General features: G+C 49.5%; 1 protein-coding gene across 2 annotated transcripts; it reads right to left on the bottom strand.

Annotated features, from left to right (window-relative positions):
• Positions 1-36080: 36080 nt before the first annotated feature.
• On the bottom strand, positions 36081-61422 carry TSKU (tsukushi, small leucine rich proteoglycan). Of its 2 annotated transcripts, XM_039520135.1 has the most exons (3): positions 61283-61422; positions 55616-55725; positions 36081-40176 (listed from the first exon to the last, which is right to left on the bottom strand). In XM_039520135.1, the coding sequence occupies exon 3, from the start codon at positions 40166-40168 to the stop codon at positions 39110-39112; it is 1059 nt and encodes a 352-aa protein (XP_039376069.1). In that variant the 5' UTR covers positions 40169-40176; positions 55616-55725; positions 61283-61422; the 3' UTR covers positions 36081-39109. The 2 variants fall into 2 exon arrangements, with proteins under 2 accessions (XP_039376069.1, XP_039376068.1); XM_039520134.1 differs by lacking the exon at positions 55616-55725.
• Positions 61423-71677: the final 10255 nt, after the last annotated feature.

Below are 71677 nucleotides of genomic sequence, written 5' to 3'. Positions count from 1 at the left end.
AGGGGGCAAGTGGGGCAATTGGCCCAGGCCCTGCAGGGGCCTCCGGCCCCACAAGGATCTCTCCCCTGGCCCCTTCCCCGCTCCGCCCCCTTAAATCAGAACTTTTTATAGAGAACCGGTTGTTAAGATTTTGGCAGCTCATCACTGGATTCCACCACCTCCCTGGCAATTTATTCCAGTCTTAATCACTCTGCCAGTTAGGCAGTTTTTCTTAATGTCTAATCTAACCAGTCTTTGTTGCAATTCAAGCCATTGTTTCTTATCCTATCCTCAGAGGTTAAGATGAACAATTTTTCTCCCTCCTGCTTGTAACAATCTTTTTTGTACTTGAAAACTGTTATGTCCTCCCTCAGTCTTCTCTTTTCCAGATTAAACAAACCCAATTTTTTCAATCTTCCCTCATTGGTCATGTTTTCTAGACCTTTAATCATTGTTGCTTTTTTCTGGACTTTCTCTAATTTGTTCACTATGACCCGCAGATCCCTTTCTGTAATATTCCTTCCTAGGCAGTCATTTCCCATTTTATACATGTGCAACTGATTGTTCCTTCCTAAGTGAAGTAATGTCACTACTCCATATTTGTTTTACTTCTCATATACATAGCATTGTGAAACACACTGTAAAAATGCCTATCCCAGTATTTCAAAACACTCAGCCTGCTACTAATAATAATACAGGTGGTCACTGTAATTACCCCAATAGGAACAGGGGCGGCTCTAGACATTTTGCCGCCCCAAGCACGGAGGGTCCGCTGAAGCCGCCGGACGAGCGAACCCTCCGCAGGTACGCCTGCAGGAGGTCCACCGAAGCCACGGGACCAGTGGACCTTCCGCAGGCAAGCCGCCGAAGGCACCCTGCCTGCTGCCCTCGCGGCGACCGGCAGAGCCCCTGCCGCGGCTTGCCGCCCCAGGCACGCGCTTGGAGCGCTGGTGCCTGGAGCCGCCCCTGAATAGGAATGTGTTGCTATCTGTGGCACCAAATTAAAAGGGCCAGAGTACAACAACAAATTTAAAAAATTGTTATGCTTGAATATAAGGCGGTGTCATATGTACACATACGTTCTATAATATGGATATGGTGTATTACCTCGAGAGGTCATCTAGTCCAGTCTCCTGCACTCATGGCAGGATTAAGTATTATCTAGACCGGGGTCGGCAACCTTTCAGAAGTGGTGTGCCCAGTTCACTGTAACTTAAGGTTTTGCGTGCCAGTGATACATTTTAACATTTGTAGAAGGTCTCTCTCTGTGTCTATATTATATAAATAAACTATTGTTGTATTTTTTAAAATATTTAAAAAGCTTCATTCAAAATAAAATTAAAATGCAGCTCTTAGCAATTTAGTGTGATCCTTGCCTGGGATCCTTGTCTGGGGGTCCAGCCACCAGCCCCGCTCAGCCCACTGCCGGTCTGGGGTCCCGGCCACTGGCCCCGCTCAGCCCGCTGCCAGCTGAGTGAATGGAACCCCAGACCAGCCGTGGGCTGAGCAGAGCTGGTGGCTGGAACCCCTGACAAGGATCCCAGGCCCTGCTCAGCCCGCTGCCGGTCTGGGGTCCCGTCCGCCAGCTTTTGCCAGCTGGGATCCCAGCTGCCGGCCCCTGGGGGTCCCCAGGCCAGCAGTGGGCACTGAGTGGGACCAGTGGCCGGGACCCCGGCTGGCAACGGAGCAGCAGCCAGAACCCCAGAGCAGCGGCGGGCTGAGCTGCTCAGCCTGCCACTGCGTGCCATCAAAAAATGGCTCAGGTGGCACGCGTGCTGTAGGTTGCCTACCCCTAATCTAGACCATCCCTGACAGCTGTTTGTCTAACCTGCTCTTAAAAATCTCCAATGATGGAGATTCGACAACCTCCCCAGGCAATTTATTCCTGTGTTTAACCATCCTGAAAGTTACAAAGTTTTTCCTAATGTCCAAACTAAGCCTCCCTTGCTGCAATTTAAGCCCATTGCTTCTTGTCCTATCCTCAGTGGTTAAGAAGAACAATTTTTCTCCTTCCTCCTTGTAACAACCTTTTATGTATTTGAAAACTGTTATGTCCCCCCTCAGACTTCTCAAACCGATTTTTTTCAATCTTCCCTCACAGGTCATGTTTTCTAGACCTTTAATCATTTTTGTTGCTCTTTTCTAGACTTTCTCCAGTTTGTCCACATCTTTCCGGAAATGTGGAGCCAAGAACTGGACACAATACTCCAGTTGAGGCCTAATCAGTGCAGAGTAGAGCAGAAGAATTATTTCTCATGTCTTGCTTACAACACTCCTGCTAATACATCCCAGAATGATGTTTGCTTTTTTTTTTTGCAATAGTGTTACGCTGTTCACTCAAATTTAGCTTGTGGGCCACTATGACCCCCAGATCCCTTTCCATAGTATTCCTTCCTAGGCAGTCATTTCCCATTTTGTACATGTGCAACGGATTGTTCTTTCCTAAATGAAGTTACTTTGCAGTTGTCCTTATGGAATTTCATCCTGTTTACTTAAGACCATTTCTCTAGTTTGTCGAGATCATTTTGAATTTTAATCCTATCCTCCAAAGCACTTGCAACCCTCCCAGCTTGGTATCGTCCACAGACTTCATAAGTGTACTCTCCATGCCATTAGCTAGATCATTGATGAAGATACTGAACAGAACTGGACCCATCCTGAAGCCTGAAATTCAATTTCCCTTATCTTCACATGCAACACTATTGGTCATAAAGCTCTCCAGGCCTGTATGAAAATCAGTCTTGGCATATGACTCAGTACAATCCAATGAGACTTTGTGGATATGAAACTATACAAGAGCATTGGGGTGGGGGGTGGGGGGAGAAGAGGAGACAAAGACCCCTTGGTACAAAGCTCTAAGAGGGAACAAGAGACATGCAGCTGGTCAGCCTGTTAGCCTGTTACTGTTAGCAGTTGGGTCCTAGGTAGAGATGTGTTGCACAATAGCATGGAGCAAGCTGGGTTGGGGGAGGGCGGGTGTTCATATCAGCTGCTTTAGAAGCCTCTGATCTCGAGCCAGAACCCAAAGGTCAATGTAAGGAAACATCAGTTGCCTTTATCAGCACAGATTAACCTCTGCCAGGGACCCACCTCTCAAATGGGAGATATCAAAGGGGAGATTAGCAGCCCAGTGAGGAACGTGTGGGATCCTATCCCTGCTGTGGCCTGGTCTACATTGCGGGGGAGAGGTGGAGGGGAGTTGATGTAAGATATGCAACTTCAGCTATGGGAATAGCGTAGCTGAAGTTGACGTATCTTATTTCGACTTACCTCCCATCCTCACGGTGCGGGATCGACAGCCGCGGCTCCCCCGTCGACTCTGCTTCCGCTGCTCGCCCTGGTGGAGTTCCGGAGTCGACAGGAGCGCATTCAGGGATCGATTTATCGCGTTTAGACGAGATGTGATATATCGATCCCCAATATATCGATCGCTACCCGCCCATCCGGCAGGTAGTCTGGACGTACCTGTATAGCACCAGGGAAGGACTGATACAACAGTTCCAGGGAGAGATTCAGTGCAGTTAAGTGGCACATCTCACCTGCAATCCCTGGAGATTGGCTGTCTGGAGGAGCCACTGGCCACCTGAGCTGTGGACAGAGATAGCAGCCTAGGCTAGCACCCCCAGGATCAGGTCTGCCATATGTTACTCCCCTGGCCTCTATGATGTCGCACAGTGGGAGGTAGCCTCAGGAATGGGTAATGATGGGACCTCTATGGAATGTAGATGATTTTACAATGAAATAGGTGTGTGGATTCTGGCGGGAGTGCCAAGTGCCAACAAAAACCAAAAAATCAAACAGGGCAGTCACAGGCCCTAGGCTTTCTTTTTCACCTCTAAGGCAAACCAAACCAGCCCACCCTGGGGACCACCACTCTCACCACCCCCCACACACCACACACACAAGCAATTTTCTTAGACACTCCAGTCCAGTCCCAGTATCACTGCGGTGCACTCACTGGTGATGAATGGTTACCAAAAAACCAACCAAAAAAAAAAAAAAGAGGTCTCAAAATCAAAACCCCAAACCCCCAGACCCAGGTCAATATACACAACCTATCTTTATCCAATCTATCACCTTTTTGCCAATCCTTAAAATAAAATCTAAATTTTTCTTTATAAAAAAAAAAAAAAGGAGGTAGAGAAGAGAGGTAGAATTGGTTAAATGGAATCAATTACATACAGTAAGTTCAAAGTTCTCAGTTCAGGGCAGTGCAGGCTGGCAGAACTGGAGGTTCAAATTGAGTCTCTGGAAACCTCTGGGGCGGGAGTTCAGTGTCAGTCAGTAGTGTGTAGCAAGCAAAGTCAAAGCAAAGTCAGTCCAAGTCAGAAGCAGGATTGGAGACAAGATGAGATGATGCTTATATAGATTATTTTTTTTGTAAGTGTCTCCTTCCTCACGGAAACTTACAGCAAAAGCAAAAAAAATATGAGCCTGGAGTCACATGTCATGGCCTGCCTACTTTGCTGAGTCACAAGGCCGTGTCTGCCTTCTCTTCTCCATGTGGTTGTGTGTGTGGCCTAATGGGCCATCCAGCCCAAGCCAGCTATGCGGGCTAACATCCGCTTTGTTGTGGACACTCAGGCAGGCAGAGCATAATACAAATATAGATAGTATAGAGCCAATACATACTTTATACTAAAAAAACAAATGATACACAGACATACAACAATCATAAATCACAACAGCAGAACCTGGTCTTAGACACCTTATATGACCCCCTTTACTTAGGATTTGGTGCCACCACAGGACCTTGGTTGCAACCCATGTTCTATATGGTTCCCATTTATATCAATAACGTCACAATAGGTTACACCTGTAGTACAGTTATGACGCTTTTGATTAACCTAAAATAACTCACTAGTTTGTAACCCTGCTTGTGTCTGTGCTGCTGGCAGCTGTCTCTCAACCATTTGGAGTAAAAAATAAATATTGGAAATGTGTAGAAACTATATGGTAAAGTAGATGTGTGTACTGTGTGTGTGTAGTTACATAATTGCATACATAGTACACTGTTTTAGGGGTGGGTACTACTAATGTGCATAACCGGGCTTCTGCAATTCTCGACTCTCACTGTCAGGATAAAACATCTCCCAAGGGCCAGTTCCCTGTAATACAAACTAAGGTAGACTTAAAAAACACTGCCCTTGTGATCAGGGGCGGCTCTAGGATTTGGGCCGCCCCAAGCAGGGCGGCAGGCCACGGGGGGCGCTCTGGCGGTCGCCAGTCCTGCGGCTCCCATGGACCTCCTGCAGACGTGCCGGCGGAGGGTTCGCTGGTCCCACGGCTCTGGTGGACATCCCGCAGGCATGCCTGCGGATGCTCCACCGGAGCCGCGGGACCAGCGGACCCTCCACAGGCATGCCTGCGGGAGGTCCACCGGAGCCGCCTGCCGCCCTCCCGCGGGACGCCACCCCAAGCGCGCGCTTGGCGCGCTGGGGTCTGGAGCCGGCCCTGCTTGTGATGTACTTATGATCTATATTCCCAGCTTGCATATGGGGAAACCTGAGGCACAAAGAGGTTAGGTGACTTTCCCACGGTTGTACAGTGAATTGGTGTCAGAGTTGGGATGAGAATCCAGGTTGCTCAACTCGCTCTCCATGCTCTATCCTGATCCCCTGCCACCCCTCCAGTCAGCCTATGAGCACAGCTGCCAAAGGTGAAACTACAGGCAGTTCAGCAGAGCCACCACCCTAAGCGACTAGCCCAGGCAGGATCAGAGCCCACGCACCACCTGTGAGCACCGGATTGCGGCAGAGCCTGGGGTCAGTTACGCGGGAGGTCGGATTAGATGCTCACAGTGGTCAAACGCTATGCAAATGGAGGTGGGGGGGAGAAGGGGGAAACCAAAGGGAAGGGATTGAAGGGGGATGCTGAGAGCTGAGTGAATGCATGAGTGAGGGGCCAATAGGCAGGGAGGGAGAAGATGACAGTGCCCAGGAGTGCAGAGGGGACAGAGGAAAACAATGAGAAGAAAATAAAGGAAAAAGACAGGGTGGAGGTATAGGAATAGTGTCTGTCCCTTTAAAGAGTTTGACCCCTCTAGTGGCATTCACAAGCTATTAGAGGGATACTACTGTATTCCTATGAGCTACACAAAGGCATAGGAAATATCAGAGGAAGTGGAAACTCTTTTCTCTCCCCTCATCTGTCAGAAACCTCCAGTTACACCCCCCGACCCCTCCAACACTCAGACGTGAACCCCTACAGGAAAAGTGCCCTGTCTTGTCACCATGAGATTAGGTTGCCCTAGATAGGGTGGATGTGACAGATGGCCTCTTGCTCACAGTTATGAATTGTCCTTGCTCTCGAGGTCCTGAGGGGATGTAATATTGTGCTCTCTAAGTCAGGCTGCATGGCAATTAGCCTGGGCCCAGGGGAGTATTTCCACGCACATGGTTAGGAAGGATTCTTCCCTGAAGGCGTTAAAGATAATCAATCGGGCTAATAGGATTTTATGCTCACCAGCTGGCACTAGTGTTGCCAACCCCCAAGTGTTTAAAAGACATTAAGTGGTTTGAAAATAATGAAATTGGGGGGGGGGGTCTTGTGATTTGCCGTCTGGTTTTTGAGCCTTTAGGATTTACTTTTCCAAGCTTTTCTCTGCAATTGTAAGGGCTAGAAAGTTACTTTTTCTCCCTTAAAAAGTAAGCTGAGATTCTTACGCAATCACAGGACTCCAGGCGCTGGGACTTAAAGAAAAATAAATCACGAGACTTGGATAAAGTCACTAGAGTTGGCAACTACTCGCCTTCCTATCAATGAACTGCTTTAGTGGCAGTCAAGTATCAGAGGGGTAGCCGTGTTAGTCTGGATCTGTAAAAGCAGCAAAGAATCCTGTGGCACCTTATAGACTAACAGACGTATTGGAGCATGAGCTTTCGTGGGTGAATACCCACTTCGTTGGATCCGACGAAGTGGGTATTCACCCACGAAAGCTCATGCTCCAATACGTCTGTTAGTCTATAAGGTGCCACAGGATCCTTAGTGGCAGTGCGAATGAGTCACCAACTAACCACACTGGGAATTTGGCTCGGGAGCCCCTGTTCTTATCAGTAGCACCATGAGATCGTAACCGAACACAGAGCTGCTGTTTTACAACTCGTCCAAGCTTTCAACCCTTTTAGCAGCACAGCACAGCACCCCTTACCAGTTCTCTGGGACATTGGTCCAGCACTGACTCAGGGGGAACAGCACCACCTACTGCATCACCCACACACACATGGATAGGTCCATTGATGGCTATTAGCTAGGATGGGTAGGGATGGTGTCTCTGGCCTCTGTTTGCCAGAAGCTGGGAATGGGCGACAGGGGATGGGGATGGATCACTTGATCACCCTCCTACAGTACCACAAGTGTTCAATAGAGTATCTCATCCAAGTACCGACCTAGTCATCCCATTTCTGCTGGCAAGTCCCAAGAAGATTATAGTTATGGCTGATTAAGTTAATAATCAACATCACTCTTGTTAAATGTTGAAGAATGCATAGATTTCAAGGCTGGAACAAGAGACCACCATGAGCATCTAGTCTGACCTCAAACACAGGCCAAAAAAGTCCCCCAGGGATTACTTCCTCTAGCCCAGTAACTAGTGGATGAACATGTAAACTCGGCCTAGGTGAAGGGGGAACAGCTGCAAATTCAACATCTGCTTCTTCCCCTTGCGTACCAATAAGATCGGAGATGTGCTTGCAGACAAGGAGAGAACTGCTTTGGGCTCAATCCTGCAAGGTACTGCCCACCCGTGAGATTATGCCTTGAAATCGCTAGCACAAAGGAAAGAAAATGAATGAGGGTTTTGTCATTCCTGTCACTTGTTAGATGAGTCCCAGGGAGAGTAGCACTCACTCACCAGTGTGCTCATCACCAGGAGTGGATTTGTTTTATTTCTGATCAGAGGGAATTAACCAGGGGTAGCAAAAGGGAAGGGAGGTGAGACAGTTAGATCCTGGGAGATTTGTGTCAACCCAGGACGATTCTAGAGCAACTATTTAAAAGGAGACCTCAAGATATTAATACGGGAGTTACGTCCTATCCACAATCAGGCCTCTTCAAGTAGATTTTCAATTCAGTCCTGCTGCTGGAGAAGTCAATTTTTTTTAGATTCCCTGTTACGAGAGTGAAAAAGTGAAATCCATTAAAACTTTAAATTCATCAAAACAGAGATATTATGCAGATTTTTAAAGGGTAACACCCATTGACTGGAATACTAGTGACCAGCCCTAGCACTTACTGTGGATGCTGATGTTTCTTAAAGGCATATGTGTTTTAAAAAGATGTTTAAAACCTCTTACTAAAGACTGTTGATTAGGTGCATTGGAGATGCTTCCCTTACCTCCCATAGGCCCTGATCCTGCAGTGATCTTGATCTGTGCATCCACATGGAGTTCATTACTGTATTGGGGCTTAGTTTAGCCCAAATTCTGCTCTCAGTTAGGGGGGGTTTGAGTAGAGCCCTGCACGGACACAAAAAATTTGGATCTGCATCTGATCTGCATCCACAGTAATTAAATTGCATCTGACCTGCGATCTGCGCTCCAACTTTTATTTAAAGCTGCATCCACTCCAGCACCCCCTAGAGCAGCGATTCTCAACCTGGTGTTCGTGGCCCTTTGGGGAGGCTGTGAGCTGGTTTCAAGGGGTCCGTGACACTGCAGAGCAAAAGCCCCAATCCCCGGTACTCCCCACTGCGGGGCAGAAGCCCCAAGCCCCAGTGCTCCCCTCTTCCCCCCACAGAAGGCACCAGGGCTCGGGGCTTTAGCCACACGGGGGGGATGGCGCCGGGACTCCCTATCTTCACTGCAGTGTTGTAATTCCTTAGATCAAGGGACCATCAACCCCCGCATTTTCCCTCACAGCCTGGGGACTGCCTAGTTTTAACTTTTTCTTTCCTGTTCCAAGTGAACTTCATTCAGGCTTATTCAGGCCCTGCAGGGGAGAGGCTCCTACTGGGATATTACAAGGCAAGAAATTAATTTGTTTTGATGGAGATTATAATACAGTCAAAGTGAGTGTCAAAGACTTACCTGAGTGAAACAACGCTCTGGTGTTGGCCTGCTGCTGGAAGCCGGGGCTGCAATAGAAATTGTTTTGAAGACTCTCTTCTAGGGAGGGAGCCTGGAGGAAAGCAGATGTTTATCATCCCTGCTAGGCACTGGCAGGAGAGTAGATTTCTTTAGCATAGTCCAGCAGGCATTCAGCCTCACCAGCGACCCTGTGCTTATACCTTCCTGGTAACTGACTGCAGACACTGCTTACATCATAGCAGAAGCCTTTCATTATGCCGCTCACCATTGCCCCCCTCTTGATCATTAGCAGATCACTGGTCTAGATAGTATTTTAATGAAGAGGGGTGACAGATGACTCTGAAGTCTCGGTCTCCTTTGGCATATGATGATATGTGTATGAGCCGACTCTGGCTGGCCAGGCTGTCAAGTGGATCTTCCGCATGAGAATTCCATTGCTGAGATTTAACATTCAAACCCACTGCAGACATCAGATGCCCCAAGCATCAGCCTCCCCGTGCATATTATCGGCAACCGGCCAGGAAAGATGGTCAGATTTCAATATGCTGCACAGTCTCATTTTAGTTCCTAAATTGTTCTTCCTCCATCATCAAAGCGTTGATGTTGTAAGAGAACTACAGTGAGGACAGGTAGATAGAAAGCATTATTTTCTTCCCCGGCTTCCCATCCTTCTCGTCAGGGAGAACCATGTAGAATTCTCAAAATTCAGCAAATTATGTGGAACCAGCAGGGATCTGGAAGCAGTTCCAGGTCCTCTTCTGTTTGCCTGGCAAGTCTGGCAGTGGGGATCCAGCCATATATGGCCCAATGGGGAGATGGGGGATTCTGAGGACTTTCTGACCTGTACCTCTTTTCCACCTGATCAGCGTTCAACCAACACTTAGTCCCTTATCTGGAACTATGGGCCAGACCCTCTGCAGGTGTAAATCTGCATAGCACCATGCAATACCAATTTACACCAGTGATGGCACCAATAAAGAATGTAAGCTTGTGATCTTTTCTCCCTGATCCATCCCCCTCATCCCCTCTCATGGGGATGCGTTGACAGAATTCACCCTGGATGAGAGCTATGCTTTCTGAAACACACTTGTGTGTGTTCTGGAAGATAAAGGTCTGAGAGTGCTCTATGATGGGTTATCTCAGTGATTTGCACACTTGAGGCTGCTCTAACTTACATCAGGGGCTGGGAGGGCCCTGGCACAGGGGCTCTCGCAACAAATTTTTTGGTGGCCTCAAAGTGAGGCCATCGACTCTGGCTGGTGGCCACGCTGACAATTTTTCCTAAAATACTTAATTAACTTTAGGAAAAACAAATAAATACGTTTCAGAGGGGTAGCCATGTTAGTCTGGATCTGTAAAAGCAGCAGAGTGTCCTGTGACACCTTACAGACTAACAGATGTATTGGAGCATAAGCTTTCTGGGGTGAATACTCACTTTGTCAGATGCAAATAAATACGCACATACACATGTCCCAGTCAGTGTAATTTATTGAATCTTTTGGCAGACTTGATAATAAAAATAATATACTGTTGTCTCTATTCTTTACTGGACCTAAACAGAATAGAAACACAAATAAGGTGCTGTTGCATGTGTGTGTCTTTTTGTTGTTTCTTTTGCTTTTTTTGGTTGCTTTTTTTAAAAAAAAGACTTGCTAGCTAATAAGTCTGCCTCTGTGAAAAGTGATATTAGCAAACACACAAATATCACTTTTCACAGCAGCAGACTTACTCAGTCCTGGCAAGCCTGAGGACAAATTAAGCCTTGGATGGGAAGGTCAGGGAAATGGGAGACAGGGGGAAATGCATGACAAGATGGCGGAGGCAGCGGGGACCAGGGGTGATGTGGGGAGGGTGATCCTTGCAGCCAGGGATTGGAGCCCCATGGCCAGAGTCTGTTGCCCGCCACCGCAGGGCTGGAGCCTGACTCTACCATCCCCAGGAAGGTGGGGAGCTCACCAGCTACCAGCTGCCTGCTCCTCCAGCATTTGTGTCTCCAGAGCGGGCCAGGGTCCAACCCCTGCTGGTGGCCCTGGCCGGGGGGACCACTGCTTTGCTCCCACTCATCACTGCTCAGGAGACTGTGGCCGCAAGGTAGCCTAGAAACGCTGCCCTAGAATACAGGGAGGGCAAAGATGGCTTAAATCAGTGGTTCTCAACCTTATTGGGCTCAAGACCCACTTGTAAATGTTTATGGCCTGTTGCAACCCAATAAATAGCCTGGGGGTGGAGGCCCTGGGGTGGTTTTGGTCTGATTCTGCCCCTGCCCAGGGGGTTGGGCCTCACCCGGCACTCACCCTGCAGTGGTGACTTCTGCAGCTCCTGTGCTGTGGGGCTGGCTGGACCTGGCTCTCTGCTCCCGGTTTGCAACCTCTGAGATTGCAGTGCTGCTCAGGTTTGGCATTGCCCCACTGACTACCAAATTTGTGTGAGTGGAGGTGTGACTTGGCTCATGGGGTTGCCGTGCCACTCACTCAGATTTGGCCTGCCCAGACTCCCGTCGTCATGGCGGTAGCTGGGCCAAACCTGAGTGCCGCTGGGACCCCAGAGATTGCAAGGCTCAGAGCAAGGAGCTGAATCCAGCCAGCCAGCCCCATGGGACAGGAGCCACCCAATTTTGCGTCCTGACTCACAGGTTGAGAAACCCTGGCTTAAATGACACCCTCCACCCCCTCATCTCTGCCCCACGTGCAGGCAGAGACTAATGGAAAATCAGGCCCCAGGACGGTGCCCTGGCCAGAAACATGGGTGGATGATTTCTCTCCAGTTGGCTTCGGGAGCCCTTCCCCTTATTTACCAGACACAGAGGGAAAGAGAAGTGAGGGACAGGGCACTAAAGCAAAGCAGCCTGCTCTCTGATTAGCTAGATAGTCATGTCAGTCTTCCAAAGTACCCGCCCCAGCATTAACTAGCACTAGACAAATCTCCATCATGCCTGCCCTGTGGCCCCAGCTGCTGGAGATCAGATGAATGCAATCTCCAAGGTCAGCCTAATTACCTGTTCCTTCTCATTAAAAGAAGACACAGAGTATCTATTAGAAATCATTAGGTTCTCCCCTCCTCCCTCTTGCTAATGATTTATTAGGTTATTTATTTCCTGTTCCTTTCTCTGCTGAACAGCCCATCTAATTAAAGGCGGCACATTCAGGTCCCTGGCTTTCCACATCTAAGGCCTGGTCTACACTAGGACTTTAATTAGGAAGCCATTTAATGAACTAGGGGGGGCTCTTTGTTCGATTTGGTACTCCACCCGGCAGGTGGAGTAAGGCTTGGTGTGGATGCTAATCGAACTTAGCAGCTCCGGGAGCTATCCCACAGTGCACCACTCTGTTGACGCTCTGGACAGCAGTCCGAGCTTGGATTCTCTGGCCAGCCACACAGGAAATGACCCGCGAAAATTTGAATTCATTTTCCTGTCTGGGCGGTTTGAATCTGGTTCTGGTTGCACACATCGCGCGGGAGCAGCAGCACCTGCACGATGCAGAGGCTCTCAGCAGAGGCGTCCGGGCAATCCCAGACTAGAAAGAGGTCCCCAGCATGGACTGACCGGGAAGTCCAGGATCTGATCGCTGTGTGGGGCGGCTCGGAGCTGCGCTCCAACAAGGGAACGGCAGACCTTCGAGAAGGTCTCTAAAGCCATGAAAGACAAAGGATACAGCCGGGATGCTGCAGTGCCGCGTGAAAGTGAAGGACCTAAGACAAGGGTATCAAAAGTCAGAGCGCCCCAGACATGCCGCTTACGAGGCACTGCATGCCATTCTAGGTGGGTCTGCCACCAGTGCCCCACCAGTGACGGTGGACTCGGGGAATAGTAGTGTGACAGACAGTTCCCCCCTGTTCGCCGATGGGAAGATGAGGAAGGGTCTTTAGAGGGGGGCGCAGGCGACACATGAACCACTCCCGCTTTCCTGACAGCCAGGATCTCTTCATCACCTCACAGAGATCCAATCAGGGAAGGATCAGTAAGTGCTACAAACAGGGAAACATTTATTTTTTAAGAAACAGGGATTTATATAAAAATAGAAATACTATATAAACATTTTTAAATATGAAACTAAACAAACAGCAGGTCTACACAAACAGCAATGGAGCAATAGTCCTCTGGGGATATTTCAAAAAGCTCTCAGAGAGCAGCTGGAAAAGCCTCAGCAAGAGGTTTCTTGGGAGAGGTGCTTTATTGGGTGTGAAGCACACTCTTCCGCGCCATGCCATCCTCAGGTAGAGGGGACCATCGCCTACTGAGCATGGCAGCGTAGGGTCCTGGTCTGTGCAGGGCTTCTATTAACATCCGCTCTCTCTGTGTGCGCCTGACACGCCTCAGGGTGATGTCGTTGTGGAAGTGCTGCATCTAATTAGTGGAATTAGTGTACTGTTACTATTGTGCATGGTAGACTTTTGCTTTGCATAAGAATGACCTCGCTTAACAGAGTTTTACTTTGCATAAGAATGACCTCGCTTAACAGAGTTTTACTTTGCATAAGAATGACCAACAGCCACTTGTGGCAGGCCTCAGAGGAAAAGCATACAGGGTCTTTCCGTTCACTGGCGGGAGATGCCGATAACGCTCATCTTTTCTGCTTTGCACATTGCCTCCAGCAGGAGAGCACAGCTAAGCACTAACTGATAAGCACTCTGTACTGTAAGGCTTACCAGGACTTTGTGCAAGAGGGATGCAGCTGTCTCGCTCTCCAGTGCAATGGCGCAATGAGAGCGTATTCAAATCTCGGACTAGTTCTGAGATCTCCTGAGACTTGTTCCCTCTTTGGTCTTGTTCACTGAAACTGACTAGACTGTGTTTACTGTTGGCAAACATGTATGTGTTCAAGGAAATCACCTACTTTTTCACATCACACAGCCTCCTTCCCGGACTGCGAAAGAAAAAGACAAGGGACGACATGTTCCAGGAACTGATGGCCAGCTCCAGAGCGGAGGCGGCAGAGCAGAGACAGTCGAGGAGAGCCTGTGTCAGCAGCATCGCACACACCTGGAACGGGAGGATAGGTGGCGGCAGGAAGACCAGCAGGCGACTCAAACGCTGCTTGGTCTAATGAGGAGCACGGACACGCTCCGGCGCCTTGTAGATGTTCTGCAAGACCACAGTCAGGAGGAGAGAGCCCCTGCAGTGCATCTGCAACCGCCTCCAACGCCAAGAAGTCCTGTCCCCTCACCCAAAGTGACAAGACGGAGGCGGTAGGGGCCGTGAGAACTGTCCCTGCACCGCAGCACACCGATAATGTTAGAGACAACTGTAAATTTGTACAAGCTCTTTCTTTACAGCATCAACCAGTCCCAACTCCAAGTTCAACCCCACTGTGTATTACATTATTAAAAGCGGTTTGGTGTTACTGACTGTTTCCGTCACGTTTCTGGTGTCAGAAGACTTTCTGTTGTTCTGTAGGGGAGGGGTTTGTAATTTCACTTCATAGCCCAAACTGCCATGATACAGACGTGGCTGCAGGGTCCACTGCAGCGCACACACAAACTGCAGACACTAGGCAACAGGGACAGACTGTGTGGTGTATGCCCCGGGTCTTTCCTTGAGGTGTATGCTTGTGCAGGGTCCTGGTGCCTGACATCCCCAATGTAAAGAAGGCAGGCTTCCTTCACATGCATTTGGACCGTAGTCACGATCCTCCCGGTGCCCGAGCCCCAAAAATAGACCTCATCCAGGGGCAGATACTCACCCTTCCCTTCCTGCAAACCCACCCATCAGTGCACACCTTAACCAGCACAGAATGCTTCCATGTTTCAACGAATAAACAGAAACGCAAAGTCAACGAAAGTTTTATTCTTAATTCCTACTACTTGTCCTTAGTTTTTACACGTCCTGCGGAAATGGGGGAAACTTGGTTTTGGATCATGCTCTCTTAAAATCCAGTGGACAGTCACAGGTTACCCTGCTCTGCGGAAACTCGCTTTCAAAGCCTCCTGATGCATATCGCTTCCCGCTGGGATATTCTCTCAGCACGGGTGTCTGGCTGATCGTAAACAGCAGCCAGGCGATTTGCCTCAACCTCCAGCGCAAAAAAAGTCTCGCCCTTGCTCTCACAGAGATTGTGGAGCACACAGCAAGCAGCAATAACTACGGGATATTCTTTTCGCTGATGTCCAGCGGAGTCAGTAAGGTCCGCCATCTCCGCACACTCCACCACCATTCTGCACTTGCTCAGCCGGTAGTTGAAGAGTTCCTTTTCAGTGTCCAAGGCGCCTGTATAGGTCTTGATGAGCCAGGGCTTTTGCGGGTAGGAGGGGTCGCCGAGTATCACTTGAGGCATCTGCTCATCCCAACCCGTTATTTTGTGGTCCGGTAAGAAAGTGCCTGCCTGGAGGCGTCTAATAAGACCAGAGTTCCTGAACACACTGGCCATGAACCTTGCCCGCCCACCCGACGTTGATGTTGGTAAACGTCCCTATGGTCCACCACAGCTTGCAGCACCATTGAAAAGTAGCCCTTTCGGTTAATGTACTCGCTGGCCTGGTGGGCTGGTGCCAGGATAGGGATGTGAGTCCCATCTATAGCCCCCACCGCGCAGTTTGGATCCCATCGCGGCGGCCCATCTATGATGGCCTGACATTTCCGACAGTCACTACCTTTGAGAGCAGTTGGAATGACAGCAATCCACGCCAAAGTGGTTCGCTGCTGACCGGTAGCTGTCTGGCGTGCAAGTTTCAGAGGGCTATGGCCACTCGCTTCTGCACAGTCAGGGCTGCTCGCATCCTTGTGTCCTGGCGCTTCAGGGCAGGGGACAGCAAGTCACACAGTTCAAGGAAAGTGCTACGCATCCTGAAGTTTTTCAGCCACTCTGTGTCATCCCAGACCTGCAGCACTATGCGGTCCCACCAGTCTGTGCTTGTTTCGGCCCAGAATCGCCCACACCATGAACTTGACCCATTGCCACCATGATCTCCACTGCCCGGCCCTGCTTTTGTGAGAGTCTGCGCCACTCTCCTCAGCATCTGACTGTGGAAGAGGTGGGCGTCGTCGCGAGGAGTTGACAACGGCCATAAGTGCAGCGATGATCGCAGGGGCTCCATGCTCGCAGTGCTGTACACATTTTCCCCAGCATGCATTGGGGTGAAATCCCACATTCCAATGGAACTGGGATATAGCTCACAGTGCACACCTTCCAAAGTCGGCTGGCCCCGTGAATGTGGATCAGTTGCATTCTCCATGGTGAAATCCCATTTATTAGGAAAAGGAGCATGGGGAAAGCTGTCAGAGGAAACTCAGTCCGCTATTGATTTTACAGTACAAACTAAGTGCTCGTGACAGAAGCTAGAGCAACAACCCTGATGGCTGGCATCATCAATGTACAGCGCACACGCTTGCAGGGGAAGGAAGCTTTGTGGTCAAGGCACGGCTCTACGATTCAGAAAATCTTAATTCCCAGGCCTGCTACTGACTTGCTGTGTGACCTTAAGTAGGTCACTTAATCTCTTTATGCCTCAATTCCCCTGTCTGCAACATGGGGACAGTTCTGTCCTGTCCATTTAGATTGCCAGCTCTTTGGGGCAGGGTGGGGTCTCCTACTACATACAGTGCCTGGTATAACGGGGTCCTGGTCATGGCTAGGATCATACAAAGACCTGTAATTTTTCAGCCAGGTCTGATGTTAACTCATAGGCCCATATAAGACATCTGAGGCCACCCAGTAGCAGCCAATGGAGGACACACTACAATTATGAATTGTAACCAAACACAATGGGTTGTGTCCCTGGTTTGAAACCTGACTATTAATCAACAATACAGCCAATCATTGGGGGTCTTCACCTCTTTACAGGTTTGTCTGGAGCCTGCTCTTTCCTTCACCCGGGTGGGGTGTCCTTGGGATTTTCTCTTGTGTTGTAATTGCACAGTGCAGTGGTCCTGTGCCCAGCTCTGCACATTAATTTGTACAGGAATTCCCCTGCCAAGCTGTTAACTATACGAATGGGTGATGGAACAAAGAGCGATAAGGCACATTGATTTAGGGTAATGGGACCAGGCGCTGTTAGCACTACAGATTTACAAATGACCGACCTTGCCAGACAAACTTTTTTTTTTAAAGAGCTAGAATTGTGAGATCAATGGATGAAAAGCTGAAAGTATAATGGGCCCAATTCTGGTCTCACATCAGTTTTATGCTCCTGTAACTGTGGAGTTCTCCCACATGCTCACTGACCTGCACAGTGCAGGAACAGAAAGGGACGCCCGTGTAGGTGTCAGCAGAACCTCTCGAAAGCTTACTCTCCACATAGCCGGTTTGGCTTGGCTATGAATGACATGGATTGAAAACTGCCAGAAGGATCATAAACCGAGGACGATTAAAGCTAGACTGGATGCCACACTGGGGGAAAGTGCTGTAGGTAACAAGCACGCACGGGTAGCCAAAAATAATTGGGGAAGTTTATGAGTAACTATGAGTTCAATTATTCTGTACAGTTATTGTGATGGGTCAGTTCAAAAGGTGCCTGTGGTACTTACATAGGCCTGAGAACTGAGCATCTGCCAGTCTTCATCCTCACAACATCCCTGGGGGATTATCCCTATTTTATGGATGGGGAACTGAGGCACAGAAAGATTAAGTGACTTAATCGCAATCACACAGAAAGTCTGTGGCAGAGCCAGCAATGGAACCCAGGTCTTCTCAGTTGCAGGCTAGCACCTTTCCCACTGCACCAGCCTTGCTATCATTTGTTAGAAATGGTGGGGGTGGGGGTGGCTTTAAAGGGGTAGAGGGAGACAAGTGGAGGAGTTGGCTGAGATTCTCTCAATCCCTCTTGGTTTGAGGGTCCAGCGTTTGTGCCCCCAGCCTGCAACTTGGGGTTATTAGCCTCCGCATTGCTTTTGATGGCCCAGAAACTGCTGTGGCCAAGACTCCTCTATGCCAGGTCAAGCGGCCTTTGTCCCCTCTACACTGGACTGGGGCAATAAGCTCCACATGGGACTACACCTCCCGTCCATTCAGAAGCTAAGCTTGGGGCAGAGGCCTGCAGCCTGCTTGATACTCTGAGTATCGTACTGTGAACACAGGGCACTAGTGCTCTGGGTTCTGCACACACTGTCCGTTGGCTTCTGAGTGAAGCCACATAGCCACACAAATGAAATCTACAAGGGCCCTTGAGCCATATAAAAAAGAGGCCCGTACCTCTGTAATGTTCAACACTCCCTCCACACCCCCATCCAAAATAAGTTGAACCTGACCTTCTGGCCAGGATGTTTGAGTGGGCATTTGGAGGAGGGCTGAGGAGGTGGGGGTGCTATTGGCTTCGCCAGCTGCTGATTAGTACCAGATAAGGTCGGGCTGCTGCTGCTCGGAGGTGGCTTTGTAACACCTCCCTATCCATGTGGCTAAGATTTTGTCAGGGATGCCCAGAGCGCTGAATGGGCCCTCTCTGAGGAGGAGTCTTTAGAATTAAAGGGCAGCTAGTGTGAACAGATGGGATAACATTCAAGGATTCCATGGAGGGAAACCAAAATCACACCCCACAACTAGGAGCACACGGCCCTGTGCCGTTTGTTCCAGTTCAGGTGGCTCACCCCCAGGATAGGCAGGGGTGGCCGTCTTCTTGGATGCAGAGGAACATCCACATCATAGGGGCATAGGACTGGATGGGACCTCCTGCAATGAAGTCTCCTGCGTTGGCGAGTGTCTCCAAGGGATATAATTGCCAGTCGGGGCAAATGGAGCTATTCTGTAGCCAGCCCAGGTGCCAAACTGTAGATGTGCCACCGAACTCGGTGCTTAGATGTGAACAAGAGCTCCCAGGAGCCCAATGAGCGCCAGCGTTTTCCCAGCAGAGGCTCAGCACCACCACTTCCTTGCAATGAAACAGGTTTCTTCCAGCAAGGCCGATGATTTGAGCAGCAGATGGTTCGGCACTGCCCATTCATACCCCTGCCGGCACATGGGAGAAGGGAGAAGTACTGCTTTGCATTTACCAAGGGCCGTTCATTACTCCAGGATTTCCAAGCACATGCTCCCAGCACCACTGTTTTTATTATACCCATTTTCCACAGGGGGAAATTGAGACGCAGACAGGTTAAGGCCAAGATTTACAAAAGTGACTTGTGATTTTGGGAGCCTCGGTTTTTGGGTGCCCAGCTGGAGAAAGTGCTGGCCTCAGAGCCAGTGAAAATTGGGCCCCATTAAAGGTCTCTCAAGCTGGGCACCAAAAACCACAAGTTTGTCTAACGTGACTTGCTCTGTGTCACACAGGACCTGACCCAGAGAAGAACCAAACACCCTGTGCCCTGGGGAGCTGAGAGGCCATTGTGGCAGAGAAGAGAGAGGTTTCCGTTGTATGGGTTATAAAGGGGATTCTGTGGGCGGGCTGCTGAACATAGACAGTTCCTGTGGCTCTTTCTAGCTCCCAGCCTGCGCTGTGTAGTCACTGTAGTGTCACCACACAGGCTCTCCCAAAGCACCGGCATGGACTGCTGAACCTGCTGCAGTCACTGGCCAGACTACTGGTGCTTTACTGCCCATCTCAGGCTTCTTACATACGCAAATGAACCTCGTTCCCCACACTTGCTCACTTGGAGTTCGCAACAGCAGCTGGTCCTGGCAGAGGTGCCCAGTTTCTTTGCTCATGGGGGAAGAGCACATGGGGCAGGCACAGCAAAATAGGGGCTCTAGTCTTAGGCATTTTTTCTTTTGAAATACTCAGAGAGATGCCTGCAATTCATTCGCCCTACAGTGCAGCCACCGACTAGCTTAACAGGGAGCCCCTGTTTGGGGCTCTCAGTTCAGGGCCTTCCGACTCGGCGGAGATGGAATTACACCACTGAAGGGAGCTTGATGAAATAACGATTTCCCTTTGGAATTAATTAACATGGCGCTAAAGCGGTGTTGAAACAAGCACATCTCCACGTCGAAACATTCAATGTGTCGCGCTGGCCCCAGCCTCTGTGTGTCGGGGGTGTTCAAAACAAATCCAAGCTGATTTAAACCAGGAAAGTGACCACAGCTGAGCTCTAACCCTCCTTCTCAGACACGGGCAGATCAAACCAATCTGTGGTGACAGTACCTGTGTGGCTGGAGAATCGGCTGAATTCATCAGCCCCATACAAAGAGTGAATCACTGGGACTCCGTGGCAAATAATGGGGACAAGGGATATCTTCCTATGAACCAGACATCCAAAGTAGAGGGAGGTGGTGCTCATCTGTTACTGTGCCAAGCTCTGTGCATAATTAAATGCATTATTCTCCCCATCCCAGTAGCTACGACACCTGTACAGAGGCTTTGTAAATTACACCAGGTGTTTGGGCTACTGCCAATCGCACCTTTGTCAGCACATGAAAGATACATGCTTATGCTTCCTTGGTCCTAGCGATGAACTTGTTGTGTGGGCAAAAATATATTATTATTACCTGTATCAAAGTAGCACTCAGGTGCCCCAGCCAAGACCGTGCTACTTGCTGCATAGACACAGCGTGAGAGACAGTCCCTGCCCCAAAGCAGTCAAGGCAGACAAAGGGTGGGAAGGGAAACAGGCACAGAGAGGGGAAGTGACTTGCCCAAGGTCACCCAGCAGGTCAGTGGCAGAGCCAGGAATTGAATCCAGGTCTCCTGAGGCCCCATTTAGTGCTCTAGCCACTGAATCATGCTGCCTAACATAGGGTCCTATGGTGCAATCCTTACTCATGCCCTGTTGAGTTCAATGGGCCTGAGCGAAGGCTGTGCTTGTGAGTACAGGAATGGTAATTATCTTACTTGTAAATGGAGTTCAGTGTTTCTTCTTTTCACTGCTTTAAGATACAACATAACTTTACTGTCTCTGTAAGGTGGCCCTAGTGTGCCTGTCACTGTAGTATCTTAGGGCTTGGCTACACTTGCGAGTTAGAGAGCATTAAAGCAGCCCTGGATGCCCTAGTTCACTCCCCGTCCACACTGGCAAGGCACATAGAGTGCTCTGACTCTGCGGCTACAGCGCTGCTGGTACTCCGCCTCAGCGAGTGGAATAACGTTTGCTGCGCCTTGGCTACAGCGCCCGGGTGTCAGTGTGAATGAGGTGTTGCATTACTGTGCTCTGATCAGCCTCCGGAAACGTCCCATAATCTCTTTAAGTCAAGTGGCCACTCTTGTAATTGTTTTGAACTCAGCTGTAGGAATGTGGATATGCCCTTTGAAAGCTCCATTTCTGACATCCGTCATGCTTATCTGCTCCGAGACAAAGCAAGCCATTACTGTGAAATGCTGTGTGAGAGAGAGAGGTGGGGAGGAGTGGGGGGCTGCTGCTGTCTGAACTTACAAGTCAGCATGCTGACATGCTCTCAGCCCCCCCACAACCCACTCTCTCTCCCCCCACATACACACAACACACTCCCTGTCTCACTCCACCCCACCCACCCCCATTTGAAAAGCACGTTGCAGCCACTTGCATGCTGGGACAGCTGCCCATAATGCACCGCTCCCAATGCCGCCGCAAGTGCCGCAAATGTGGCCACACCAGTGCGCTTGAAGCTGTCAGTGTGGACAGACTGCAGCACTTTCCCAGCTGCGCTTTCTGAAGGCTGGTTTAACTCAAAGCACTCTACATCCGCAAGTGTAGCCATGCCCTAAACCGCAATACCTTTGTGTAGCGTCTTTCCTACCAACTGCATCCTGGAGCATGTGTTAGAGTTACTAAATACCAGGCAGTGGATGGTGTTTGTGAATTAATTATCCTACCTAGCAATTAGACCACACTCCATACTTCCAAAGTGTTGTACAAACATTAGCTAATCTGCACAAGAGCCCGGTAAGGTAAGTAAGGCTCAATGGAGAAACTGAGGCACAAGTGACCTGTTCAAGGCCACACAAGTCAATTGCAGAGCTGGAATTAGTACATAGGGACCAGCTAAAGCGTTGGACTATTAATCTGACCAGGGCTCGTAGGAGGCATAGTGCAGAATTTCCCGAGGAGACTGAAACCAATGAGGTAAACCCAAACCCTAATGAGAATGGCCAGATCCCTCAAACCGACCTAGTACTACCCAAGGACAGGAAAATAAAAAATAAGGGTAATGAACCAGCAGTCTTAAGAAGGTTCCAGAGGGCTAATAAGTGTGTACTGCATGTTAAACTTAAAAATAATTATGTTATTGGTTCTATGTAGTGTTTTAATAAATATTGTTATGTATAGTATAAAGAAGTAGATGTAAAATGTTAAATATGTTAAATGCTCTTTTGATAATTGCTAATGGGTTTTTGATACACAATGATGTGGGTATATGTTGTTACTATGGGGCCCAAATGTACTGGTGTAAATATTGTGGTTGTGGCAGAATTTTAGCAAGGGGGAATGTACGGGGACTGTTGCCCCCTTACTAACATTCAGTGGGGGTGTTTGGTTGCTAGCTCCCAGCACTAAAAGGGGAGGGATCGATGGCAAATCAGGACCCTGAGACTGACAGTCCCCAGGAACAATGGCAAGAGGCCAATGCTCCAGGTCAGCCTGATTGACAGGGCGGGCCGGCTAATCAAGGAGACAGAAGGCCAGGGTGGGTCCCGTCCTCATGTGAGCAGGAATTTGCCTGGGTCAGATGGAGTGGGGCCGAGCTAAGTAGAAAGCAGGGGCCTAAGCTGAGCTGGGGAGTAGAGCCAGGCCAGATCCAGAGGGGCCAGAGCTGCACCCACAGAGCCAGAGGCACAGCCCAGGGAGAGCAGATCCTGTGCTGGGAGCAAAGCTGCAGCCAGAGAGCCAGGTGTGGTGAGCAACTGGGGCCAGCCAAGTGGGGGACCTTGGGCAAAGGGCCCAGCACAGAAAGACACCCCAGCCAAGGGTCCATGCAGGCCAGGCTGGGAGGGGGATCTTAACCTGCCGGGGGGCTGGCACTGGGAAGAAGGGTCCCACCACCCAAAGCCCAGAGGTGTGTGGTCACCACCATTGCAGGTGGCCCACCCACAGCATCCCTGCAGCACAGCCAGAGCCTGAGAAGGAGGCCTGGGACCTACAAGGAACAGACTGCAAAGTGCCTTGATGTCCAGAGACACTTTGTGATGTTCCCATGCCACAGAGCAGGGTGATGTGTCTTCCTGTAACCGTTCCCATTTATTCTTATTTTCTTTAAATTAATTGTTAAGTAAACAACTTGTATTTGCTTTAAATTGTCTGGAATAATCAGTGGGTCAGGGAGGTGCCCAGTGCAGAGAGGGTACCCCGGAGTGGGGACACTCTAGTCCCTGTTCCAGGTGACCACAGCAGGGTTGAGGGTCGAGCCCCCCAGGAATCCTGGGCCCAGCCTTGTTGGGGTTACAAGGACTCTGCCAGACAGGAGAGTCCTCAAGGGCAGGGAGGCCTCTGGGTAAAGGAAGTGGGAGCGAGGACTCAGATCCTTTCGCTAGCCCACTTCACCGGGGTAGCACAGAAGCCAGGAAAGTTCCCCACAATAGCGGGACCATTCCCCCGCTTACATATGGATGCTCCCCGACTTATGCAAGCGTTCCGTTCCGGAACGCCTTGCATAACTCAAATTTTGCGTAAGTCGGGAACGCATACCTGACCATTACGCAAGAAAACAACAAAAAAAAATGTTCTAGCTTACGGAACTTACGGAACTTTTGCTGTAAGTGCGGATTTGCGTAAGTCGGGTTTGCATAACCTGGGGAGCATCTGTAAACAGAAGATTACTCAGGAGGTGGGTGGGTTAGGAGAACTCAAACTGATTCCAGTGGGCTTCCCCTTATTAACTGGCAGCCTCTTCCCTTTCTCTATGTAACTGGCTGCCTTGCGTTCCCAGGGTCTCTCTCCACTCCTGAAATAGCAGCCGGTGCTGAGTGCTTGGGAGAAGAGGAGGATCCCAGAGTCATATCTTTACTGAGGCTGATAAATGATGCCGGCCTGGTCCTAGTCTGTGCCTGGCTTTAGAGCATTATCATTAACCCACCAAGTGCTGGGAGCTCACCCCGTTAGTGTGTGACTGGAACCCAGGGGCAGGTAACGTGCTCAACATCTCATTTGTGTGTGTGGGAATGTGGTGCTGGGGAAAGGGACCCAGCCCTGAAAACCAAGGGCTCCTGCATCTCCACAGATGATATGGACGAGCTTCTCCCCTCACCCCACACAGTGCCCCCTCAGAATGCCTCAAGCCAGGCCAGCTCTAGGGGCAAGTGGGGCTTAAGCCTGCATGGCCAATTCAGTCCTTGCCTCTCCAAAGAGACTGCTAACGAGGGGGCCGGTTCTGGGAGCAGGGAGATTGTGCTGCAAGTGGCCTCCAATGCGCCATTAAATGTAGCCATTTTCAGTCCACCCTCAGCAGGGCTGGATTGGATTTTCTTGGTCCTCCATCTTCTCCCCAAGTCCCAGCATTTCACAGTGCAATGGCTTGTTGGTGGGTTTGTACCCCATTCCAGGGGGGATGCTCTGCACAACACCCAGAGCGTCCTCGAGTGTCTTTGCCCACAACACAGTCACTGACACTGCAGAAGAAACAGGTAGACAGCTGACAACAGGGTGCTAAGAGAAGGCCCAGGAGGCACAACTTCTCTGGGCCTCAGTTTCCTGCCAGTCACTGTTGCCACAGGAAATGAGACACTGTATGCTCTGGTGTTCCCGCTGTATGCTCATCTGTCCCCTCCAGCAATGCCACATCAGCGTCTCCAGCTCCCCGTGCCAGCAGGTGCTGAGTCCCCCTGAGGTCACACGTCCACGCCTGGCTCTCCCCTGCCTTGCACCACATCAGAACGGTAGCAGTTTGCACCACATTACACAAATGTAAATGACGACAGAAGGGTCAAAGCCAAGGGGACTCAGGCCTTGGTCTCCAGAAATGGAGGCTGCTACTGGCATCCATTGTGCGAGTCCTGCTGCTGGGAGCTCTTTCTTGTCTATGCAACGGCTGCAAATCACCTCCCCCTACACGGTCCCACCCCAGCATGATCAGCTGGCAAACCGAACACCTGTGCACTAAATGTACACAGCTGTGTGGCTGCATTTACTGTGCCAGCTCCAGCGACCATGGAAACAGATTCCCTTTTAGTGGGATAGGAGAGAGGCCCAGACCCTCAAAGGTATTTAGGCACCTAACTTCCATCACAGTGAGTAGAAGTTAGGAGCCCAAATACCTTTGAGGATTTGGGCCAGAGTAACCCAGAGAGAGACCTTGGCAAACCTGAGACCCAGCCTCTGCCGTTTCCTGTCTCACGGTTCTCCTTGATCTTGCTTCAATTTTTCTTTTCCTTGTAGTTCCAGCTGCTCTGCCTCCTCTGACACGGTTAATTTGCTGCTGCCCCCGTGCGTGAGCTTAGACAAAGCACAGCCCTGCTCTGTGCCTCAGTTTCCCCATCTTTAAAACGGGAATGCTGGCCCTGTAACGCTCCTTGCCCCATTTAGAGGGAAAGCACTACAAGTGCGAAGTATTAGGGGGGAGCTGAGGCACAGTGTGTAGTCAGATCACGACGGCCATGCCCTCCAGCACCTCCAGATCTGGAACCTGAATCTTAGTTACACCCAGGATGCTCTATGCTGCTCTGACAGCACAAAAGGAACAGAGTTACCCCCCTGAGAATATTCCCGCACGTGGGACCTCCAGCCCTGGAGTGTCGGGGGCAGGAGAGGAACAAGGCAGCAGGGGGTGGCTGGATCACATTACACTAGGGCTATTCAGTGTCCCCAACCCAAAGAGAGTCCTGGGAGGCAGAGTGAGTGACAGTAGCCCTGAGTTTGCTGTAACTTGCGCCAATGACCCAGCTGGCCCCCCTATGCCCCACCTGCGAGAAGTGCAATGGTGGATTATAGCCTCCTTTTCCCCACACCCTCCATTTTTGCCCCAAGTGTTGGGAGGGAGTAACTGAGAATCAGGCTCCTGGTGTTTTGATTTGGCCCACTAGAGCGAACGGGACCAAGGACTGGATCTTCAAAGGGACTGAGGCGTCTAACTCCCATGGAAATCAGTGGGAGCTAAGGCACCTAAATCGCTTTGAAGATCTGATTGCAAATGCGGAAATTCAGCTCCTGTTCTGGATTCCCAAGCTCCTCTCCAAAGCCTGGGTGCCTCTGGGCTTGGCTTTGGGCCTGTCTCTGACTGTTTTTAGTTTTATTTCGTCACTGACGAGCGCAGAGCTCCTCCGGCCAGGGATGCAGACTTGGCTGCTTGCGGTGAAGGAAGAGGAATAAAAACAAAGAGGGAAATGAATTCACAGTCCCTGACAGCGCACCCATGAGCCAGCGCCCTGTGCACACAGCCTCGCTTTTTAATGACTAAGCAGAAAGCACCACCGTGGTTTAGCAGATTGCTGAGTTCAAGCCACCACACCGGGAGCCGGCTCTCAAACATCCTTTACATCTGCAGGGAAGTGTTTGGGTCCCAGGGTCTTTTGATTGGGTCAGTTGCAAAGAAGAGGGGGATCAGGAGCAAAACTCATCATCTCCAGATTCTACATTTCCTCCCTTAGGTTCAGGCTTCAGATTTCAGGCGTCCCCCCAACATCTGTGGGCGTTTGGGCTGGGTTCAGCTTGAGTTCAGGGTAACTGTCCATAAGTCACGATTTGCCTCCATGAAGCTTACTGCGGTTTCAAGCACGGTTAAGCTGCACTACTGCAAATGGCTTTGCCTGTCTATTCTAGTGATTGCACTGGGTGCAGTTATAGTAGCTGGCCACTGACGGCTGGAACCAGGGTAAGTCCTCTGTGCAGAGAAGGCCTAACTGGTGAGATAGTTGCCATTGCTCTGCTGCATCTGAGACCATAATTAGATCATTGGGGGGGAAAGAGTTTCTCCTCCACAGAAAATAGAAGAGAAGCCAACCCAGCCCACACGTCTTCTTCCAAGAGTGACACACGCCCCTCAGTGTCACGGGATGTTTACAGAGCTCCAAAGGGGAAGAGGTTTGCAGAGAATGACTGTCCTTTCCTGTTAATGCAGACGCAGTGTCTGGGCGATGGACAATTATGCTGACTGGGGAAAATGTTCTACTAGTGAAGTCTAATCAGGCTGTGAGATAGTCCCCTAAGTGAGGGGGCCTTCACCACTTGATTTAAGACAGTGAAATAGGACGGGACAATCCTGAAGCAGAGATGTCTGGACTAGATGGACTATCCAGTGGCTTCCTGTGTGACCTGAGGCACATTGCACATTTCCAATGGCAGTTGGGTGTAAAAATACCCTTAGTTAGCATTGCAAATCCAGGCTTAATCTCTCTATGCCTCAGCCCCGTATCTGCAAAACAGGGCTAATACGGCATCCTTTCTCCCCCACTCCGCCTGCCTTGGGGCAGGGGCTGTCTCTGACTCTGTGCATGCCCAGCGCCATGAGCCCCCAAGCTTAGCCATACTACAAGTTAAAGAACTACACCTGTCTTGCTGGTATCTTCTCTGTGAACATTGGTTTATGCTTTTCTGTGGGTTCTTTTCAAGGAACAATCTCAACGGCTCAACAGCGATACTGGGAGTATGAGGAGCGGGCACTGAGCAGGCAGATGCAATAGACGGCTGTTTTGTGCGTTTGTCTGAGCAGCAGGGTGGCACTGATGAGAAAGCAGCAAAATACTAAGGCCCCCAGAACGCGGTGGGCAAGCTTAACGGTCATCACCAGGAACTGAACCTAAGACCTGCAGGGCTAATGCATGAGCCAGTCCACTTTGAAGTAAAGGACTGGCCCCCAGAGCCATCAAGAGGCCTAACTTGCACTGAAATCAATGGCAGTGAGGCGCCTAGATGCCTTTATGGTTCCAAGCCTAAGTCCATTAGCTGGGCAGCGTAGCAAACTCCTATCTGCTGCGGCTCTGACACAGCACACACTGAACAGTGAGGAACCTTGTGATGCAGGACTGGAGAGGATAAGTCCAGCGCTTGTGTCCCAACAGCATGGAAGCAAGTGCAAAGCAATCGCTCATGCACAAGTAATGGATATTTAGGCACGACGTGGGTGCTGCAACGAACTGCCTAATGGGCACACGTACCGCTGGCTCCTCTGGGTTGAAATCAGAACTGCTCAAATGTTGATTATAAGCCCTGTACAGCTAGCAGCTAACAGAGGGTTTCTTTAGCTTGAGTGGTCCGAGGCCTGTGCCGTTAGAGCAAGCAAGCAGGAAAGTGCTAGGTGGTCATGGCGTTGCCACCGCGTGAAGAGGAACAAACAAACAACGTACTCTAGGAAGAGTCATTCACCCACTACTCAGATTCAGCTACTTCTAGGGTGAAACACAACAGCTCCTTAATAGTGAATAGCAACACGACAGGACAAGGACGAATGGGAAGTACAGAAGAAGACGTACTTGATCTACCCTGTGACATGGGAGGGTCCCAGAGCTCGGGCTGCAGCCTGAGCCTGGAAGTCTACGCAGCAATGAAACAGCCCCACCGCCTGAGCCAGCTGGCAAGGGCCAGTCATGGGTTTTTCTTTGCCATGTAGATGTACTGAGAGAAGCCACCTACTGAATTGCCAACACCACTGCCGGGAACATGCAGGTTTTCGCTGGAGGTTTCCATTCCAAGTATTAAACCAGCCTGCCCCTCCGTAGCTCATATTTGACAGGATCACTGCCGGAAGCGCTAGCAGAGCAGGATGAATTGTGTTCTCTGCTGTACTCCAAGCAGCAGCTCGGAGTGAAGCCCTTTCACAATCCCCTGCACACAACTCCTTCAAGAACAACCCCACTTTCAAAGGCCTGGCAGTGGGTACCTGGGCACGTGACTTATGCCCACAGAGCTATGCTGGGGGTGCATTGCTGGGGCTGCATTGCTGCGGGGGAGGTGGAGCATTTCCAAAGACACTCCAGTGGTTGTGTTACCAAGATACATCCTACTGCATCAGAGAGTGAGCACTAAACCCAACAGCAACATCTTCCACTCATTATAAAAGGCCGGACGGGAATTACAGCCACAGCTGCTTTTGAGGGGTGAATGAGCAGAACAATCAGTTAAGGCTGTAAACTCTAGGCAGTGCCACTGGCGTTACTGGGGTCCCTCCAGCCAGCTTGCCCCCCACCGGGCCCCTTGTCCCCCTCCAGCCAGCCTGCCCGCCTGCAAACCTAATTTCCCCAATACTAATTTCCTCCTACTGTTACTCACCCCTTCTTGTCAACTGTCTGAAACGGCCACTCTCATTACCACTTCAAAAGTTATTTTTCCTCCCTTGGTATCCTGATGTTAATTGGTTTGTCTTGTTAGACTGACCACACACTTAGTAAGGCAACTCCCATCCTTTCATGTATTTATAGCTGCTCCTGTGTTTTCCACCTCATGCATCTGATGAAGTGGGTTCTAGCCCATGGAGCCACAAGGACTCCTCGTTTTTTTTTAAGAGGGAGTGTATTCCAGCTTTCCAGCCCAGCCCAGCCATGGCCTCCTGCTGAGAACTGACAACAAAGACATCACATCATATTTGTCCATTGGGAACTATGTATCAAAAGCAACAGCTCCGTATTCCCATTCACCAGCTAGTGCACAGGGAGGCTAAGGGACTTAAGGTCAGTCTGTGGTGAACTGGACCCAAGGATGGCCCTGCTCCTGGCCCCACTAGACCATCCTTGACCTCTTAATGGGGCTGAACCCAGCTCTTTCAGGCTCTAGGCCAGTACCCAAAATAGGCCCACTGGCTTATCTTTGCTCTCTCAGTGGCCCAAGACCACCAACTCCTACCTCACAGGGCAATGCACAGGCAGCAGCTGGTAAATACCACCAATCACGGCTACATCCATGCCTGATGTGTGGCTCATTGCCAATTCCCTGAGCCCATCTGAGCTACTCCTTTATTTACAATCTTGTCCAAAGCCGACTGAAATCAATATGTGTCTTTCCATTGATTTCAGTGGCCTTTGGATCAGACCCTTGGCGAGTGAAATGCCTCTTCACGCGCCAGGTAGCAAGAAGAGGACACCATTCACGAAGCAAGCAGCATTTCTGTGTAATCTCTGTTACCCTGTACAGAGCCATTATCATAAAGGGCTTTGGGAGGAAAAAGCAGCCACTCCACATGTTTACTTTAACCTCCAATGAAGTGACACAGTTCAAAGCCAGGTGGAAAATGAGGTTAATGATCTCTTAGAAATGTAGGTTAGAATTCCCAGCACAGCCCGACTCAATTACCAGAAAGTGCCTCGTCACACATCTACTGCTAATGAGGAAGCCACAGGGGGCCAGAGCCGGCACTTTAGCAGGCCTAGGTAGCGGTCTGGGAAGTTTAAGATCACGGTGGCGGGATGGTTTGTATGAGGAAATTCATAACTCTCTCCCTTTCTTTGCTAAAGGCCAAATTAGGGCTCCCAGGTTGGGAGCCCTCGAGCAGGGAAAGTTTGCAGGGAGTCCCTGGTGTGCAACTGCATGGGGCAGACACTGTATGAACAGAGTACAAGGGATGGGAGGTACCAGCCAGTACCATTGGCAGCACTCTGAGCCCTAGGGGAGGCCTGTCTGAGTAGGGAAGCAGCACAATCTAGTAGACAGAGCACTAGACTGGGACTCAGGAGACCTGGGAACTATTAGCTCTGCCACTGACCAAGTGTTTGATCTTGGACAAATCAATTTGCCTCAACTTTGCTTCCCATCTTTTGTAATTTTGACTGAAAGGCAGGGACTATATGGACGTACAGCACCTAGCACCGCAGGTTCCGGGTTGCAGTTGAGGCCTCTAGGTGCTACTATAATGCAAATCAGTAATAATCTTGCTTGGAGCAGATGGGATCTCGGCCTATGGGAGGCTAACACAAGACATGCGTGCAAGATGTACTGGGGCTTGAGAGAGAGAGGCGGTGCTTACGGGATGACTTCCATACATTCTGTGGCCAGAAGGGACCACTGTGATCAGCTAGTCTGGCCTCCTGTGTAACATGGGCCACAGAACTTCCCCAGCATAATTCCTAGAGATCATTTAGAAAAAAAATCCAACCTTGATTTCAATAGTGTTAGTGTTCAGCATGTACCACGACCCCAGGTACATTTTTCCAATGGTTAATTATTCTAACTGTTAAAAAGTGGAATTTGTCTAGCTTCAACTTCCGGCTATTGGACCATGTTAGACTTTTCTCTGCTAGACTGAAGAGACCCTTACTAAATATATGTTCCCTCTGGAGGTACTTATAGACTGTAATCAACTTACCCTTAACCTGCTCTTTGCTAAGCTAAATAGGTAAACCCAAGGAGCTCAGTTGTTATGAGGCAGGTTTTCTAATCCTTTAATCATTCTTGTGGCTCTTCTCTGAACTTTCCCCAATTGATCAACTTCCTTCCTGAACTGTGGACACCAGAACTGGCACAGGATTCCAGCAGTGGTTAAACCAGTGCCAAATACAGAGGTAAAATAATCTCTCTGCTCCCACTTGAGATTCCCCTGTTTAGGCATCCCAGCATTGCTTAAACTCTTTGGCCACAGCGTCCCAGTGGGAGCTCATGTTCAACTGATTATCCACCATGACCCCCATATCTTTTCAGAGTCACTGCTTTCAAACAGAGGCCCCCAGGCCTGTGTGTTGCAGTTTATAATGTATATGCTGGTCCAACAGAAAGTTAGAATGGGATCAAATGTTCTACCTTGTCTGCATTTAATGGCATTTCTAATTATTTATCCACTCTCCAGCTGTACAGCAGTCTGGGATGATTTCTCCTGCTCAAGTTTAGTAGATGATCGGTTCATAAGTAGAGAATATTGCAGTGTAATATTCAGAAAGCGGCTTCTATGAATAGAAATAATTAAAGAGGGTGGGTATTTTGAGAAACCCACGGCCATCCAGGAGCTTTTGCATCATCTTTCTGCCATATCCCATGGCCACTTGCACCCAGCAACAGAACTCCGATCTTTCTGCTCCAAAAAGCACAGACCCCTATTGAGAATGTATGTCCTGTTTCTTTAAATCTGTGGAAGGAAGAGGCTTGGGGAAGGTCCGAGGAAGACTCTGTACAGTGAAACACAGAAAGGGAAACAGAGTGGCATTAGGGATGGTAGTTTTCACCTCTCTGCAATGGGGTTCCTTGTTCAGTGGCAGAAGAAAGCATCTTTCTTCACCTTTTCTCCACCATTGTGTAGGCCCCCTAGCCACTTGAATTGTTATAGCAGAGCATAGGCTACGATACAAACTTGAACTGTTCTGATTCAGTCCTGTAGAGGGCAGTGGTACACACACCTGCACAATTCAATACAGACTTCATTCAACACACAGCGAAGGGGAATACCATTTCTTCATTGAAGTTCTACTCTATATAATAGAATCCCATTCACAAAACATGGCTCCAAGAAAGCTTCTCCTTCCCCAAAAGATGGCACAGCTGCTAAGCAGGAAAAGGCTTGAAAAAGCCTTTCAGGAAAGGAACAGAAACCTTAAGTAAAGCCCACAGGGAGTGCCAGAAGGAACAGATCTGTCATGTATCATTTGCGAAGATAGAACTAATGGCCCGCTCTAAGGGGTTGCAGTAGTGCTCCCTCAACTCCCACTGGTTTCAACAAGACTCAGTCCCTGGGTCCAACAGACATCAGCGATCAACAACACAGCACAACCTTCTGCCCTGCACAGAATGAATCAGAGCTTTCCACTCTGAGCGAATGAGTGACTGTGAACAACTAAGCTGGAAAGAAAACGTACAATGGAATGGAAATTACAGAGCAAAGCTTATTTTAAAAAAGTCTAAATCATAATCTGTTTGCAGCAGATCATATGCACCTGAGCATGCTTAGGGCTGACCACTGGGGAAAATGACCTCTGTTAACTGGGTAGAGGATGTAAGGGCTTTGGGGCACCGAAAGGGACATCCCTTAAAATAAGAGATGAATGGTTACGCTGGCAAGAAAGGTGGTTGGGCCCCTTCTCCTGGAGAATATAATAACTAGCTGGGCCCTGGGACCCAGGAGAATTGACACACTCACTATCTGCAGTGCACTGTAGAGGGGCAGGATACAATGGCATGTGCTCCATCTGCGACTGCTAGAAGCAAATCTCTCCAACAGCCAGAGAGGAGGGCTGAGTTACTACAGAGAATTCTTCTATCTGCCTGGGGGGTGTTGCCCATATGCTCAGGGTCTAACTGATCATCATATTTGGAGTCAGGAATATTGCCCCCAGGTCAGGTTGGTAGAGACCCTGGGGCTTTTTCGCCTTCCTCTGCAACATGGGTCATTTGCTGGTATGAACTAGAAACTTGCTGGTCAATGGTGGATTTTCTATAAATGGAAGTCTTTAAATCATGCCAGAAGTTCTGAGTCTATTACAGCAGGGTGGGGGGGGTGAGGTTCTGGGGCCTGCAGGAGGTAAGAGCAGATGATCACGATGCTTCCTGCCGGCCTTAAATTCTACGAGGATCCACTTTCTCCTGCAAGCTAGACAAATGGCACTAAACTGAAAGCGGAGATTCCAAGCGGGTGTAATGAACCGTCAAGACAGTTTTCAGAGTAGCAGCCGTGTTAGTCTGTATCCACAAAAAGAACAGGAGGACTTGTGGCACCTTAGAGACTAACGAATTTATTTCAGCATGAGCTTTCGTGAGCTACAGCCCACTCCATTGGATGCATGGAGCGGAAAGTACAGAAAATAGTCAAGACAGTAGCAGTGCTGCCACTTCTGCTAACCTCCCTTTAACCTAAATATCCTAGTGTTGGAGTCCAGTCGGAGGTTTCCTGTTTCTAAAAATGCTTCCGTTCTCTACATAACGCAGCCATCGTGTTGCCTCGTGCAAGTCTACAGTCTAACTGGTCATGAGATATCGTTAAAATACCGGGGCACCCAACACAGAGTCTATTAGACTAACTGCATCATCTCCTATACTTTGTACCATGTGTAGTTAGATTGTAAGCTCTTCACAGCAGGATCTTTTCTCACTATCTGCCTGTAAAACACACTGTTAAAGTCCCAGCAGTTTCATGCACTGAATATTACTGCCTCTTAGTACTGTAAAAGATCGAAGTCACCATAGGCTAGTTCCTTAAGCACCAGTATGCGTAGCACATTGTAGGCGTCAAGTTACAGCAATCTATACGATGCTCTTCAGGAACCTTATCCATTCGTAGCTGTGTGGGACACTGATACTTAAACTTGACACAGTGGCTCTCATTCAGATAGCCTTGCCCATCCCCTTTAAATAAAATAGCTCCACTGGCCAAATTCACACGTGAAACCAAGTTGGGTGCTGCTGCAAACACCAGAGAGGGCAGAAAAATGCGAAGGGACAGAGTCCAGCCTTACGGGTATGAAATAAAGCAATTTGAATATGAGAAAATTACAAGCTAATGCATCTAAGGAGGAAGTGGGGTTGGGGAAGGGTTAAAATACCCCCAACCACCGGCAGTCAGCAAAAGGAGAAACCCGTAACCACAAGAAAAAACACTAGGTGGCAAGACTGGAGGGCAAGCAGGACTGAGTGTGCACTGTGATGTGGCCAATACAGAGCCAGTGTCATTTTGAGCTGCAGATACGGCCCATCACAGACAGGGGCATAACGGTCCCTTGTTTTTAGGGCTCCCATCTGACGGCCTTTGGAATCCTGCGCTCCTTTTCATGCAACTCAGTCGCTGTTGACAAAGCTGGAGGTTGTTCAAAGAAGAGCTGCAAAAGTGTGGGGGGGAGGGGGAGGGGGAGGGCAAAAGAAACTTCCAACGACGTCTATTGGGCGCAAACACCACAAACGGCGAAGAAGAGTTTAGGGCGATACCAGTCAATAATGGGACAAAATTAAGAAAGGGAAACTTGAGGCTCAATGTCGGGAAAGATTTCCCAACTTCCAGATCTATTAAACTGTGCAATAACTTTCCCAAGAGATGCGGCAGAATCCCTGGCACATGAACGGTATAAAAAAAATGGGACAGGACAATGTGCATGTAACTGTCAATTTCCGTTGTTTCTGGGGGATTCGCGTGAAAGGGATCTTCGCAGATTCTCAGAGGCTAGCGTGCTCATTGGATTTGCTTGCACTGCTTTAGATAGAATCTTTGTTGTACTACTGTATCACTGTATAATGCTCAAAGTAAACAACAGGAGACTTTCTCTGCAGGACTCAGCAAAGCACTAAGGAAAAGAACCAACCCAGCTACGGTCCTATTTTTTACTGATAGGCTTTTCTGCACTATAGTGTCAGAGGACCACAAACCAGTTGCATTTACTTCCCAGGGCAGTGCTGATAAGGTAACAGTCACCTGTATTTCACAGCTGGGGAACTGGCCTGCAGAGAAGCTCTTGCTTCTACTAGAACCATCTGATCCCCCACACGCTCTTGTAGAGCAGCTCATGGGCACATCCAACATTGCTCCGTGTGGTTGGCACATATGCCAGTGTTTAGATTTGCTGACTCATCCAAAGTGTAGTTGAGTCTCCACCATTGTTGTGCTACAGTGGACTGAGGTCCTTGGCATAACAGTACTAACGGTTCAAGGATCTGGCTGGTCATTAAACACTCCTCCTTCCCACCCCTCCTCCATATTTCCAAATTGTTCATTGTCTTAATAGAGTCCTGATCCAAAGCCCATTGAAGTCAATGAGAGTCTCTTCCAGGAGTTTTGGAGCAGGAAATTCACTCTGCAAGAATCCCCCACTGCTGCGTGTCCAAAGGCTCTTTCGAGTATTCCTTGCAGCGAGCTGCTCTGCTGCAGCCTTGCCACACCAGAGGGAAGTCGTGGTCACCAACCCCTTTCCAGCAAGAGGGCCACGTCAAATACAATGGACTGAGTTCTGCACCTACAAGCCCACTGCAATACCACTGACTTGGGCATGGTTAGATGGAGCATGAGAAATATGCAGCTACAGCTGGGGTGGAAGTAGGCGGAAGCTTGTGCTTTGTAATCAGCACGGGCGCCAACTTTCCTTGGCGCTGGTGTGTGCTTGCACCCTCCACCCCGCCCCTATTGAACCCCTCCCCAAATCCCCGCCCCAGCTCCACGTCTTCCCCGAGCACGCCGTGTTCCACCACCGCCCCCCCAGTGCTTGCCGTGCAAAACACCTGTTCTGCGGCGCAAGCTCTGAGAGAGAGGGGAGAAGCAGGACGCGGCGCTGTGCTCAGGGGAGGAGGTGGAGCCGGAGGTGAGCTGGGGCAAGGGGGTGGGGCGGGGAGCTGCCAGTGGGTGCAGAGCATTCACCAATTTTTCCCCCGTGGGTGCTCCTGGAGCAGCCATGGAGTCAGCGCTTATGCTAACCAGTGACCGGTTTTCACTCTCCAAGCAGTTTGCTGCATCTGAGAAATAAACCCAGGAGCTGTTTTTGTCTCCACCAAATTACTTTATTATATTGTGAATAATCACAAAGCATTACAATGCTGCAGAGTGTGTCTAAAAAAAAAAGTACACAGAGAAGGTATTTACCAGCCCTTCATAAGACTCATTTAGCTTGCGGCTACCAGGAGATTACAAGAGTAAATCTTGCAGTCTTCGATTGGATTGTCACATTGGGTATTAAATTTACCACAGTGGTGCAAAGGCAGTAACTTCTACAGCCTGTATATTATCCCCCGAACATTTCATCTAAGTACAGAACTATAAAATTAAACAAATATATAATTTTAAAAATTAAGTTTTCTGCCAGCAGAAAAATTCTCTTAAAAAGGCAGGCTCCATTAGGAAATTAAAAACCCCAAACCAACCCAAGATCACGGCGTATTACTATTTGTTCATCATTTCCCTCCTGATTTTATAGAATCACATCCCGTCTAAGACAATATTGTTGCCTTTTAAGAAAAATCTTGCAAAACCAACAGCAAGCCGAGCATTTAAAAGGCTCCATGAAGGGAAAAAAGATTTTTAAAGTATGTAATTTCAATGATAAGATACCAGATCAAGCCACTGGAGAAGCTACTTGGAAACCCAAGGCCAGGTCCTAGCTGGTGTAGGTCAGTGTATTGCACCAGCTGGGAATTTGGCCCTTCCAAGACAGTGACAGGCTTTGATTTGCTCAGAGGTTTTCTACCATCACCCCAGATAGCTGGTGTGGGGCAGTGTAATTTCAATTAGTAAAATACTCTCGAGGATGTAGCTGAGAAGATATAGCTCTTTCTGGAATCCATGGATACTGCAGTGTCTTTGATTCAGAATGCAAGCTGCTCCACCATGAAGTAGACCAGATTTTCACCCCTCGTCCTCTAACATAGGTTGGAATCTACTCAACAATTACATATGTGACCAGATGTATCTTAACCTACTTCTAATGGTCTTCTTCCCACACCCACTTCTTGAGGATAGTGCATTTACCCCAGATCCCCTGCAGAATCTGTTGGTGTACTCCCTGCCTTTCACATTTTCCTTCTTGTCTACAGCCACCCTCGGTGCCTGGCTACAGAATGGGCCCGATTCTAATAACTGTTACACTGATTCAAGTCAGACTTCAATAAACTCTGGGGTCATCTGCACACCTATTTGCACTGGTTTAGTTAATCCGGTGCAAACTCCTATGTGGACACACCGATTCTGGTTTAAGAGTGGCTTATTGCTGTTTAGTTTAAACCTGTGGCTGATGGACTTAAACTAAGCTAAAAAAAACTCTGCTGTAAACAAAAATAAGAGCATCCACACAGCTTTTTGCATGGGCTCAACTACATTGGATTAAAAAGAAAAATCATTCCTTTAGTGAAACTGGGGCAACTGTGTGTGTAGACAAGCTCTTCGACTGGTGCAGCTGAGAGCAGACTTTGCCCGTGCTGTCTCCCTCTGCCCTCTCCATACCAAGGAAGAGTGGGCCAGATTCAGGCCTGGGGTAAGCAAACACCTCCACCCAGGCTGAGTTTCTCTGGGGATGTGGCTCAAAATTCCCCATTGAATTCACAGAGTGGGCGCTTGGTTCTCTTGCAGCATCTTCCCTCCCCCCCCATTTGTTCGAGCTGTGCGTCTCGCTCCCTTACCGCCAGTTCTTGTGCGTTGTTCCCCCCTCGCTGCCTGAGGCATCTGCCGCTCCCACTCCCTTTGCTCCTGCTCTGTTCTCCCTCGGCCAAATTCAGCATGCCGGCAACTGGGCAAAGCCAACACAAACTGCTCTGTGCTCCCAAGACTTCAGTGAGCTGCCAAGAAGCCAAGCATGAGAGTGGAAAGAATGACACAGAGCAGCAGGCCCCGAAAAGGATCCTTTCCCAGATAGGCAAGCAAGCTACCACCTTATTCCATTAAACAGCGGGAGTCAGTAGCCCCAGGCTTTGGGGCTGGAGCGGTCTCCCTCCTCCTCTCCCCCCACGGTCTGAACACTTTTTTTTTCTGGCATGAAATTGCATTAAACAGCACAGCTGCGTCACACATGTTCTTATTAGGCCAGGGAAGTCAGAGAGGAAACAGCTTCTTCTCAGTCCCATGGGCTTATGTCTTGGTTTGATGAGGTTATCAAGATAAGGAGCCTCATTGAGCATTCTTTAAATGCCCCAGAAGGGGAGGGAGTTTTTAATTTAGTTTACATGCGCTTTCCCTTTCATAGCTCAATCTAATTTACCCTGCTGGAGTCTGACTCCCAGACAACCTGCCCTTATCGCAAGCGGGCTCTGTTCAGCTGCCTGCACAGCACCAGCGGGGGCTGGGTCCACGGGAACAGCCTTCAGTCCTGCGAATGGCACTGCGCTGAATTTGGACATTCTGTCTTTGACAGACCACTAAGGTTCAACACATCTGCATCAGAAGGCCCCCGGGGTTTCCAGTGGAGGATCTAATGCAATCTTGGGCGGAAAGGATCAGGGTGAGGTGGGGGAAAATGGTCCCCAGGTACTAAGTGTTCATTTCACTTCTATGCAAACAGCAGCCAAGCATTAGAAACACCCTGTACTCAGGTTTGCTTAGTATGGTTTCTTCAGACTGAAAGTGCATGACAATGAGCAGGGCACTGCTAATGAAGGCAACATCTGGAAGGCACTTCTTGGGAAAAAAAAATAGATAAAGCGTGGATTTGTAAGCAAATGACTGCGGAGTTAACACATTTTGGTGCATGCCGTAGACAGGGCTAGCTTTGCTCCTGCAAATAAGCCTGGGCTGAATGCATTTTCTCCCCAGATATTCTGTCCTTCCTCAGAAATTCAAAGCAGTGACCCCACTTGGTCCCCATTCACAGCGAACACCATTTGGGGCAGCCATGCCACACCTATCACTTGCAAATGCTTGCAGGAATCAAGAGGCAGACAACGGTGGGCAGTAATACGGAATGTAAAGACACACACCGTCAAGTATTGGCGTATACAAACGTATAAATTATTAACGAAAGGCACGCAGCAGGTCATTTCAGTCCAGATAGCTGTACAATCTCCCCCAGCCCTTTCCCCTCATCTTTCATCACGAGACATAGGGTGCTGCCGCTACGGACCCATGGCTGTCATGACAACTGAGGACCTCTTTTTTGGTCAGCCCGATTTGTTGGTGATACTGTCCTTCCTTGATCACCTTAAGACACTGTACATTCTTCCCCAAGGTAATGCTTTTGATGGCAGGTAAGTATTTCAGCACAGTCTTTGGCAAGAAGGAAACACTTGTACTGGACAGGTTGAGCTCTTGCAAGGAGCTCAGACCAAAGACTACTTCGGCACCCAACAACTTAAGGTTGGAGTTACTGGATAAATCGAGTACCTGGAGGTTGGGGAGTTCTTTGAAGCTGTAAGGAGAGATCTCTCTAAAGCCATGTAAGCTGCTGAGAGATAAATGAATTAAATCCTTCAGTCCCACGAAAGCTCCTCTCTCAATCTTGGCCAGAGGGTTCCCATCAAGATTTAAGTATCGCAGGGGAATCCCTTGGAGGTTGGGCACAGTCTTCAGTCTGTTTCCAGACAGATTTAAGCTCTGGATGTTGGGGATGTTTTTGTCATTGTGTCTTGTGACTGCGCTTATCATGTTGTTGGACAGATCTACGTTAATGGGTTTCCCTTGACCTTTGGAACTAAAGACATCTAACGTTATATCCAGGAGGTTGTTGTTGCTCAAGTCTATGTCCCCCAGGGGTGAACTGGGGAAGCATTCATCTGGAAGGACTGCCAAAGAGTTATGACTCAGATCCAAGGATTCCAGATACCTGAGCCTGGAGAAGGTCGTGGAAGAGATCTTAGCAATTTTATTATAGCTCAGGTCAAGGCTCACCAAGGTGGTATAACCAGGGCCGGTCAGCACTGACTCGTTGATGGTTTCCAGTTTGTTTGAGGACAGATCCAAATAGGAAGTATCCAGCGGGATAGGGACAGGAACAATGTGTGACCCTATTCCACTGCAATCCACCTTGGTCAAGCTAAAGCTGTCGAAGAGACCAAAACTCTCCACTTCACAGTGGCATCCTGGGGAGCAGGTCTTGGTAGTACTAATACAAAGAAAAAGAAGCAGCAGGCTGAGCCAGGCTGATAGAGGCATCGCTGAACCTGAAAGACAAGAGGAGGAGAGAATTAAAGAGCATCTGAAGCACCGTAGACAAACTAACAAACTTAAAACCTTGCCGAAGAAGGTTTAACAATTGGAACTGCATAACCAGTTGAAAGACAAGGACAGGTGTGCTTGTTGATGCACCGAACAATCCCAGGATACCTGATGCTACTCAATAGTGAAAGTATATGACTGCATTAGAGTTCAGGTATTTCCTTCCTACTGCAGGTATCTGACTGAAGCAGTAATGTGGATTGTCACACAGTCAAATAAATGCAGGATGGTAGCCAGGGGCATGTCCTACACTAGACTTTTCCCTCTAAAGTTTCCCACTGTAACAGCTCTAGTGCATAGCCAGTGAATGCTGGCGTTTGGACCACTTACCTAGGCTGGCTCTGAACAGAGTTAGACAACATGGCAATTAAGATGCCACCAGTGCCTTGTCTATTGTATTCCTACCGCTGCTACCACCAGTGGGAGATTAAGGGGAAAAAATCTCACTTAGACTTGGCCCATGCTAGTACAAAGTAGTCAGTACTCAGTTTGGTAATTTGGGATTGCCTGGAAGATGCAAGATCTGTCCTTGCTGCACCTCCACCAGTTTAAGCTGAACCACGCACGAGGCTCCTCTCGTATTATGGTTCAAACACTGGGGACTGGTCAACCCTGAAAACGTACATCAGCATTTCAGGTGTAGCCATAGCCTGGTTCTTTATGGGGGTTTAATAAACTGTAGCCCAGATGCACACATCAATGCCTGGTCCAGTGGTTGGGGCACGAATCGGGAACTTGAAAGACATGGGTTCAATTTCCCCGCTCTGCCTCAGACTTCCTGGGTCACCTTGGTAAGTCACTTAATTCTGCCATGCCTTGGCTCACCATCCATCACATGGGGACAATCCAGGTATTGAGACGATAAATGCATTAGCGACGGGGAGGTGATCAGATACTACAGAAATGGGGCCAGCAGTAGCACCTCAGAGAGATAATTACCGAAGCATCGAGGCAAGTGAAGAGGCATAGCGAGCGCTGGAGCTTCACGGGCATCAAACATAATGGGCCCAACTCTCTACACTGTGCCTCTCAGAGCCAGCACAGCCCAATGCATCCCAGGGGCTCGGGGAAGGAGTGGACCTAGAGGGGGGGCATGCCAGGTTTCTGCTGCCAGTCCTCCCTTGGGTATTCGGATGGCTGGGAGAGCAGCTTTAACTCCCTCCAGGAGTTCTGTGGGCAGGGGCCATTGAGAGGAAGGGCTGAATCCTTGCTCTTTTCCGGCCAGCGCTATGGCCCACTGCATGAGAGGTAGTGGTCAATGCACTGCCTGGCTTCCTGATCAGCCGCCCCTTGGCCTGGGTTCATGCTGCTGCGGTACAGCGCAGGTGAATCTGGACTGTGAGAGGACCTGACCATTCAAAAAGCTACTCATGCAGATGCCCATGAAGGCTTTCAAGGTGCACCTATCCTTGCTTGCCCAGCTACACAGAGCCCTCGGTTACAGCTCTTTGTGCTTCGGCAGCTGGCAGCTTCATCACCAACCACTGAATTTTCCAGCTTGGGAAATAAATCTGCATCAATCCAACAGCCTGGGAAAACAAAGTCCTCTTGGCCAAGAGCCAGACCGGAACAAGTCTGAGTTCTCACCCATCAGTCCCCCCCCCAACCAGCCTTGACAATTGAGCCTCCAATAAGGTTCTGAAGGGCCCCTTCTAGGAACCAGAGGATGGGTCACTCTTCTTGCCCTGACTGCCAACAAGGACACCCCGTGTGATACCCACTTCAAAATCCCTACAGGGACAAGCTACTCATTTCACACAGGCCACTGGACAGACATCAGGTAACTACGTGCAACAGCTGTTGGTCTGGATTAGGATTCTAACCAGGGACCCAGCAGTGACGCCCTCTGCAGCTCTTCCCCCTCACACCACACTTGCCGTGAAGACGAAGAGAGCCAGGAGGCTCGTCCCCGGTTCATGGGACTTGCCAGGACTTTCCATTGCTGTATCTGTTAATGGCTTCGCCACAGAACGGCAGTAGCCACAGCGTCGTGGTTTCCAGAAAGAGCTGATTAAAAGCTTTAGCTACACGCCTCTGGGGATTATAAAACTGAGCAGGCTGGTATCCCGCAGGTCTGCGGCAGTCACGTTCCAGCAGATAGAAGCGCTGATTATTCCTATTGTTTCCCTGCATCATGGCCTGGAATCACAAGTCCCACGTCCGCTCTCTCTTTACGCCCTTCCAAGAAGGATTTCAGGAGATCTGCAACAGGAACGTGTCCTCCAAACAACGATCTATCTACACTGTAGCTATTCTGTTCCTCATTCCTTTATACCCTCCCCTCTGCCCCCGATTAAAATGTCAGATACTATTTTTCTAGACTTTGCCTTTACCTCAACTACTCATGGTTTCAGCCTTTACTGTCTCCAGTGCATGCCATTGTCACCTCTTCCTTCGCTCTCTAATAAAAAGCAATACCCTTGTGGTGTCATCCTTGCCACTTGACCTTTGATCCTTCCCCTGCAGCCTAGGAAACTTTTGCCAGCCATTTCCTAGAAGTTCACACCTACTTTCATCTTCTCCCAGGTCAGTTCCTCTCCCTTGTCAATGGCTCTTTGCTAATTCACGTCAGAGACTGGGAGACCCATTGTGAATTGCTTGCCAATTTGCAAAGTGCATTCAGAGAAGAAAGGAAGTTACCTCACAAAATATGATCTGGCCAGACATTTACTATTATCTGTCTGGCAGTAGCACATAGGAGCCCCCAGTCATGGCCATGGACCCCATCCCTCTCCGTGATAGACGTTGTTCAAAGAGAACAAGAAGCCAGTCCCTGCCCTATAGAGCTTACAATCTAAGTGATTAAGCATTTCTGATTGTAGGATAGAGAAATGGGGTGTAGCCCACTTCTCTAGAAATCATGGCATCCTAGGAAGATGAGCCCTTGTTACAGCATTGTGCTATTTAACATTTGCTGAGAGGTGAGACCACTATTTTGGGGTAAAATGAATGAACTGCACGTTCTACCTTCTCTAAGGTCTCTGGCAAAATTAGAAAAGTTGTAGCAACAGAGGCGTACCCATCAGTTATATCCATTTGGTGTATTCGAGTCCTCTCTCCCACACACCCAACCCATCAGCTATTCCTGCTTGATTCTTCAATGGGAAAGAGCCTACCAAATGGTTGCTTCTTCTAAAGCCTGACCCAACTCCTGGGGGGAAAAGAGAGTCCCATTAACTTCAGTGGGAGCTGAATCAGATGGACCCCAGGTCAACATGCCAAATATGACTTAAGACACATGATGAAATCCTAGCCCCATGGAAGGCATGGATAAACCTTCCATTAACTTCAGTTGGGCCAGGATTTCACCCCAAGAATCCAAGTCTCCTCTCACACTAGCAAGAATCAGGAGCAGCTCTACTGAAATCACTGGAGTTACAGTGCTTTAAACGAGTGGAGGATCAGACCCAGTGCTAGACTTCAATAACCAGAAGACCAATATCTTCTACAGTGTGTGTGCGGAAATTCCCTTCCTACCCAACTTCAGAAGCAGCTGAGGGAAGGGAATAGACAAGATGACCGAATAGGTGTTTTGGTGCCAATATCCAAGACTCACGAATTCTTTTACCCTTTGGTAGGAAGCTGGAGCTAACCAGGTGCCGATGCGTCCATGTACAAGGCACAGCTGAGTGGAGCTATCTACACTACAATTACAGTTTCTTACTAGCCAAGGGAGCAATAACTTATGTCAGAGTTGCTCTGGATCTACTCTCTCTCTCATTGGGTCTCTTAATTGCCTTGCAAACAGGATGTATTTTACTCTCTCTAAGCAGACTATTACACCAAGGCAAGGATTCCATTAGAGAACAGCATGAAACATTTAGAGTGACAACAAGCAAGTTTGCTGAAGTCTTATTTGTTCTGTCTCCTATTGAAGCTAACAGGTTGTCTGTCATCCAGCCCAAGAAAAAACCTCTTCATTCTTAGGCCGTTATAAATTAAAACATCCAGGTACGTTCGGCTTTTATTCTAGGCCAGAGAAACCCATAGTGCATTTTTAAGGGGGGTTAGGGATTGGGGGAATGTGAACAGCGTGTATTAAACACACGTCAAAATGCCTTCGGCCTCCTGCCTACAAGCCATTCTGCTAAATTCCGGATATATTCACACAGAGACAAATCCTACTTGCCCTTATGCCTGCAGCAGCTTTCTAGTGCAGCAGGAAAGTCACTGGGCAAAGCTTTACAGCCTTCAGTTTGCCCTAAGGGTATTGCTCTACTCTTGCCTTTGGTGTGAAATTTTCCCTCAATGTAAATAGACCCCCTGGGACAACTTCTGGCCACCTTGGCACCTGCCTAATCTGGAGCAAGTCCAACGACTTCAACCAACGGGAGCTGCTGGATGCCTTGGCCTCTGTTTCTAGAAGAAAACCAGTGAAATCTAGAAGCGAGCGCCCCGGTGATTCTCCATGTTAGTCACGTCACTCTTGTTGAGCCTCGTCGGAACGCAGCATGGCCAACTCTTTCAGGCACTGATGTGAACTCAGGAGATCTGGCTTCTATTCCTGGCTCTGCCACTGCCCTGCTGGGTGACCTTGGGCAAGTCACTTTCCCCTCTGTGCTTCAGTTTCTCCTCGCACCCTTTGTCTATCTCATCTATTCATACTGCAAGCTCTTTGGGGTAGTGACTCTCCCTTACTATGTATTTGCATAGTGCAGAACACAGCTGGATTCTGGTCTATTGTAATCCAAACGGCCATTGTCTGGATGGCTTCTGGATGCACTTTATTTAAAAAACCTCAGAAGGCAGCGCAGCAGACAGATGTGCGAATGGGCCCAGCCCAGACAGATCACAGGCTCCGTTCCTACTCAGTCACACTCCTCTGCCCCACTGACTTCAATAGGATCCTACATGAGCACGCCTGGATCACATGGCAGGATTGGGGCCTGCACTTGCACAGGGGTTTCCTGTGAAAAGTGTAAAAAAACAATCAGCCAACCCACCCTGTGCTAGATAAAAAATGTAAAAAGTTAGTTGAGGGCAGAAAGGGGTGGGGCTGAAGCACTGACTGGAGTGTTGCTGCAAACCCACACTTTCGGGAAGGCAAACAAAATGACTATTTTCTACTAACGCACAGTCTTAACCTGTAATCAAGGCTTCTCTCATTACCTTCCAAGCTGGCAGGTAGACATGTTGGCACCACTATCCCCTGGATTCGGGGCTGCTCATTCTTGGACAGCACTACCACTTGGCATGCATCTAAGCACAGCCACTTGAGAAACACGGACCTCTCAGGCCTGTGTGGTCCCTGCTATGTGAAAAGCAGGCTGGCCGGACACATCGAGACTACCTCTAGTAGCAGTGACTTCTGTACCACCAACCTGGAAATTTCATCTGGATGGATTTTCCAGCTCTCTCCATGAGGGCAGTGTTAAAGCACACTGAAAAGCAGAAAAATATATATATACATAGATATAGGGTGGGACTTTTGAAAGCTCTACCCACAGTGCTCTGCCATAGATAAGGCTCACTCCATTCTGCAGACTGGAAAACTGAGCCACAGAGAGGTTCACTTCTCCATTGGCAAAGCATGTGCTTAAGCACTTTGCTGATCTGGGTCTTAAGTGATTGGCAGATTTAGGATTTCCCAATTCTCTGGTTAAACCGCAGGATTATGGCTTTTTAAACACTGACAAAAAAAGGACTTACTCAGGATGTCGGCCCCTGTAATTCAGACATAGCCACTTACTTTCCTGGCAGGAACATGCGTTTGGGAGGAAGGTGGTTTTTTTTAGCACGATACTTCCACAGAAAGGGGGACCAGGATTTTAGTCTGGCATCATCCAAAAATCAACTAGCTGCAAAGCCTTTATAATCAGCACAAAGAGCACAGCCGAACAATCAGACACCAGGCTGGATTTGCAGAGGAGGCAAGTTGAAAAAACAAAATTCTACTTGACACCTAAGCAAGCTGCACACAGATGTCAGTGGGAATAAATCCCACAGGCTGGGAAGAAAAGAGATTGCTAGTTATTTCTAAGGCACTGAGTTAGAGCGGAGATGGGAGCCCCATCAGATAAATCAAGAACCCCCGTGAGGGGATTTTAATTGAGTCACTTTTCTGGCAAGAACAGCTTTGTAAAGTGCTTTTTATTTTCTAAAAATGCTCCCATCACTTGCCAAGTTTTAACGGACTCCTGGGTTTCCCGTCCTGATTAATACACCTACCTGCCTTTAGTCAGGCTATACAACTACATGAATAGCGCCACAGCTATTGCTTTCCAATAGGGGCCGTTAAGAAACACTTTCTCTTGAAGCATCATTTGAGCTCAAAGAGATTGCCAAAGCCAGCGCTCCAAGTTTCACACACAAGTGTGAACAGACAGCAAAAAAAGGAACTGGCTGAAACTAGCTGCAAAGCAGAGACTATTAAGCCCTTAAAGACCCCGCCCCCCCCAAAAAAACGAATCTTTGAAGATAAAAGAAACTTTGCATCTGTCTCCTGCAAAGGGCTTCTCTCTAGAATGTGAGACGATACAACTCAGGACAGGCGGGGTATTATTCTTGTATCAGTTCAAGTTAAAGGTCAATCAAGCTTTTTTTTGTTTGTTTTTTTTAAACTATTTCATGACAACTATGATAGCCAGTCCCTAAAATAATAGACCCAGGTGGCTCAGTATAGAATGGCAGCTGGATCTAGGGAGGAGCGTGTGTGGAAGACTTACCCGGGAAGGAACAGAAAGTGGTTACTTTGGGAAGATGGTTAAAGGTCACCGATGTTTTCAAGTCACAGATACTTAGCGGTAAGGAGCAGGAAGAGGATACAATGATTTAAAATGCGGTCCCAACCTTGTAATTGCATCCATGCAGAGCCTTACTGAAGTCAATGGACCCTTTGCAGAACTCTGGCAGCACATAGGAGGCCCTTTTATCCTGCCAATGTGCTGTAGAGGGGCCTTGGCATAAATGAAAACCAGGCTCATGGGGACTGCCTGCATCATTCAGAATAGAAGATCAGGGTCCATATTTATAAATGTCTCTCTGTTACATGGCTCTGGGTATGGAGGAAGCTACAGACCATTCAAAAAATAAAATAAAAGCATGACACCCTTTAAACCTGATTCTCCATTAGTGCAGCGTGATTGGAAAAACAATGTAATCTCATTGAACTCAAAGGGGTTCCTCCAGATTTACACCACTGACAGTAAGAGGAGAATCAGTCCCTTAACTCTAGCAATCTGTGCTGGTTTTAAGAGCCTTCTATCCAGAGTCTTTGCATCAGTTACCTCATCTGTGATTAGCTATCAGAGATGGGTTTATCTGCGAAAAGTGCAATGCAGCTTAGATAGCGGCTACATCCCAAATTACAAAGCAGGCGGATGTGTGAAATTCTCTTCTGTCTAGCACTGCCTGGCTTCCTCTAGCATGGGGTCGGACAGATGGATAAGCACTTGGAACCACTGTGGTGCCCCTCTACCGCTAAAGAGCCCTCGGAGACATGAATAGGAACTGAAATCATTCCTAAAAACCCCTCTGCTTAGTCTCCCTGCTCGTTGAATGAGAATTGAATGCTGAGGCTGAAACATTCTTTTATGAATTATGTTCTGCTTTAATGAGATCTAATAATGGATGTAAAAAAACACCCACTTTGCTTTCAGCCGCCAACAGCACCACCACAGAGGCAGTCGTTAACAAGTAATTAACCCAACGCACATGGAAGCCACATTGCTGGGGTATCCAAGGATAATCAACTTAAAATAGGAACCTACACACACACACACACACACACATATATATACACACACACACACGCATCACTTCCTTACCCTCCTTACATGCAGTTATTTTGCTATACTAGAGGGAGGGGGGAGTATTTAAGAAAAAGATCATAGAATCTCAGGGTTGGAAGGGACCTCAGGATGTCCCAGGGCAGCTCTTCAGCTGGTTTAAGAGGCATATGAGAAAGGATGGATGATCTAGGAGTTGGAGCTCAGGACTTGGAGCCTGCTTGGCCACAGACTCCCTGTGTGACCTTGGGCTAGTTACTTAGTCGGTCTGAGCCTCTGTTCCCCATCTGTATAATGGGAACAGTAGCATTTCCACCGTAGAGAAGATAAGCACATTAGAGATTGGGAGGTGCTCAGATACTGGGATAGTGGAGGCCACTGAAAGGTACCAAAGATGGACCGATGCTGATTTACACCAGCTGAGATTCTATGTGCAATGCAACCCTTTTGGCCAGTTACCTGCCTCTGTGCAGGACCACTGGCTGCTACACTTGACGTTCTAACAAACAGAAGGTTGGAAAGGAGGATGCCAGGGGAATTATGAATATGCCACCAGAATATGGAGCTTCTGGGGACTGTCAGGCTGAATTTAGTTCAGAATTTAACCCCGATTTAGCCAAACGTAGCCAGCAACCAGTATCGCCGCACTTGTGCAACCTGCAAGTATAGACCAGGAGAGCCACCATGTGTGCTGGTCAAATGAACTGGTGCTTGAAACCAGTGCAAATCCCAGCTTTTCTTGTCTACACTGTAAGTCTGTACAGATGCACTTACATAGGTTGCTGGCTGCCAATGGCAAAGTCCCAAGCATAGGCTTTGAGACCCACCAGAAGATGAGTTTGGAGGTCTCAATCCAATTCCCACAGACCATCCATTAGCCGTCTCAGAAAAGGTACCAAGGAGTGAATGGGCCATGCCCAAGAGGCAGTTACTCCGAACAGGCACACCAGCAGAGCAGTGGGGGAGGGGAACCTTGTACTGCCACTGCACGTATTTCAAGACTTCCATCTCCGTAGCTGTCCCCATCACAAGCACACCACCACTTACATACTGGGAATACCTACACTCTGAGCATACTTCACCCTGCCTCAGCGCAGGCGGTCACACTAGATGACCACTTGAGGTCCCTTCCTGTTCTATATCTCCATGATTCTATACACACAGACAGACGTCTGTGCTAGACAATAACACTCAACAAAGCTTTGTCTAAGGATGCAGGGAATTTAGAATGGGAGGGGAAGGCAAGGCTGACACACTCGGTCCTGATTTTTCTGAGTGATCAGAGTTAGTCCCTTTTGTCAGTTACAGATGCAGAGTTATATCAGTGCCAAACAGCTATTAACCAACACAATGCTCCCAAGATAGCTAATTAATAGATCTATTATAGGTGGAGGGACAGATGACAATAGCAAGAGCAAAGCCAGGCAAGGAGGGAGGTAAATATCACATTTCAAGCTAAAAAGCCTGAATGTAGAGTGGCCATGTGGAGTTAATTAAGTCAGAGGCCTGCGCCTTCTTCCCCATTCTCTGCAGCAGCAAGACGGTTATTTGCTTTTGCAGGCATATTTGGCTTCCTGTGCTCTGAAGAAACAGCCTCCTTTTAAGAAAAAAAGAAATTCAAACTGCTTCCCCCCCCCAAAAAAGGTTATTTTAACAAGGATCTTATTTTGATTGTTCTCAACCCTGGTCTGCCTTCAGCCGCCTTTAATAATTTACGAGGCAAACATTGAAACAAGTGGGAGTTTATTCAAGTTGTGCAATTTTCCTCCCCTGGGAGTTTTTATGAGGAAGTCGAGGTGCAGTTTGGATCTAACAAGAGGAAAACCTGCGTGGACACGCACTGGCACAGACGTTCCAACCAATTTATAATTGGAACTGAAACAGGACAGATTTGGTGAGTACTACGCTGAGAATTACATTTCTCACAGGGCCAAACCCTGCACCCAAACCATAGTCAGTGGCCAAAAGTCCATAGACTCCAGTGCCTGCAAGGTTTGACTAGACAGGCAGCAGACGACAAGTTCCGGAAAAACACAGGCACAGTAGGAAAGAAATCATGACATCTGTCTGGCATGCCACAAACCCAGCCCCCTGCCCCCTCAGTGAAGCCTCCACGTTGTATCATTTTACTGAGGACCAAAGTCGCCTGCAGCCATTCAGACAACTTTGAAAAGTATAATCTTGGTCCCTGGCCTTAGGCAGAGTGCTCAGAACAGGCATTTACCAACAGGAAATGAGGCATTCAGTCATCCTCCCCCAGCTGTTAACGGGAGGGAAAGCCAAGTGGCATGAGAGGTCTCCCGGCACTCTGGGAGCCCTGGCGCACAACTGAGGAGATACACTATAGGGCTTGCCAAGAACAGGTGGGTGCAATTGCAGTTCACCAAGGACAGGTTAGGATTTGGTTGCTGTTCTCAATGGATTTAATGTTTATGTCTTCACCCACTGATTCTGATCAGCAAGGCGAACAGGACAGCCTCCTCCCTACCTCACTTCATGCCTCCGGGGATCTGGGGAGACGGAGAGGCCATCACGGCAGAGTTCACTCCGGTTACTCCCCTCTCGGGTGAGAGCAGCCCCACTGTGAAGCAACGCTCGAGATGCTGTGCTCACCCTGGCACTGCACTCGCTTCTGCGGGGCGCTAAGACTTCTGGGACGACCTCCCACCCCGGTTCTTTTGTGCTGCTCTTAGCTGAGCTGCTCTGTGGATTCTTTCCCGGCGGCCTGTGGGCGAAGTGGTCTGTTCTTTCGTGGCACACGAGGGTGGGGTGGGAATTGTGTGAAGGCATCGGAGGACTAGTGGCCGTCAAGCGGAACTACCCTGTGTCCTCGCTCCTGTTAGCAGCTGGCAAATTGTGCTAATTCGAGCTGTAGCTTATACCCCCCATCCCCAACGGGCTGGCCACTTGGAATTTAAAGCACCACCACACTCAAGTTAAGACTTTGTATATGGACAGGACTGGAGCTGTGGGCAACACTAGAGTAAACCCTCGAGTTAACACTGCTGTGATGACACACCCTAAGGCAGCATGGTCTAGTGGACAGAGCATGTCACTGGGTTCTATTCTCAGCTCTGCTCCTGGCTGACTGTCGGTCATTCACCTCACCTGTCTGTTCCCTTCGTTCGCCCTTCAGCCATCTTGTCTATTTCCACTGTAAGCACTTCAGGGAAGGTTCTGCTTCTTACTATATGTCCGCAATGCTGCCTAGCACAATGGAGGCTGATCTCAGTTGGGGATACTTAAAACCAGTAACAAACGAACCCCAGACGGACTAAAAATCAATATAGGCCACTTCTTCGGAAGCGAGAGGGCCTGCACACACAAATTACCACCCGGTTGGGAGTGGAGAGCAGCCCAATCAGAAAATGTAAGCAGAGCCGGGGAGGGAGAGGGTGTCCATGTCCCTTTTATCATCATGTCCTCCTTAGAGAGGCAAAAGCTATTCAGCTTTATGGCTTTTTCATTGTGAGAAAGCTTGTCAAGGAAACGCTCTTGATCACAGCAGTGTGAGCACTTAAGGCCAGTGGTAAACTGTTCCGTTGCATCATGTTGCCGGGAGGGGATGGGGGCCAGTTAATCACCAACTGCCTTTCATTGCCACATGCTATCCCTGAGGCCCGGAGCCAGCAGGATTTCAAAAGGGACTGTGGGTTTGTACGGGCAAGAGGGATCTCCCCAACAGTAAATGTTAAAATACATAAGGGTTGTGGTAGGGCTATAAGCCATCCTGCTTCAGGACTGAAGCCCATCTCTAGTTATTCAGGGTTCAGAGGTTAACACCACGGACAGGCTAGCCAAAAACACTACTGCAGGGCTTCCTGCACCTTCCTCTGCAGCAGCTGTTCTTGGCTACTGTGGGTGACAGGACTAAATGGTTCGCTGCTCTGAGCTAGTCTAGTTGCTCCTACGTAACAAAACATTCTCAGGATACAAGGCAAAGAGAGCGCCAGCAGGGTGCTTGGTCTATGCTGGGAAATTATCCTGGTTCCAGCTATTGAAACCTGGCAAGGTAAGTAATCTGCCCTGCGTCATATAGTGAGTCTGTGGCAGAGGCTGGAATTAAATCCAAGTCTCCTGAGTCCCAGTGAAATGCCTTAGCCGCAGGGTGTGGAAAGGAGAGATAAGTAGGTCTGTTCGGTTTTTAAGCAGCCTGTTTTCCTTTGCTCCTTCTCCCACAGCTTTATATGGTTCTATTTAAACCCGATATGAGGCTTCCCGCACCTGGCTACCCAAATGCACTCGGTCCCATTCTAATCACTCATTATGACTGTACCTCTCTGTAGCACTCCAGTTTCCAGAGACATGATATCATCCGGGTGGAATGCACTTGGTTTTATAATACGCTGCTTGTCTCTCAGCTGCAAGGCAAGTTCTGAGCGTTCAGAGGTGGGGGAAACCCAACCAACGCTGCTCCTGCACCATCCACCTTTGCAGAACCCTACTACTCAAACATAGAACACTGGATCCATCTCTGCGTTGGCCTCTACCGGGAGCCGCTCGACTGCGTCGCCTCATGCAGTAAAATATGAGACCACCACACCTTCGGTCAAGCACACAGCCCACAGGGCAGGGCCCGGGGTTCAAAACATGAAAGCAAAGCCAATGGAGAAATAAATATGAGAGAGAGCACCTCAGTGTCTAAGAATTCACAGATACCGTCCTGGGGTTCCGCACCCCCTTTGAAACCTTCTACTCTAAGGAAAGCTCCCATCGCCTAAGAGACCTAGCAATTAACAGGGCTGACGATGCACCACAAGTCAAGTACAGACACAGCCCTGAGGTGCACATCAGGATTAGCTCCCTCCCCGCCCCACCCTCTGACTACAGAGGGAGGCATCGTCTATAGCAGTGGATCTCATGTGAATGGCCATCAGAATGTGTTGCAAACCAAGCAACAATGGTGGGGTCAGGGACACTTGAAATATTCCCTCCCTTAAGAAGTGGTCCACTGGACTATAACATTGAAAGTTGCTGCGTTCTGGTGGTACGAAGCATAACGGCACAACACGTGCGTAAATTAGATGCAGTCAATAGCATCCAGCCTGTTGGCTGCTACTAATGAACGATGGCTTATATCTACATAGGGCCTTTCACACGCCCCCCACAAAAAAAGGGGTGAACTGCCTGTTGAAGTGTAACACCAGGAGACCCCTTCTTGCACAGCCTCCTGCCCAAATGCAGACACATCTGGAGCGCCGCATGGCCAGAGTTTAACAGCGCACCGTAACTCTGCATACATTTTAGGAGAGGAAGAGAAGAATGCTGTATCCAGCTGAAACTGCATGAAGACCTGAGGGAGGCAGAAAGAACTCAGCCCTGGAATCCTGCAAATGAATTCTAGCGTGGATAACACCTCTGATCTTGCAGAAAGTGGCATGAGATCTTAGAGGGCCACAGCATTATGTCTCATTCAAAGGGCACCCTCCCCTGCTCCCGCCTCCAGCACCATGCTGGGGCACTGATCAAATGAGAACTTGGGGGAGGGGGATACAGTGCTACCTCTGCATTCCCCCTTCCCCACACCAGAAGCTGCCTGCTCCTCGCATCTTTAGTGCTACACAACAAAGAGATTGCAACCCTACTCTCCTGAGCTGAAATTTCTGGTGCCCTTCAGGGCTGCCACAACCAGACTAGGTTTTTACTGTCATCGGCGAATAATCTCTTAGCCACATGGGGCACTCAGTGCAGCTGCAGATCCTCTATTGCAGGAGAGCATACATACACTCCCAGCTATCATTGTTGCTAACAGCAGGGCTGTAAATGAAAGGCTCCCAAAAATTCTCACAACACGACTATCCTGAGTAATGAACGCTAACAAAATGCCAGGTTTATGGCATAGCTGGTGCCCGGTGAAATACCAATGATGCCGTGCAGCTGACTAGTCTGGAGCAAGCTGCCTACGCCCCACGAGCTGCACTGAGCAGGTTTTATAAAATGTTTATTCTGGAAAGTTTGGCTGGCTTCCCCCCAGTGACGACCAAGGCTTAATTGGCAGGTTACTGGCTTTTTGCTCACAGTGTGTATCTTGTCTATTCCAGCCAACTTGAAACAGCAAGAGGAAGGATGGCCCAGATGTCAGGGCACTTGGAAGACCTAAGTTCAAGTCTCTGCTCCACCACAGACTTCCGGTGAGACCTTGGGCAAGTCACTTAGTCTCTTTGTGCCTCCGTTCCCTAGCTGTACAACAGGAATAACAGCACCGCCCTACCTCACTGGGGTGTTAGGAGGATAAATCGGTTTAAAGACAAACCCAGAAGTTTGAGGTTCTCAGATACTATGGCAATTTGGGCCGTGTAAGCACCAAAGGTTATGTCTACACAGCCAGTGGCAGCAAGTCACTGGAGCTCAGCCTCTGAAACTCAACCCCCTCCCGAGGTTTCACAGGCTGAGATGCAACTTCAGAGTGCTGTCTGCACAGCTGTTTTAAAGCACAAGCCTAAATCTGTCAACCCAGACTGGGAGGAGAGCGGCCAGACGGGCTGTGTCTCATAAAATCATAGAATATCAGGGTTGGAAGGGACCTCAGGAGGTCATCTAGTCCAACCCCCTGCTCAAAGCAGGACATGTAGACATCCCCTAAGATGCTTTCAAAGCTAAAAACCTGGTACAAGCCAGGCAAGAAAATTTAGTTAAATAAAAAATAAATAAGAGAACCATGTCAGTTTTAAGTGCGTTAAACCTCACGCGTGGGTCATTGTGGATAGGAGTCTTATACAGCCTTTTCCATCCACAGATCCCAAAGCACTTTGCAAAGGAAGCAGGCAGCATTATCCCCATGGCAAACACAGGGAGCTGACCCGTGCTCTCAGATATGCACAGGAGTGAATGATTGACACTAGTGTAACCGGGGTCGGAGTCCTGATTTTCTGAAGTACCAATTCCCTGCTCCTACTGGCATCACCCCACCCCTGCCAGGGTGGCCCTGCACATACGGTGCCAGAAGAGCGCTCCCCACATTCTGGCCCCACTAAACCATTCCTTGTATTGGGCCCCAGTTCAGACCAGCACATAAGCACACATTTAAGAGTTAAGCACACTCTTTAGTCCCACTGACTTAAGTGGGATCCAAGCACATTCTTAAGCACCCTTCTTAAACAGGGATGCTTCCCTGAATCGGGGCCCAGGAGCCTGCATTAAGGGCATGCTTCCATGGCCAAAGCAGAGCTGTTTCCTTATGGCGATGCCTTTGAGAACGCAGGGTTTTCAGAGACGCTCCCCGCACTGCTCCAGCAGTGGGGCCTACCAGTGATGGGAGCCCTAGCTTAGCCTAGCTGCTGGCGCATTAGACTACGAAGCGGCTAAGTCTGCTCACGATGGTCTGAATGGCGAGGCCGGTCTGCACTCGTGCTCTGCCATGGCCCGGGCCCCAGGACAGCAGTCACGACAAGGGCTGGCGGCAGGTCTCCCACCAGTCTAGATGCTGCTCCCCGAAAGGAAGTGGTGAAAGCCTCACTACCTGGGACTCTCAAGCGAGAGAGACACTGTAGGGGGCAAATCCTGCACTGCCGGGGGCTAGCCGTAGCCTACGGCCCACGAGGAATTTTCCCATCTCAACTGCTACGGCTTTGTGCATGCTAGGAACAAGGAGCAAGCTCCCGTGGTTACCGCGGCCCCCTTCCCCTCCCCATATAGTTTGTCACACTCACTCACTCACTTGGTGTCTCTTGTCTTGACTGTCAAGGCTTTGGATCAGGGACCACGTCTTTGAATGTACCTGAGCAGTGGCCAACCCAACAGGGTCCCAGGCGGAGCCTTCAGGCGCTGCTGCAGTACAGAGGATAAGAAACGGTCTTTAAATGGAAACTCTGCATTAAGCTGGTTCCAGCAAGATCATTTTCTGACCCAGTTGGGCTCAGACCACGCTGGCTGGCCACCTGGTAGCAGAGCCACGTTTCCCAATACATGTGAGAACACTTGAGGGCCAGAGCGGGTTCGCAATCATTTTAGCCGGAGCCCGGCTTAACAATGGCCATAGGCACCGGTCAGAAGGCCAGTGGAGTACAGAGGCCTGACACAGCGACCCCTTCGGGTGGTGACCCAGCAGCTGAGAAGCACGGACCCAGAGGATCGAGGCCTGCAGGTCCTCGCCCAAAAGAGCTGACCACTGTACTGAACGAGCCAGCATTTCTGCAACAGGAATGAATCGGAATCATTCGTCTGTGTGTCATAGGCCCTATTCTGCTAACAACTCCTGAGATTCTCCTGGAGCTCAAGTGGCAGGTGGCTGTGCTTCTTTCAGCAGGCATCTCATATTCTCTGTTGCTAAGTCTGGGAAGGCTATGCTGTGCTGAATAATGACAACCATGAAGTGCCTAGCTAGGCCCCGTCTAATAACACACCCATGGTAGCATGCTCTGAAGAGCACTGTTTCTCTGTTAGCTATGCACTTCCCTCCCAGCCTAAAAACCAGGAGGCGGCTCTGTCTGAAGGGTAGCAACTAAGAGAGAGGGAAAAGAGAAGAGTCAGTTAGATGTCGACACAGACAGAGGATACAAAAAGGGGAACGAACAAGAACCCACAAGCACCACCACCAAATATTACATCCAGCCACAATCCCGGCCCAACGGTCGGCTAGGTTTCATCAATTAACCACTGCACCAACAGTCAGATTTCAGCCTGGCTTGAGAGGCACTGGGAGCCAATTCCATACTAATAGATGTCATTCCGTTTCGAGTTCGCAAAGGATTCCTGGTTTTGTTTTTCCTGCCTCTGTCGCGTTCCTGCTGCAGATGGAAAAACCTTTAGAGCAGAAGTAGTAAGAGGAGGCAGCTCCCATTCAAGAAAGAGAATCAGCACCAGGCCGATGCCCATATGGCCTTTGTTTTTTACTCTGTTTAATTCGTTAATTTTAGTGCCAAGGTTTAAAATAAAAATGTGTTGGTTTGGCCAAGGTTTATCTTCTCCCCCGAAATCTCAATGTTTGGAAGTTTCTTTTGATTGCCTGCCAAAACGCTAGCTCTGGGAAGTGCCACACAGAACACCCCTGTTCCTCTCTGATCCCAGACTCGTCCCCAGCCTTCAGAAACTCACGCAGTCAGTCGGGCTGGTATAAAAGGAATTATTGTCTTATAAAGCAAGAGACCCATCCCCACAGCCCCATGCTCTTCCTCCCCCCACCCCCAACCAGCTGACTAGCAAGGAGGAGGGAGAGGAGCCTGAAAGAGGAAAGGGAATCGTTAGGGATAGAGTGAAAACTCTAAACCTCCTGAAAGCTCTCCACACTGCAGGCACTAGTTCAAAATTACTCTCTTCATTTTAAAGCCCCTTCCTGGACTGCCTAATTTACGGGCCTCTTTTCTCTCACTTCTCTTCCCAATCATTCAGAACTGGCTTTTCCTCTGCATCCCCTCCTACACTCTGTTGCTGCAAGAGCTTTCTCCTCTGCACCCCTTCCTGGATTTCCCCATCACACCAATGCCTTATCAGGATATCTCAAGTCACCACCACCTTAGGCACACTCCACATTATCTTCTTCATCAGCATCTGTTCATCTCTCTCCAGTCTCCTATAGTGGAACATGTAAATTCATTCACCATCCCAGGCATTCACACCAGTTTTGCCTACTTGACACCATTACTGCCTGCTGCCCATGGTAATTCAGCTAGGCGGATGGAGTACAGTTTGCAAGGACGCCATGCATATAGAATTGTATTGTACAGTCTTGACAACATAATTGGTATTTAATACAACCATTGATGCCTCTCTCTCGCTCACACGCACTCTTCCTGCTCCTCACCACTTATCATACCCCTCACAGGCACATGCACGCGCGCGCACATACACATACAGATCATGCTACCACATTCAAGACACTATAAAACAAGATTTGGGAATTCTCAGGGGATCTTCTGGTTAAGGCTTGGACTTCGGGTGACCTGGGTTCAATACCTGGTTCTGCCACCGACTCCCTGTATGACTTTGGGCAAGACACTTAATCTGTACCTTGGTTTCCCCCACCCCTATCTGTAAAAATGGGGCTAATAATGCTTCCTTTGTCTGCCGTCTGTTTAGACTGTGAGCTCTTCAGGGCAGGGACTGTTTCTCTCTGTGTAGCTTTACAGGACTTAGTAGCACAGAATCCTTAGCAGAGATCAGCGCTCCAGCTGATAGTGTAATACAAATAAATGACAGTGATGTTGGAGATGAAAGCTAAACCAACCCTTACAGAGCTAGGGTCCCCTCCACACCCTCGATTAGTGGGGTGCAGGAGGACAGGCTTACACTGCAAACTCTTGGAAAAAGGTTTTAACTGTCATGCCCTCTCCAATCATATTAGCATCTAGTGCAGAGGTGGGCAAACTACAGCCTGCGGGACCCTCCTGCCTGGCCCCTGAGCTCCCGGCCGGAGAGGCTAGCCCCCGGTCCCTCCCCTGCTGTTCCCCCTTCCCCACAGCCTCAGCTCGCTCCGCCTCCGGTGTGGGGCAGCGCAGCTGCAGAGCCTGGCAGCGGCGTGGCTGGCTCCAGCTGGGTGACACAGCTGTAGCGCCACCAGGTGTGCTCCAGGCAGCACGGTAAGGGGGCAGGGAGATTGAATAGAGGGCAGGGGAGTTCAGTGGGGGTAGGCAGGGGGGAGGGGTGTGAATAGGGATCAGGGCAGTCAGAGGGCGAGGAATGGGGGGTTGAATGGGGCAGAGGTCCCTGGAGGGCAGTCAGGAATGAGAGAAGGGGTTGGATGGGGCAGCTGGGGGCAGGGGTTCGGGGGGGGATCAGGGGACAGAGAGAAGGGATGGTTGGATGGGACAGGAGTCCGGGGGGGCCGTCAGGAATGAGAGAAGGGGTTAGATGGGGCAGTGGGGGCAGTCAGGGGCAGGGACAGTCAGGGGACAGGAAGAAGGGATGGTTGGATGGGGCAAGGGTCTGGGGGGGGAGGCAGTCACGAATGAGAGGGGGGGTTGGATGGGGCAGCGGAGGGCAGGCAGGGGCAGGGGTTCCGGGGGCAGTAAGGGGACAGGGAGCAGCAGGGGTGGATGGGGCAGGGGTACCAGGAATGAGAGGAGGGGTTGGATGGGGCGGCAAGGGGCAGTCGGGGAGGGGTCCCGGGGGGGGGGGCTGTCAGGGAACGGGGGGGGGGGGTTGGCAAGAATCCCGGCGAGGGGGGCAGATAGGACCCCCTCCCCTAACCAGCCCTCCATACAATTTCCAAAACCCGATGCAGCCCTCGATGTAGTGGCACAAGGAGGTGTTGCTTGACAGAGTCAGAGCAGCATCTTTAGAAGTTTGCACAGCTATGGTGCAGGTTGTTCATATCTTCTACCCAGGTATTTTCAGTGCTCACCATCACCGTGAGATCTGTAGCGTCTTGAAATACTAGCACTGGTTCTATGGCAGTAACTCCTACATTGTGATTTGAAGGTAATCACAGTGCTCAGCACCAATGGTTTGTACAGCGCAGAGAGCAGTGTCCAGAAAGAGGAGCTTCCTAATGTAACTTGAGCGAATGCTGTATACAGGGGAGCACGATCTGATTTATTAGAGGTGATGTCTGGGCAAATCTTTCATCTCAAGAGAACTCAAGCTCCCCAGCCCATACTGACAAACCAGGAGTTGTGAGTTCAATCCTGGGGGGGCCACTTAGGGATCTGGGGCAAAAATCTGCTTGGGGCTTGATCCTGCTTTGAGCAGGGCGTTGGACTAGATGGCCTCCTGAGGTCCCTTCCAACCCGGATAGTCTATGATTCTATGATACTTGTCTGAACCACGGGAGAAGTTACATGGCTCATTTCTTCTTGCAACAGTGGTTCTCAGTTCCATTTGCTGCCGTTCAATTACACTAAGATTTTGCCCCCAAACCAAGAGCAACATGAATCATCGATTATTGGGAGGGGGGAGGGTACCCTGAACCCCTCCCATGCCAGGATCGATCTTACATATTTAGCATCTTCCCATCCTCTTTAGTTTTGCACAGCACGTTCAATCAACTCGGTTCATGATTTTCCAACCAAGCCAGCAGGATAAAGAGGTTTTTTTGTTCACAATCAACTGACGTGTGCCGCGGTCTAGCATATTAGTAAATTGACCATGAGCTACTGATTAAGGCGCGATTCTCATGACTGGTTAAAAGTTAGCTCCGGCGTGTGTGCCTTAGCCATTCTCCTCCCTCTCCTCTGGCGGGCTGGCTGCACTTCCCTCTTCCCCGCTCCAGTTAGAGCGGCTGGAAATTCCGGGACTAGGCAGGCTGCATCATGCACCGGATTCGAGACCAGACCATGAGATCAACTTTATCCTTCCACCAGCGTGCATGTCTGGGCTGATCCAGGCAGATGTTAACCTCTTAACCTGGGCGAGCAGTGCCTCCGCAGCGGCTTTTTTCCTCCCTTCCCCCGTCTGCTTTCGTCTCCTTGATCAGATCGCTGCTCCCCAAAAGTTCCTTTAAAACTGTGTCTCTGGAGCACCATTGAGCGCAGCCAGACAAGACAGCCTCCTTCCTATCCCCCCCTTCCCCTGAATCCTGCGCCTATGGGGGGAGAGAGCTGGAAGGGGGGGAAACCAGGGAGCAGCGTGTGAAATCAAAGCCCTGAATCTGGACACTGGAGGCGGGCACTGATTCCGGCTGCTGATCAGATTACTTGCAACCGTGGCAATTTCAACTGCTCATCAGAGAGCCACCATTCCGGGCGGGGAGACAAGAGCGAGGGAAGGGGAATACAATGAAAAGCGAGAAGGGAAATTATCACCAGAGACACATGCATGCCACACCATCTGCTAGGGAAAACGCGACAGCCGCAAAGCGGTGCAAATCTTGTTCGGAAGTCAGGAAGCCCGCAGATTTCCCTGGGACTGAAATCTCCTGCAACTCCCCTCAGGGCAGGTTTCAGTCTTTGGAAACCAAACAGGGCTACCCCCTCAAAGCCTTATTTTACATCGAGACATCTTCCGTGTATAGACACAGGCAACTCTCTGCAAAGATTTAAAACAGAACAAAACCAAACACACCCCCACCCCAACCCCGCTCCAGACAAAGTTCTCGCTCCGGGCTGCTTATGTGCCAATGGCAATCCCAGCCCGGCGGCGGAGCAGACAGCAAACTGCCCGGCCCGAAGTTGAAGGCGATCCTTGAACGATGAAGCAGGAAAGGGTTTGGTGACTCCGGTTTCCCCAGGAAACGGAGGGCGAGCCGGCAGGGCCCCCCCGCCCGGCCGGTGGGAGCTCGGGAGAGCCGGCTGCATGGCCACCCCCGAGAGCTGCCGGACCGGGGACCGCGCTCCAGGCTGCCCGGTTCCCAACTCATCACAGCCCGGGGCCGGCGGGCGGGCGGGCGAGCTCCCCCCTCCAGGCGCTGCAGCAGGAGCGGAGCTGGGCAATGCCGCGGAGAACCACTCACCTTCCCCGGGCCGGAGGGAGCGGCCCCCCTGGAGCAGCACCTGGGCAGAGGCAGCGGCTGCAGGCTGGGCGCTGGGGTCTGGCAGCTGGCGAGAGCGAGCTCCGCTTGCACCGGGTCTCCCCTGCACACACCCCTTCCTAGGCCTGCTGTCCCGCCCCCCCCGATCGCTGCACCCCCTCCCTCCCGCCGGCTCCTCTGCATGCGGCTCCTCGCCTCCGCCCCCTCCAGCGCGCGAGCGTGGAGCGGCCGCCTCCCGGCGGCACCCGCTGACTGGCAGCCCCGCTTCCCGCCCCGGGGAGCGTCTCAAAAGTGCCCGGCCTCGCCAGGCGCGCCCAGCTCCCGGCGGCACCAGCCAGGCGAGGTTTTGCCACCAGGGAACGTCCGCAGCGTGCGGCGTGGCTGCCCCCGGGCCGAAGGCACTTGCCCCCCTTCCCCTTCAGGCTGGTATTAGTTTGGGAAGCGCGGGGAGGGGGGCAGGGGTCTCAGCAGATGGCTGCGCACAAGAGAACATCTGGGAGCGAAGGAGGCGGAGGCAGCTGGGTCTGACTTGTGCAACTTTTGCTCTTGCAGCGCAGTACAAAGTGGAGGTGCAGAAAATCCCTTTGCCTGTGACAGCTTCTCCCTTTTTCTTGGAAAATCTGAGGGGGGGGTTAGCTAGGCCAGACCCTGGTCACGTTCCTTCCCATCACACCCGTTCCTACACTCCCGGGGGGGGCACGGTCTGATTTCAGTGGTGTCTCCCCCAGTTTACCCAGAGAGCGGAATTGAGTCCTAGCTCAGTGAGTGCCCAATCCTGCACAGCACCCAGTGTTTGCTACCGTTGGCTTCAATAGGCTCGCTCACAACATAAGCACTAGGCTTGCTCCAATAGCATTTGCAGCAGCACTCCCTAAAGTATTAACCTAGTTCTAGTTACTGTAGTATCTAGGGACCTGATCCTGCTCAGGCACAGGGGTATGACCAGATGAAGTTCATTGCAAGGCAGGGTCGCATGTACCTAGCAATTCCTATCCCTCACCAGGGCCGCCCGGGGGGGGGGGGGCAAGAGGGGCAATTTGCCCCAGGCCCCGAGCCCCATAGGGGCCCCTACCAGAGTTTTTCGGGGCCCCCGGAGCAGGGTCCTTCACTCCCTCCGGGGGGCCCGGAAAACTTTTGCGGGGCCGGGCGCAGGAGCTTCTTCTGCTCCCGGTCTTCGCCGGCGGGGGGTCCTTCCGCTCCGGGGCGGAAGGACCCCCCGCCGCCGAATTACCGCCGAAGACCGGGCTGCACTTCGGTGGCAGGGGGGCCGCCGCGGGTCTTCGGGGCACTTCGGCGGTGGGTCCCGGAACGGAAGGGCCCCCCGCCGCCGAAGACCCCAGGCCCCCGGAATCCTCTGGGCGGCCCTGTCCCTCACTGATGTACCATAACATTTAGGTTTGGTCGGGCATGACTGTTGCATTCAGTACTGTCACTGCCTGCAGTGGGAGTTTTGGGTTCACGAAGACATTGAGGCTGAGTCCTTAAAATATTATAAACTGGCATAAAATAGGAAATAAATAAAACACTAAGAAATAAACATGGGGCCTGATTCTATCCATCCTAAGGTTTGCAGGATCAGACCAACCTCCTATTAATTTTCGGCTGGGGAAGTAAAGGATCACATCTATGCATTAAGATCATTCTCTAGGCTGTACTAGGTCTTATAGCAGCAACCAGAGATCCCCACCAAGATCAAGGCACCAGTGTGCAAGTGATCCATCTACCTACATTAACACAACAAGTTAAGTGGCAGAGCTGGAGCCAGAACCCAAAGGCCCACTGGGGCATGGTTCACTAGATCACAGAGCCAGGTAGCATTAGGGGGTAGCCGGCTTCCAGGTGGCAAGGACAACTGCTTCTCCAACGATATGAAGCACCATATGTTGGCACATTGTCACTGGGGCTCCGGGGTTAGTTCAGCACATATCTAAAAAAAAAAACCTGTTGCTTTCCCTATTTTGAAATTCTCTCACCACTGCTGGTCATTCCTGGCCCATAGAATGATCCCTTCTGCCTATCTACACTGGTTTCCTGAGCCACAAAACAGTGCATCATGCTGTGAACAAAGCTGCTCCAGGAACTGCTCCTCTAATCTCAGGTGCTAGGTGTCTTCCTCAGCTTCCTCCACCTTGTCCTGCTTGCTTCATCTCTGAAGCTCCTCCTGTGGCTGGAAAAGCTGCTGCTACTAGCACATCATCTGCTTGGTGGTCCAGCAGGAGAAGTCCCAAGCCTAATTTATCCAGCTTTGAGTGTTGAAATGCGGCCTCTGCAGGTTTGAGGTTGCCAGCCTAATGGCAAGAGGTACTGTTGAGTCCATGCTGGCTGACAGCAATTAAAAAATGGTGCTAGCCCACCCAGAAACGAAGTCAGGGGTGGAGTCAGATGAATCATGATGTTTTTTAAAATTTGAATCCACCTTGCTTCCGTTATGCATCCCACAATGCACAGCAAGAAAAATCCCAGGATGCACACTGCTCTGCAGTGACGCCAAGGACCATGGGATACCCTCTGCGAAGACCATGTGCTTAGTATGCAGCAAGCCACTGCCAGAGTGAAAGGGTGAACACCTGTCCTGTGTGCATGCTGTTAGTGCGGGTGCGTATTGCGTGTAACCGGATGCACATCAGAAAGCTGCAGATTAAGCCCCTCTTGTAGACAAACCCTTAGATACTGTGTCCCTGAGGGGAAAAGACCTGCTTCTGCATTTCTTGCACACCTGACACTCCTGTTGCTTTTTTATAGGAGTGTTGGTGCAGAAGGAATAAGAATCAGGCCCCTGCAACAGGGAAACACATAGCAATAATGATTCCCATTCTGTTATCTCAGATCATTTTGTTTAAACAATCAGGCTTCTGAATACATCAGTTCCCCTAAAGAGTCCCAATCCCACAAACTTTAGTTCAAATAACAGTCCCTACTCACACAAATAGTCACATGTATTTTAATATTAGTGAATGAACGTGGCAGGATTGGGCCCAGAGTGGGATATTGCCCTGGTAGGACCCATATTTTTCTAATCTTTTTGTGTGTAAGGAATTGGGTGTGTCAGAGCTGGGGAGTTAGGAATATCAGTTATGATCTTTTATATATTTAGGGTTTATTTTAAACATATGAAGAGAGGTTGCATGAAGGTTGAATTAACCCATCTGAGAGGGTTGCAGGGGGAGGGATAGCTCAGTGGTTTGAGCATTGGCCTGCTAAACCCAGGGTTGTGAGCTCAATCCTCGAGGGAGCCACTTAGGGATATGGGGCAAACATCTGTCTGGGAATTGGTCCTGCCCTGAGCAGGGGGTTGGACCTCCTGAGGTCCCTTCCAACCCTGATATTCTATGGTTGCATCACTCACAAGTAAAGGGAGGGAGGCAGAAATAGTTAGGCAGATCACCACACAGAACAGGAGAATGGGGACCACCAGGAAGCTAATTATGGCTCCCTGGTTCTCCAGGCCAACCTTCACAAGCATCTCTGGCCTAACCTTTGCCAGCATTCCCCAGGGGACTGTATAGTGGCCAAGGACTGGTGGAACACATGGCCATTTCAATGCCCACTTCTCACACCCTGTGCTAAGACTGGATGGTTGGGGATGGTACAAGAGCTGGTTTTATGTCGCCTGAGACTTCTCCCACACTGGAGGGATTATCAACTGACCAGCTCCAGCTGCTTTCTGGTTCTGTTATGCCAGAGCAGCACAACTGGCCACAAACCTTTATGCCACCCCATCATGCATTCTATGCCTGGTACAGAAAAACTGATATAAAAGTCACGAGGACTGTTTTTTGTCTCCTCCCTGAAAAGCCAAGTGTCTTACCTACCACCTATTTATAATCAATACATTAAAATGACCTTGAACTGTCCTATACATAAAAATGCCATGGACCAGATTCTCTGTTGCATGACTCCTTTTTTTAATGCTAGTGTGACTCTACTGATTTCAAAAGGGTCATTCCAGTGACAGTGAAAACTCTGACCTCATGCTGTATCTTGGGACCTTCTAGGACTAGAGTAAGTAGAGTGGTCCTCACTGGAGACAAACTATTGAGATTCAGGAGCAGATTTGTGAGATATCAAACTTTGATCTGTCGTTGGCCCAAATACAGGATATTGCCTGTGCTGGGCTTCCTGTAGGTAGTTTTGAGGGGAAATTCCACATTTTGCAGAAAGGAGACATTTGTTTAGCAGGTTGATTAAAAATAAAACAGTGGCTCTCTGAAGCCATGTACACATTTGTAATGTTAGAAGTATTCCCATGGGACAATGCACGGGAGGTCGTCAAAGGTGGAATTTATTCCAAGGGCTTTGCAATGTATCACATAGATACCACCACATGTGTCATGTTAAGGTTACATTTTTAACCCTTCCAAAGTCAGGAAGTAGAAGAGTAAAGTGCTCAAAAGCAACCTTACCTTTCTCACACTTGGTATAGGACAATTTTGGCCACCGATACATATATATAATGCCAATTGTGCATGCATATTTGAGGGGATAATTAGGCCCCTTCTGTACTGAATTTACATTTAGTAGCACTAGTAATTTGAAATATTCCACGTGGGCATTGTTAATGAGTGAAGTTTGATCTGAGACTCTTACCTTTTTATTTCTTGATTTATATCTTTGTCATTAAAGTAGATTTGTGTTTAACTCCCCTTTTTATGAAAGAAGACTAAAAAGGCCAATTTAAACTTTCTTTTCTCAATTGATTTCTCCATGTATGGCCACAGAGAGCCAGAAACCACAATGCCACAATGGAATTCCACAGTAAGTATGCAGCACAACCCACACCTACATAACTTTAACCACACACCATATTGGGCTTGCTGGGGGTGAAATTCTCTGGCCTGTGTTATGCAGCTGATCAGAATAGATCACAATGGTCCATTAAGAACATAACATAAGAACATAAGAATGGCCATACCGGGTCAGACCAAAGGTCCATCTAGCCCAGTATCTGTCTACCAACAGTGGCCAATGCCAGGTGCCCCAGAGGGAGTGAACCTAACAGGCAATGATCAAGTGATCTCTCTCCTGCCATCCATCTCCATCTTCTGACAAACAGAGGCTAGGGACACCATTCCTTACCCATGCTGGCTAATAGCCATTTATGGACTTAACCTTAAAATGTTTGACTAACATCAGTACAGTAACTCCTCACTTAACACTGTAGTTCTGTTCCTGAAAAATGCGACTTTAAGCGAAATTATGTTAAGTTAATCCAGTTTCCCCATAAGAATTAATGTAATTGAGGGAGTTAGGTTCCAGGGAATTTTTTTCACCAGACAAAAGACTATATTATATATATACACACACACACACACACAGAGTATAAGTTTTAAACAAACAATTTAATACTGATACGCAGTGATGATGATTGTGAAGCTCAGTTGAGGTGGAGGAGTCAGAGGGTGGGATATTTCCCTTATTGCTAAATGATGAACTAGCAATTGGCTGAGCCTTCAAGGGTTAACTCTCTCACTTTACAAGGCAGCAGGAATGGAGGGAGGGGAGACATCGCAGACAGAGACATACACCATATGTGTGTGAGAGAGATATACGTATTTCCCCTTTAAGTACACTGCCTTGTTAATTAGATCAGCTTGCTGAGACTGCAGCTGCTGCAAGCTCCCTCCATCCGGAGCCCTGATGTGTCCCCCTTGCTCTATGGAAGATGAGGTAAGCGGGATGCAGGAGCAGGGGGGAGGGGGACACCCTGACATTAGCCCCCTTCTTCCTCCCCCCCCACCGCCGCCGCACAGCAAGCAGGAGTCTTGAGGAGCAGCTCCAAGGTAGAGGGCAGGAGCAGCACATGGCAGTGGGGGGAGGGACAGCTGAACTGCAGGCAGCTGCTGCACAAGGAATTTAGGGGAGCAGGGAGCTGATAGGGGAAGCTGATGGGGGGCTGCCGGTCCACCCTGGTTCCAAGCCCCCACCAGCTAGTTCCAATGGGCTGCTCTTCCTGCAAGCCATGGACAAAGCAAGCGGCTGCCAAACGACGTTAGAAGGGAGCATTGCACAACTTTAAACGAGCATGTTCCCTAACTGATCAGCAACGTAACAATGAAACAGCATCATGCACTAGATTCTGAGCTCTTTGAAGAACCCACTGTAAAACTAGATTGACTCCACTGAGCTCACGGGGGGAAGGATGGTGGTGTGATTAAGACAGTGAAATGGAATTTAAAAGTCTGGCCCAGATCCTCAGAGGTATTTAGGTGACTAAAGCCATGTCTACATTACAGCGTATGTCAGCATAACTTATATAGCTCAGGGGTGTGAATAAACCTCCCCCTAGAGCCACATAAATTACACCTACAGAAGTGCTCATGTGCACAGCGTTATGTCGGTGGGAGAGCTCATGCAGGTAGGTTTTTTATGCCGATGGAAGTGTCTTCACCAGACGTGCTGCAGCGGGACAGCTCGGTACAGTTGCAGCGCTACATGTGTAGACATGGCCTAAGCCTCATTCATTTCAATGGAGTTTTGAGGATCTGGGCCTCTGTACTCAACACTATGCTGTGTCACAGGCTTCCTGTGCAGCCGTGGGCAAATCCCTTAATCTGGCTGTAATTCCCGTCTCCATTTAAAGTGGGTGACAATAAAACTGCCTTACCTGAAACGGGTGTTGCGAATGTAAATTCTCCAAGATCCTTGCACCTCTAGTTGTTATGATTCCGTGTGAGAAGAAGGTGCGAGCTAGAAGCTCTTGTGTACCCCCCCTTTTGCTTGTTCCTCACCTACTTACAGCAGAGACAACACCTCATAGTTAGGAGCTAGTGCGATGCTGAATGTCTGAGTGACGTCCATCGTCAACCACAGTGGTTAGGGCATGGCCCTGAAAGGAAGAACTAGCTAATGTGGTTAAGCTGCAGCTAACCCCAGCTAGCCTAGTGATGAGGTGTCAGCCAAAGCCTCTGGTATAGCGGCAGGAGCAGTAGATGGGCGTTGCGCTGCCTAGCTGGAATTAAGTTCAGTCACCAATATTGTGAACCCCAAGCAGTAAAAAAATCTCCAGGAGTGGCTTAAAAACCAACAACATAATCAGCCACCATCTTTCCCCCGTATTTCTCCCAAGCTTTCTTAGCGCACAGGGAGATCTTTCAATAACTAACTTCCCCTGTAGTGTCGGTGACCAGGGTATGCGTAAGGGCTTGTCTGCCTTTGTCACACTCTCAGATGCTTGCACAAAAATCGCGCATTCACTGCAAAAAGAGGTGTGTTCTTAACTCAGGTTAGCAAACAGTGAAGAAACAGCAACTCAGATTAGGAGTTTGAGGAACTCCTTTTGTGGAGTTGAACTCAAGCTGCTAAACCCAGTTAAAACCAAATCGCTATGTCTTCACTCCTATTTTAAGCAGAGTTAAAACCACACCTTTTTCCCCCAGCAAAGGCATAGCCAATCTAATCTAATCTAATCTAATCAAAGCACCCACCACCACATTACCTTGACACTTGCATGACTCAGCCTGAAGCTTCGGGGAATACCTATGTTACACCACAGTTGCATTTTCTGCCCTGGCCGCTCAAGCTCAGGCTTGTCTGCCCAGCTAATGAGATTAGAACCCAGTCTTGTCAGCGCTCATCCATTTACCTTATTCATTATTCTTTGCATTACAGTAGCAGTGTGGCCCATCCCAAACATTCAAAAAATCATGAGCCAGGTCTAAAAAACAAAAAAATCAAAAAAAATCTTGAGCTTTTAAAAATAACAATTTTTGCATTCCTTTTTTAATATCCCTTCAGGTTTTTGAATCTCCAGGGGGCCCCTGGGTTTTGCTTTCCAGTTTTCCTCTGCAACCATGAGAGCTAGAAACTTCTTCTTTGTTTAATGGAAGCTGGGGTTTCCATGATTCCTCGAGCAAGCCCTCAAGAAAAATACCAACAGTCATGAGAGCTGGCAATACTGCATTAGTCTGGAAGCCCTAAAAGGGATCATAGCCCCTGTTATACCCACACATTGTAAGAGACAATCCATGCCCCAAAGAGTGACAGTCTAAATACAGAATGGGTGGGAGGGGAAACTAAGGCACAGATAGATGATGTGACTTGCCCCAGGTTATGCAGTAGGTCAGGGGCAGAGTGAGGAGTTGAACCCAGGGCTCTAGCTAAGTGCCCTGCTCACTGGCCTCCCTGCCTCTAGCCTTACTGTTTTGGGACAAGCTGATGGTGAAAGTGAGAGTAAGACAACCCTGGTGTCAGCCGGTGGCCTGTGAAAATCAGACATGGCTATGGTGCTGCAAGATCCAAGCCCCTAGCCCCAACTCTCTGATTCTACTTTTGCTATCTGTAGATCACGAGCTTTTGATTTGTATACATGGCACTAGGGTTGCCAACCCTCCAGGTTTGTCCTGTAGTCTCCGGGAATTACAGATTAATCTTTAATTAAAGATTATCATGTGATGAAGCCTCCAGGAATACGTCCAACCAAAATTGGCAGCCCAAGATCTGCTCAGATCAGTGCAGAAGGAGCAAAGGTTTTCAATGGACAATCAGGTTACAGTGGCAACCGCTACTGTTGTTACTATCACCAATAGAGCTGCAACAGCAGGAGAGTTAAGAAAAAGCTCAGTGTAGATAAGGCCTATATGCGTGAGGCGTGATCACGGAATCTGCAGCCCCCCAAATAACCTCACCCTAAACAATCCCTTCATGGGCCAGTTATGGAGACTGCTGCAAAATTACACATCACAGGGGCTGCCGATTCCCCCGCCCTGCATTTCAGACCTCACTTTGACCTCCCACTCCTGGAGGAACTGGCTCAATACGTGTACAGACAAAGAATGCAGGTAGAGACCTGTATTTAGGAGAGTGGTTTGGTGTGATAAAGTCAAGGCAATTCAAAAGCCAACAGCAAATGGGAAAGAAAACTGGTGTGAAATTCCCAGCATGAGTCATTTTGATTTTCTCTCACCTAATTCCCACTAGATACATCCTGGCAAAAGAAGTCAGGGAGAGAACTCAGATGACATAAGCACTGCCTCTTAGTAAAAGGAACCTGGTTAGCCAGGATTACAAGGATATTTATTACACCCTTTAGTTGCCAAGCACAATCCAGCTGAATGTGGATAAAACTCACTGACTGGAAGAGGTGGGAAAAATTAGTGTGAATTTTTTCACTTATGGATTTCATGCAGTTCTGCACCCTCTGAAATATCGATTTTCCTCTTCTCATGACACTGCAGGAACAGAACTTTCCTATGCAATGAACAACCTGAAAATGCACAAAGTCCCTGCAAGGTTAACACTAGACTTTAAAGCCTGAAGGGACAATTGTGATCATCCAGTCTGATCGCCTCGGTAACACAGGTCACAGAATTCCTGCTGAGGAAGGAGTTATCTTTTCCTGCAGCGTAAGTGAACTCTATCAAGCCCAGTAACTTCTTGCTGGCCTAGAGCAGATGTTTTAGGAAAACGTCCAACCTTGATGAAAGATGAAAGGTCTTTTCCTGGAGGATTCCTGTTTATAACAAAAAATATAAACAAGTTCCCAGCAGCAGAAAAGGAAACAGAAATCTGATAGAGCCTGATCCCATAGCTCTGGGAATTCAGAAAGGTTTTCTATTCCCCCGCCCCCGTCTTCCCTTAGCATCTGTGCAAAGGCTAGACAAAGCTAGGCTGATGTTAACCCCTTGGTTCCCTGGGGACCGGGTAGTGCCCTTCCCCATGTCACAGCTCCTTGTACATGAAAATCCCCCTCCGTGAATCCTGTAAATAGCAACACCACCCCCCCCCGCAGCCCACCTCAACATTCACAAGTTGTGATTTTCAAGCTCACATGGCTTTTGTGCAAAATTTCATTGGGTGGTTTAAAATTTCCCACCATTGCTCTGGGGGCGTTGGAAATGTTTTGCAAACTCATGCACGGACAAGTCTCACTGAAAAGAAAAAATACACATGGTGAGAATCCTTCACCCCACTCTCCTGCCACCGCAGCCAGTCAAGTGTTTATTGCACTCTGTACCATTAGGGATGGCCTGAAACTGGGTCACTTAACTCAGTCTTGACTGATGGGCTTTATACAGGGGCAGCTCCAGGCCCCAGCACACCAAGCGCGTGCTTGGGGCGGCACGCCGCGGGGGGCGCTCTGCCGGTCGCCGGGAGGGTGGCAGGCGGCTCCGGTGGACCTCCCGCAGATGTGCCTGCGGAGGGTCCGCTGGTCCCGCAGCTTCGGTGGGAGGGTCCTCCGGGAGGTCCACCGGAGTCGCCTGCTGCCCTCCCGACAACCGGCAGAGTGCCCCCTGCGGCGTGCAGCCGTGCTTGGGGTGGCGAAATGGCTAGAGCTGCCCCTGGCTTTATATATAGTCCTTTTCCGCCTCTTGTCCTCCTCCCTACCTGTTTTCTCCTCTGGCTGCTATTGCAGTTGAATAGCCTGAGCATAGGACTGGG

This window comes from Mauremys reevesii, linkage group 1, assembly GCF_016161935.1.
Source record: "Mauremys reevesii isolate NIE-2019 linkage group 1, ASM1616193v1, whole genome shotgun sequence".
NCBI classification, from domain to species: Eukaryota; Metazoa; Chordata; order Testudines; family Geoemydidae; genus Mauremys; species Mauremys reevesii.
The sequence above is the reverse complement of the archived record's forward strand: the minus strand, read 5'-3'. Positions and strand labels throughout refer to the sequence as shown.

Excerpts from the sequence above, each read along its gene's own strand:
- TSKU (XM_039520135.1), bottom strand. The coding sequence starts at position 40,168 with ATGCCTCTATCAGCCTGGCTCAGCCTGCTGCTTCTTTTTCTTTGTATT.